At 45.1% G+C, this 70781-nt stretch overlaps 1 protein-coding gene across 1 annotated transcript; it reads right to left on the bottom strand.

Annotated features, from left to right (window-relative positions):
- Positions 1 to 36677: 36677 nt before the first annotated feature.
- On the bottom strand, positions 36678 to 63120 carry VXN (vexin). Its single transcript, XM_069600137.1, has 6 exons — positions 62445 to 63120; positions 57419 to 57474; positions 48566 to 48716; positions 44371 to 44432; positions 41409 to 41500; positions 36678 to 39103 (listed from the first exon to the last, which is right to left on the bottom strand). The coding sequence occupies exons 1-6, from the start codon at positions 62509 to 62511 to the stop codon at positions 38920 to 38922; spliced, it is 612 nt and encodes a 203-aa protein (XP_069456238.1). The 5' UTR covers positions 62512 to 63120; the 3' UTR covers positions 36678 to 38919.
- Positions 63121 to 70781: the final 7661 nt, after the last annotated feature.

Here is a 70781-nt window from a genome sequence, read left to right as displayed (position 1 = left end):
TGAACTTGCGTTGTTTATGTCTCCTGCATTGGCAGGTGGGTTCTTTATCACTAGTGCCACCAGGGAAGCTCAGCAGATGGGTAGGCATGAGGCAATCAGGTAGAGAAGAGCGAGGACCTGTGGGTTAAAGCCCTACCAAGGGGGCTAGTGTCCACATTGCAGACTGCAAGGCCAGAGGGGCTGAAGGTGAAATGGAGGAAGAGGACTGTGCAGAGAAGGCTCCTGAGGAAGAGGGGAGAGGGGGGGAACCCGAGTTCCCTGGAAGCGGACCACGGTAGAGGTTGGCAGGCAGGCCATGAACTAGGGGGTGCTCTTGTCCCCAGTGCCTGAAGGAGGCAGGGAAGAAGGCAGCACTGGGCAGAGGGAGATGCAGGCCTTGCCGTCTCCATGGGGACCTCTGAGGCTCCTCCAGAGAGAAACCCAGGTCTTGGGCCTGTCACCACACATGGGCTCCTCCGGAAAGGGGCCTGCCTTGGGCCAGCATTCACCTCAGCAGAGGACATTCTTTGACTTCAGTTTCTTTGCAGAACAAGAGTCGAGGTATTCTGCTGAGAGAAAAGGAGGAATGGTTGGAGAGGGAAGCACCATCAGAAATCTTAGGAGAATAAAGGATTTCTGAAACAATCCTTGAGAGACTGGGGAAGGGATTTGATCAAGGGCACCAGTGGAACTAACAAGCAGCTTCAAGGACTTGTTTTAGGTTGGCAGGTGTGAGTTCAGGCCCTTGGGCTAGGTGGGTCAACATTGTGATCTTTTGTGTTCACCCAGCCCTGCCCACCCCCTGGGCTGAGTGCGTGGCCACAGGCAGGGCTCTGCACCAAGACATAGTGATGTGAGCCTGCCCTGCCTGGCACCGAAGTGCAGCAGTAGAGGAAGACCACAGCATGTCCATCTGCCAAATTGGGGCAAGGGAGTGTGGAATGCTATCAAGAAAGGTTAGGCAGGATGACATCCACTGGAAGTCACTTTGCCTCTTCTCAGTCCTCACTGCCCCTCCCTGGTGGTTGTCATTATTGGTTTTTTGTCATAGCTTTTTATGTATGCTTTAATTCTTCTCCTGTATTTGCAGCTCTGAAGAGTTCCAGCTCCCACCGAGCCCTCAACAAATATTTTCTAAATGTTCTAGAGCAGCAGTCTCCAACCTTTTTGGGACCGGTTTCATGCAAGACAATTTTTCCACAGACTGGGGAGGGAAAGGATGGTTTTGGGATGATTCAAGTGCATTATATTTCTTGTGCACTCTATTTCTATTGTTACATCAGTTCCACCTCTGATCATCAGGCATTGGATCCCCGAGATTGGGACTCCCTGTTCTAGTGTTGTCTTCTGGTTTTATTTTGCCTCACCTACACTGACTTCATTATAGGTTAGCCAAGTGTTTGTTAGGGGGTGAGGAACGGAGCCTGGATCCACACTGCAGGTTCCTCATTCATTCATTCACCCAATAGATGTTAAACTATAACCATGAACTAGTAGGGACAGATAGGACCTGGTTCCAATCTTTCTGGATTTAGTGTTTAGTGGGGAGAGAGACACACTAAGCAAATAACCACCTAAAGAGTATATGACCACAAACCATGAGGAACATTCTGAGGGAAAGGAATGCAGTGTTTTATGAGTGTCTCTAATGAAGGGATCTGACTAGATGGGTGGTCAGGCAGAGATTTCCCCAGGGAAATGAGGTTTGAGCAGAATCTTTCCTGAGAGAAATAGGGAGATAAAATAGAATATGAACAGAATGAGGCTAAAATTATTTATTGGCTGGCATTTGCTATACAGGCTCCATGTTGAACACACCTCCAGTCTGCACTCCCCCTCAGCAGGCAGGCTTCGGCGGCTTCTATTGCATCCACTGAAACACTGCATTCTAAGATCAGAGGCCACAACTGCAGGATGTTTAGGGTGCATGCCTGAACGTGACCTCAGCATCTTTCAAAGTTTCAGGAGGTCACCTGGTTGGGGAGTGTTGGAAGAAGGAATGTCACCTCCCAGGAAAGCTCTTTGACTTTCCTGGTTCTCAGTTACCAACTCTAGCTGCTTCTGGCAGAACTTTCCTTCCCAACAAGTACAGTTGGTCACTAGATATTGAATCTAGAAAATCAAGCCCAACATACACTATTAGGGCCTTATCAGTTATTTTAATTGTCAGTGTTCTGTGTTTACTAATTATCATTAAGTCCCATAGAACTCTAGAGTTTATTGAAATAGTGTTTTTTTTTTTCCAAATGACTTGAAAGACAAAAATTATTAGGTAAATTCTTTTGTTAAAAATAATGTAAAAAATAAACTGCAAATACCCAGTGTAATAATAAGTGAAGGGTCTCATTGGATTATGTTTATGGATTTTTAGACAATTTTAACTTCTAGGTTGGTTTGTTTTTATGATCCACCTGGCTCTTGCCCATAATCTTGTCATTTCTGCTCAAGGAATATTGAAACCACACCCCAGAGAGTGAATGGAAGCTGGTGGCTACCAGGATTTGAGTTTGTCCTGCAGAACTACAGTTAGAAAAATGGCTTATTAAAACTCCTCTGCTTGTAAACTGCCTTCCTTGCTTAAGCTCATTTTTGTCCTATTTTCTTTCTTTTTTTCTTCTCTTTAATTTTATGCCTTCCTAGGTTCACATAGCCTAGTTGTTTTACAGGAATATGGAGTTATTTCTTGTCCAGTACCAACTGGCTAAGGCTGGTTGGGACCTCTGATCCTAAAATTGGGCCTGTGTAGGTGCCTGATGAATGGCCTTTTGACATCAGAGGATTGGGAAACTCCATCCTAAGATCCTGCTAAGTGCCTTCATTTTTGGATGTGCAGAAGTATGTAATCCAAATATACCTGTGCCTTTTCCCCTGCCTCCAATCACTTCTCCACACACCTGAGACCTCCCTGCTTATCTCATAAATATCCCAGCTCCCTCGACTTGAGAGAGGTGAAGCTGAGACTTATTCTCCCAGCTCTTCATTTGGCTGCCTTGTAGTAAATTCTTTCTTGGCTGGGAAACTTGGCATCTCAGTCTTTGGTTTGCTGTGCATTGGCCAACAGACCTACTTTGGTAACAATATCAGCTCATTCAAGTCACTGTGCTAACTATTTTGGATCATAGAAGTTTGAAAGATCTTAGATCTCTCTCTGTAAAATGGGAATTAATACACTATACTCTGTGTGTTTATTTCTTATTGCTGCTGTAACAAATACCACACATTTAGTCACTTAAAACAATGCAGATTTATTATCTTACAGTCTTGAAGTCAGAAATTTGAAGTCAGGGTCAATGGACTAAAGTCAAGGTGTCAGAAAGCCTATATTGCTTCTGGAGGCTCTAGAAGGAAATCTATTCCCTTGCATTTTCTAGCTCCAAGCGGCAGCCTGCATTCCTTGGTGCACAGCCCCTTCTTCCATCTTCAAACCAGGAGTCATTGGTGGAATCGTCTTCTTGCTACATCCCTGAGACATTTCTCTATCTGGACAAAATCTCCCTCTGTCACTTTGTGATTACATTGGGTCCATCTGGATAATCCAGGCTGATCTCCCCAAGTTAAGACCCTTAATTTGATGACATCTACCAAGTCTGTTTCACCATGTAAGGTAGGTAACATGTTTACAAGGTTTTGGGAATTTGCACATCAATGTATTGGGAGTGGGGTGGTCATTAGGCTGCTATAACAGTGTGAACGGTTGCATTTGTAGCAAATATGTAGCCATGGACAAATTTTTAATAATGGAGTGAATATAATATATAAATCACACAATGCTCAGAAGTTGTAATCAATGAAAAGAAGCTATCCAGATAGCCCTTATAAGATGAATTTTATCTTTAAAAATTTTGTTTGGACTTTATCTTAAATGCTCTTTTTTCTGTTATGGTATTTTAGTTTCTTTCTTAACTTTTTTTTTTTTTTTTAAACAAGGTTGGGCACACTTTCCTTATTAGGAATCACTATTCATCAAGTTACACTGATGTAACCGGAAAGAAAAATCAGGTCAGCCTAACGTTTGAAGAATATGAAAGCCAAAATTCAAGATGTGGGGAAGAAACCTGAGTTGAAGCTTTTGGAAAATTTAATTTAAAATTTGAGGTTAATTTTCTGTCTAACAGAAGGCACCATTACCAGACATTTTCTTTCCGTATTTAAGGACATTTGCTTATAAGTATTCAATTATCTCCAAATATTTTAAAAATATACTCTTCTTTTTTTCATTATGAAAGAGAAAACTGTAGTCTTAGAAAAATCCTGGCAAGTGATAGTTATGCCTCACCACCCACTCTTTAAAATCAGTGAACTGGTTTATTGTCTCCTCTCTCCAGCACTGAGGTGGTATCTCTCCCATCCTCCCTCCCATTAGTCTTATCTGCTTGGAAGATGGGGCTAAGCCTCCTAGTTACGATCATCTGTTCATCGTTCCCGCCCAGCGTGTGGTCCTCTGACTCCATTCCTTCTTTGTTATATAAGGCAAGGTTACTGGAGAAGTTCTTCAGGCTGGAGAAACTGTAACTGCAGAAACTTTTTTTTTTCTTTCTTTTCATTAAAGGCAGAACCAAAACCGAGGTGAGTCATTTAAAATGAGACACTTTGCATCTCTTGCCTGGTGGGATGCCCAGGTTGTGTTTTATTTCACAGATGCCTCATTAACCCCTGTTTATCAAAGCCAAAGGATATCATGTAAAATGCAGCCACATGAAGCCGATCCTTGGAGGGATCTATGTTGTAAAGTGTGAAATCAGTCGCTGATGGACTACTTTTGTGGTCACCTTAAGACTTTAGCATCTTGGAAAAGTTGGTCCCAGAAGGGGGTGCTTTTCTTGATGAGGCTACAGGAATTGGAAATAGTTCACTGAAACCTTTGTGAGTTACTTACAAAGATATAAAGGACTGTGGCGAAGTCCCAGTGGTATGAAGGCACACGCTTCTGTGTTGTCCAAACTGGTTTTCCCTGCAGTGATTTGTAAAAGCCGAATTGCTAAGGGCGGCGGGTCCCTCTGATGAGTACAGGCCACCAGAGAGGCCAGCCCTGGCAGTGTCCACTGCCAATGGGGCATGAAGCAGACACATCTCCAGGCTTTTGTTCCCTAAGCAGACCAGCTTGGGCAGGAAATTCATCTGAGACTGCTCTGAATTAGAAACTACAAATTTATGAATGGTCCGTCTGCTCACAGGCCAGAGCCGTTGAATCTCTTGAGTCCTTTAACATTTTTCTAATTGCATCAGTGCATCCAAAAAAAATTTTTTTTATTTGACCATTGATTTTAGAATAAATAATTAAGGGGGATGAGCCAGATAAATGATGGCTTTACCTAGTTCCTCCTTTAACTCTAAATTGCTGGAGGAGATTATAAAAGCTCACAAAATCTATTAGTCTAAAAATCCATTACAAATGGCATAAGGCAGGCAGCAATTGTTAAAAAATGACTGTAAACTAACTAGAAGGAAACTGGTCTCTCTGAGGAGCCAGCACAGTATACAGTGTCGCATACCTCACCTCCATCTCCCAGTCACTGGAATTAAAGGAATAAGAATCAGGGTGTGAAATCCCCATAGGTTCCAGCCCTGATTTCTGAACTATTTCACTTGGTCCTCATAGCAACCTTCATGGGTAGCTATTATGATTCCATTTTGTAGATGAGCAAACTGAGGATCAGAGAAGTCTGACCTGCCCCAGATCACACAGACAAAGGTAGACTTACTATAAAGTAAATGAACTTCAGGGCCCCCACTTGCAAGGGCCCCTCGAGGGTGGTAGTCACATTGTTAGGGGGTCAGGACCCCAGTGGGGAGGGGTGGAAACAGATTGTAATCAGAGAGCGTCTCTACATAAATGTTTCTGATAAATTGTCTAAAGAGATCTCAGAAGGCAAGATTGAAATCTCTGGAAATGTGTTGTGATTTCCTTCTTCATTTCAAAGAAATATTCAATTCTGCTCTCAAGTTTGTGTTCTTAAAGAGAAGCCCCTAAGCTTTGGGCCCCTTAAGACCTACGTCTGCCTTTGAAGATAGGCGATGAGAGGTAGAACTATGTTTTGAACTTCTGATTCCAAAGCCTGTTCTATTTTCAGACCATGTAGAAACAGAAAAGTATAAACAGAACATCAAGTTTAAAAAAAAAAGCTGGATACGAGAATTGTAATAGTGTAAAGCTTTTGCTCTTATCCAAGTCCCCATCTTTGGGCTTGGAAGTCCACAGCTCATCTTCCTCCACATCACATTCATGTCTGCTCCCTCCCAGGACCCAGGAAGGGCAACACGCCAGCGAGTGGTTGATAAACATCAGTTAGCTTGTATAAAGTAGTAAATGTAATTTATACTTTCATATTGGTTTACTGTTCACTTTCTAAAGGAGAAAGTACATGATGTCACCAGGGAGACACATAAATGGATGATAACATCTATACTTCCTGCAGTGGCTGAGCCCTGTAGATCTCATGGGAACTTATTTGTGTAATTTTGAGTCTTTTAATCAGTTTCTTTTGCTGTAACTCTTCATGATGTAGTGATAAAGGTTTGCTGATGGAGAAAGAGTGGCAAAGGGAATTATTTCCCTAGGCCATCATACAAATGAAGGAGATGGGGACGTACAGGCAAATACACAACAGTGCCAACTGATCTTCTGTGAAATGTCCATCGATGTCGCCCACCTCAAGGAACTGCTATACATCCTAGAAATAACTCATCTCCCCTTGCCACACCTACCATGCTGCCTGCATTGGTGCTCACCTAAGCTCTGCTTTCTTTCTCCACGTGGGGGACAGGCTGTCCTAGGAGCTGAATAGCCACCCTAGCTGGCTGCGCTTGCAGATCCTTCTCTGCCCATCATCTCTGGCTGCTGGATCACTGACTTCCTGGTTAACCTGATCATTATCATCATCCTACAACAATGTTGAAATATTTCCATGTCTGATAAAACAAGGCCCTCTACATCTCCCATTTCTTTGCAGAACTTCAGTTCCTCGCTCTCCCTCTTATCTGACAAATTTTCACCTTGCCCCTTTTGCTGTCCTAGTCTTATTCTCCTGACCTCTTAAGGACACGTGACAGAGCCTGAGCCAGTTCTTTCTCTCGGCCTCTGGGATCCTTCTGGTTTTTCTCCCTTTTACTGGCTTCTTCTCGGATTGCTTTCCTGTCTTCTCCTTTGTCCAATTTCTAAATAGTGGAGTTCCCAGGCCTCAGCCCGGGACCCCTTTTTCTTCTATATATTTCTCCTCCTCTAGTTCATGGCTTTAAATAGTATCATGCAGCCATGAAATTAAAAGACGCTTACTCCTTGGAAGAAAAGTTATGACCAACCTAGATAGCATATTCAAAAGCAGAGACATTACTTTGCCGACTAAGGTCCGTCTAGTCAAGGCTATGGTTTTTCCTGTGGTCATGTATGGATGTGAGAGTTGGACTGTGAAGAAGGCTGAGCGCTGAAGAACTGATGCTTTTGAACTGTGGTGTTGGAGAAGACTCTTGAGAGTCCCTTGGACTGCAAGGAGATCCAACCAGCCCATCCTAAAGGAAATCAACCCTGAATATTCATTGGAAGGACTGATGTTGAAGCTGAAACTCCAATACTTTGGCCACCTGATGCAAAGAGTTGACTCATTGGAAAAGACTCTGATGCTGGGAGGGATTGGGGGCAGGAGAAGGGGACGACAGAGGATGAGATGGCTGGATGGCATCACTGACTCAATGGACATGAGTCTGAATGAACTCCGGGAGCTGGCGATGAATAGGGAGGCCTGGCCTGCTGCGATTCATGGGGTCGCAAAGAGTCGGACACGACTGAGTGACTGAACTGAACAAATTTTTTTTTACTATACTATTATAGAAAAATGTGTGAAAATCAGAAAATATGATCAAAAATAGGAAGATAAAATCAGCCATAAACTCAATATCCAGAAATAATGAGTTAACATCTTGGTATACATACTTTTTCTATGTACATGTGTATAAATGTATATATATTTTATATAGCAAAGTAGAATCACATTATATATATTACTTGGAAACTTGCTATTTATATTTAAGAATGTTTTTGTGGATAGCCTTTGATGCCAAAAGACACAGGTCTCCAGCACTGTCTTCAGTCGCTACACAGTTGTGTGTGTGTTTTTTTAATAGTGTGGCTATTTCCATGATCGAAGTAATCTGCAGTGCTTCCAGTTCTCTGCTGTTGTGCACAAAGGTGGTGTGCTGCGGCTCTTTAGCAGTCTGGGCCCGGGTCCTTCCTTGTGAATTGCAGTCCAGGCCGCTGGAAACTGCTGAGTCAGAGGCGGGCGCATGTGTGAATCATGAGTGCTGGCGCCTGCTGGGTCCCAGAGTTCGGACACCCTCTGACATCACCTGTTGGTCTTCAGGCCGCGGGGCGCCCAGGGACGAGACCCTCGCGTGGGGCGGGCCCCAAGGACCTGACGGCCGGTGGCGGCTGCAGAAAGGCCTGGGCGGGGCGGCCAGGGGCCTTTGTGCGCACCAGACACCAGATGGGACGCGAGGAGGGGAGGGACATGCGAGCAGGTCAGATGGCAGGCTTTCCACAGACCTGCTGCTGCTGCATCGGGAACAGACATTTTGGCGGGAAGAGAAAATTCTTTAAAAAAAAAAAAAAGAAGTTTTCCCTGTGACGGGCCCTGTGGACAAATGTCTTTTTGACTCCGTGTGTGCTTGGGGGCGGGGTTGCCGCTCAGAACGCGGCTCTTTCCTTCTGAGATAAAAGCCTTGTGCGCTGTCAGATGTGGACCCACAAATGGGGGGGCGGGGACGCGGGGCGGGGTGGGGGGGGCGGTTCCATCTGGCCTCTCAGGGAGCGGAGCGATATCTGCGCTCCGGTGAGCACGGCTGGCCGTTGTTAGGAGGACTCAATGCACAGGATGTCAAGGGGCCGGTTTGTGCGGGATCCAGGGGGTGTGCACCCGCGGAGAAAAAAGATGGTGGTGAGGAGGGAGGGACACGGGACCCCCAAGGCGGATCCCCCGATTTACATCTTAGCCCAGTGTTCATAAGAAGATGGGGCAGGTGTGTGTGTGTGTGTGTGTGTGTGTGTGTGTGTGTGTGTGTGTGTGTGTGTGTGTGTGTGTGTGTGTGTGTGTGTGTGTGTGTGTGTGTGTGTGTGTGTGTGTGTGTGTGTGTGTGTGTGTGTGTGTGTGTGTGTGTGTGTGTGTGTGTGTGTGTGTGTGTGTGTGTGTGTGTGTGTGTGATGAGGGGCGGGTAGTGGGAGATGGAACGGAGCCTTCTTCCTCTATCTGTAGCCACAGGCCCCAGGGCCTCCACCACCTGGGTGCTCCTTTCTAACTAAAATAAATGTGCCTTACTCAGGCCAGTGGCAAAGGCCCCGTTGTTTGGGTCTGAAAGGAGCGCTGAGATCTAGCACACCACTGTCCTGAGTCCATAGACAAAGGGAGAGGGACTCTGCATGAAGACCCTTCTCGGTCTTCAGAACATCTGCTCCGCGGCCTCGCCCTCTCCAGGTCTAAGTGTCCCTGCAGAGGCCCCTGTTGTGCTTCTAGACACAGTGGTGTCCAGCACGCCCGCACACCTATCACTTAAGCAGAGAGCTGTGTCTGCAGCCCAGATGTGCTGGGAAAGGCCTGGGGGGAGGATGAGAGGACAAGCAGACCAGGTGAGGGCCGGACAGGTCCCTACTGGGGAGGGGAGGCGGGGCGGAGGAGGGGGCCCAGAGCAGACGCGCATAGGGGTTCCCAAAGCCCCTTCCCACATTTTGCCCAGGGCGAGCCCACCTTCCCACCTAACCCTGCATTTCTCAGAAATAATGCTTATCCACTCTGAGCACTTCATGGGAAAGGACTGTACCCGCCGCATACAGTGATTCTCCACAAGGACGCAGACGACGGAGAATCCCTCCTCACCTCGTCCGGGAAGCCGCTGAGCGTGTCTCACTGAGTTCCCACCGCAGAAGTGACTTCACACCAACTTTTGTGTACTTTGGCCTCGGCCAAGCAGAGTCAGTTCCGTTTTCTTAGTTTAAAATTGTCTTCTAGACAGTTTAAAAATTCCATTACATTTCTGTTTTTCTGAGTGAAAACAGGCTCTCAGAACAGTCACTGGACTGGGGATTCGGTTGCGGGGTTGAGATGTCCACGCTGGGTCCCGCAGGTGGGCTGCCTGCTTCTGCCATCAGAGGTGCTGCCACCCCTGCGCCTCGTGGGAGGCCTCTTCTGTGGTCCAGAATGAGGCTGGAGCTGGCTGTTCATGCACACAAAACAGCCTTGTGGACATGGTTCACAGACAAGCCCTTGCTTCTAGCAAGGGTGGGAGGATGTGAGGGATCCCTGGCGTAGGAAGTGACAACCCACTGCAGTATTCTTGCCTGGAAAATCCCATGGACATAGGAGCCTGGCATGCTGCAGTCCATGGAGTCGCAAAGAGTCTGACATGAATGAGCGACTAAGCACTCTAGCTCTTACATTTGATGTATATTTAAAAAGTGTCTCCTCTGGCTTGGCCAAGAGCAGTTGGACAAGTCATTCATTCAGCCTTCTCACTAAGGGGACTGGCAAGATGGAATCTCCAGTTCCATCCAGTCCCCAAGTGTTGTGATGCTGTTAGGAGAAAGAAGAAACAGCTGGCTTAGAGGAACCAGGTTCACAGAAGGAAAAAAAAAAACCCCAAACCTGAGCATTTCTTCTTAGAACAACAAGAACTCAGAAACAAGTACAGGTGAAAGCAGATTGCTGTCAAATGGGGCTTTTTATCTGATGGTAAGCCTCTGATTACCATCTGATAAGAATGGTAATCTGATTCAGCCTCTCCCTTCTGATGGTAAACATGCCCAATGATAATCATTCTAACCTCAGACTTTGATAAATAGGTGGTTTTAACACTTGTCATCAGAGCATGCTCATGCTCCATGCCAGTCTTTCTGGGCCCTGGGACTGGTGCCGCTTCCCAAGCCACAGGTCAGGCCTCCAGGGGGCTGGAATCTCATCCAGCCCCAGGTAACTCTGAGATGCTGAGCTTCTGTTAACTGCGTGGTTGGCAGGAAGGCGAGGGGAGTGCTGCTGTGGGGAGATGGAAAGACAGAAAAGAAGAGGATGATAACTCTGTCTTCTGCTGGGAATTTGGGAAGCAATAGGAATGTCTCATAAATTCTTCCTCCCTCCCTCCCCAGAAAAGAATGCCTAGTATATAAAATGTCCAAAGCACAGATAGGGTCATGTCATTGCTCTTCTCAGAAATTCTTGTTTGGCTCCCTACTGCCCACATTTGGCAAATTTATGACTAACTCCAGGGGCTTCCCAGGAGGCTCAGTGGTAAAGAATCCACCCGCCAATGCAGGAGATGTAGGAGACATGTGTTCAATCCCTGGGTCAAGAAGATGCCCTGGAGCAGGAAATGGCAACCCACTCCAATACTCTTGCCTGGAAAATTCCATTGACAGAGGAGCCTGGCAGGGGTTGCAAAGAGTCGGACAAAACTGAGTGACTGAGCACTGCTTAGCAAGCAGCTCAACTAACCCCAAGCCTTATTTCCAGCTTTCTCTCCGACACTCACCCTCAGAGAAATGCTCCATCTTCCCACCGCCTTACTTTTTCTGGACTAGATACTCTTTCTCAAAAGCTCCAATCCCAGGGGTTTCCCTGGTGGTTCAGTGGTGAAGCCTTCACCTTCCAATGCAGGGGGTGCAGGTTAGATTCCTGGTCAGGGAGCTAGGACCCTATATTGCCTCACCCCAAAACATAAAAGCAAAAGCAATATTGTAACAAATTTATTAAAAATGAATTCATTAAAAAATGAATTTGTCCACAAAAAAATCATCAGAATCTTTAAAAAAAAAAAAAGCTCTAACCTCAGATCTGCCTCTTGAAATTATCATCATTCAAGGCCCAACTGGTTTGACTTCCTCCTTCTTGAAGCCTTCTTGGACTTCCTAAGCCAGAAATTCTCCACCACCGCCCCCCACCCTCCACCACTCCCACTTATCTGAGCAGTCATAGTCTTCAGTTTGTATCTCTCTTTTGGTACAACTTGTTTTCTATCTGTTCTTCCAATTATTTCTACATCTTTGACCACACCGGGGTAGACTTTAGCTCTTGCTATTTAGCTTATGCTATGCCCTTACTTGGAGAAGGCAATGGCACCCCACTCCAGTACTCTTGCCTGGAAAATCCCATGGATGGAGGAGCCTGGTAGGCTGTAGTCCATGGGGTCGCTAAGAGTCAGACATGACTGAGCGACTTCACTTTCACTTTTCACTTTCATGCATTGGAGAAGGAAATGGCAGCCCACTCCAGTGTTCTTGCCTGGAGAGTCCCAGGGATGAGGGAGCCTGGTGGGCTGCCGTCACTGGGGTCACACAGAGTCGGACACGAGTGAAGCGACTTAGCAGCAGCATGCCTTACTAGGTGCTGAACAGATATTTCTTGGACCACATATAAAATGAAACTGGCAAAAGAAAGTCCATGTATTGGTGCTGATGTAGCAGTGCAGTAGGACAGCTGCCAGGCCAGGTGAGGCAGAGATCCAAGAGCAAATGGCCTCAAACCACCTCAAAGCACACAGGCTCTATTTTCCAGAACAGAATCTGCTGGCAGCTTGCCAGCCCTGTCTGCCTCCCAGAGGGGACAGATTTCTGCCCCCCCGCCCCAAACCTTTTCCTTTCTTCTTTGAGACCAAGGCACCTGCATCCCTCTCATATAGAATAGGGGAAGAATTGGAAATAAAACACGCGCTTAAAGAAAATAAGTACTAATTTTGAAAGATTATGTTGTGGTTAGGTTAATCTTACAATCCTAGGAGTTTAGTTTTGGTCACTTTCTGCTTATCATTTGCTTAAAAAAAAAAAAAAAGACAACCATCATATTTAAGACAAGCTTTAGGACCTTGTGGGCACTAAGCCAGTGTCTTCCACGCTTGGATGAGCAAACACCCCCTCAGAGGATTCACTAAAATGCAGAACCTGGCTCCAGTGGTTAGAGCTTCATGCTGCCATTTCACTGGGCATGGGTTCTAACCCTGGTCAGGGAATTAGATCCCGAAATCATGCGGCAGGGTCAAAAAAGAAAATTGCAGAAGGTCTGGGCAGACTTTATCATCTTTACAATTCTAACAAGCTCCCAGGTGATGCCTTTGTTCTGGTTTTGTGGACTACACCTTGAGAAACAAGGATTTATACATGATTTTCAAATTATGTGCAGTAACTAAGTTTTTCAAATCACCTTTCCCACTTTGAGCCCTTACAATATCTTCTTGATGCTGTTCTTAAAGTAAATTATATTTTGTATTACAGTATAGTTGTTATTTTCAGGAGTATAGCAAAGTGATTTATATATATATGTGTGTGTGTGTGTGTGTGTATATCTCCATTCTTTTTCAGATTCTTTTCCCAGATAGGTTATCACAGAATATTGAGTAGAGTTCCCTGTGCTATACAGTAGGTCCTTGCTGATTATCTATTTTAGTAATATATATTTGCTAATCCCAAACTCCTAATTTGTCCTTCCCCACCCACATTTCCCCTTTGGTAACCATAGTTTGTTTTTGAAGTCTGTGAGTCTGTTTTGTAAATAAGTTCATTTGTATCATTTTTTAAAGATTCCACATATAAATGACATCATATATTTGTCTTTCTGTATCCGACTTTCTTAGTATGATAATCTCTAGGTCCATCCATGTTGCTGCAAATGACATTATTTCATTCTTTTTTAAATGATTTATTTTTAAAAATGATTTTATTATTGTTATTTTATTTATTTTTATCTTTTGGCCATGCCACATGGCATGTGGGATCTTGGCTCCTCGACCAGGGATCAAACCCACACTCTGTGTGTTGGAAGTGTGGAGTCATAACCACTGGGCCACCAGGGAAGTCCTCATTCTTTTTCATGGCTAAGTAACACTCCATTATATAGATATATAGTGGAATATATATATGTGTGTATCTTCATCCATTCATCTGTCAATGGACATCTAAGTTGGACATCCATTCATCTCATGATGGACATCTAAGTTGTTTCCATGTGTTGGCTATTGTAAATTTTTGTTGCCGTCTTGAGGCCCATTTGGCAGATTTCATTGTATTGTAGCTATGTATACATTAGGAGCCATTGCCATGGGGGTAGAAGCCGTCTCTCCCTGTTACCTCCATGTTTTATAACCTTCCTAAAGGAAATGGCAACCCGCTCCAGTATTCTTGCCTGGCGAATCCCATGAACAGAGGAGTCTAGCAGGCTTCAGTGTATGAGGGCACAAGAATCAGACACAACTTAGCGACTAAACTACTACTACTACTACTAGCAGCACATAGTAAGTCTTCACAAATGTTTTGTAAGTGAATGAATGGGCAAGCAAAACTATAAAACTGTTTTCAAGTGCACAGTTTTGCCCTTCAGAGAAAGCTGAGTCCAAGAAAAGAAATCAAAGTATTCCGTGGGAACTGACGTCTCTCAGGAGCTGACCTCATTGCTTAGGGAGAGGGACCTTTGTGAACTGACGGAACTATATGCACTTTTGGATGCCATAGGCTCCCAGTCACACTTTGGAACGTGCTGCGAGGAAGGAGACACCATCTAGCATATGACAGTCACCATACATTGGGTTTTAGTATTAAGAACCTCTGGGAACTTCTCACTATAATCTGTGTCATTATTCAAATGTTGATTATAGTATCCAGGCTCATAGCCTCTTTTGCTTATTTTTTCCTCCTGTTTTTTAAAAAACTATTTTATTTATTTTTGGCTGTGCGGGGTCTTCCTTGCCGCATGGGCGTTTTCTCTAGTGGTGCATGGGTTTCTCACTGTGGTGGCTTCTCTTGCAGAGCACAGGCTCTGGGGCATGGGGGCTTCAGTAGTCACGGGGCAGGGGTTTAGTTACTCCTTGGCATGTGGGATCTTCCTGGCTCAGGGATCGAACTCATGTCTCCTGCATTGACAGGCAGATTCTTTACCACTGAGCTGCCAGGGAAGTCCTCCCTTCTTGTTTCTTTTCGGTCCTTTTTCAACATCTGTAACTTAGATCTCTCCAGAGCCCTCACCTTCCTCCTCTCTTGCTTCCCCACTGCCAACCAGAATCAAGATACCTGCTGAGCCCTTAGCTGCCCACCCTGTGCCCTTTCTCCAGTTTTATCTTTCCTCCTTTTCTACCATACTCTCCACTCCCTCCAGTTGGACTATTTTCCAATCCCCAAGCACATTCTTAGGCTCTGTGTGTTTGCTTATGCTGTTCATTTTGCTTAAAATGCCATCTCTCCACCTGGCAAACTCTCCTTCTCCTTGCTCCTATCCAATCACCCAATCCCACCTCCTCCTGGGGTCCTCCTCAAACTCCAGAAAGAACAACTCAGTCTTCTGGGGCCCCAGCCTCTTTGCTGCTCCTCGGTTTCTTCGTTTATCCCATTGCACTGTCCTTGGAGCCCTACTCTGGCCACCTGCCTTCTTGACATCTCCAGCCCCCTGTGGGCACCCAGTTCAAGCTCCTTGAAGAAATGCAGTCACCGGGACAGCACTTTAGCTGTTGCTTTTTTTTTTTTTTAGCTGTTGCTATTGATGATAAAGTACTTCCAAGGTGGCTCAGCAGTACAGAATCTGCCTACCAGTGCAGAAGACTCGGGTTTGATCTCTGGGTCAGAAAGATCCCCTGGAGGAGGAAATGGCTATGTACTCCAGTACTGTTGCCTGAAAAATCTCAAGGACAGAGGAGCCTGGTGGGTTACAGTCCATGGGGTCGCAAAAGAGCCAAACATGACCAGACAACAACAGTTCATGACAATCCCCTTTCCTTTCTCCTGGCCGTCCAGCAGGAATTCTCATCAATCCCAGAACTGCTGGTGTCAAATTCATGACCTCCTGTCTGATTTCTTCACAACTTCTCTACATGCCACTGCTGCTACTGCTAAGTCGCTTCAGTCGTGTCTGACTCTGTGCGACCCCATAGACGGAAGCCCACCAGGCTCCCCCATCCCCGGGATTCTCCAGGCAAGAACACTGGAGTGGGTTGCCATTTCCTTCTCTAATGCATGAAAGTGAAAAGTGAAAGTGAAGTCGCTCAGTCATGTCTGACTCTTAGCGACCCCATGGACTACAGCCTACCAGGCTCCTCCATCCATGGGAATTTCCAGGCAAGGGTACTGGAGTGGGGTGCCATTGCCTTCTCTACATGGTAGGTGTTAATATTCTTATTTTATTCATAGAAATACCTAGGATCAGGGAAGCTAAATCTCTGTCCCCAGAGCTTTCTGGTGATTTTGTTTGCAGACTTGGGACCCAGAATTTAGCCATCTGCTAAAAATTGGGGTTCTGGAAGCCCAAGTCCCATAAGTATGTGCTGAAAGACTATGGCTCCTTAGTAAGGCTCTTTGTTGGGTAGGAAGTCTTGTCAATGGCATCTGAGTCACTCATTCCTGAAATAAGACTTCAGTGTGGAAAGGAATTCCCCTTCCTTCCTGCCCTGGTACATTAATATGACTCAGGAGGTGGGCACGGTAAGCAGGGAGCTCACTGACTTGGTAGGTATGAATTTGAGGGTGGGGCAGCATTTTCTAACCACAAGTAGCCAAGTTATTTCCCCCTCTCAGGAAAGGTTATTGTAGGTCATGATCACAGAGCCACCATTTCAAAGTATTTTAAGAGGTTGTTTTTTTTTTTTTAGCCATTGAATGTAAAGACAGGTGATTTCATGCTTGCTTGTTTCACTCTTTAAACCTATTGAATCTGTGGGTAATTGATCCATCTACGATTGATGCAACACATACTTAGTATCTATGTGACCTTGGACAAGCTCTCTGAGCCACCACTTCCTCATTTAGAAAATGAGGTTCCTGGGGGGATAGATGAGAGCATGCATTTGTGAAAACAGGTGCTGAGCTTAAAGTTGTTTAGTCATGTCTGACTCTTTGTGACCCCATGGACTGTAGCTGGCCAAGCTCCTCTGTCTTTGGGATTCTCTAGGCAAGAAAACTGGAGTGGGCTACCATGCCCTCCTTGAACTTGAGTTTCCTGGGTTGGCAGGCAGACTTTACCACTGAGCCACCTGGGAAGCCCCAGGCCTACAGGGCGTGTTTAGTTGCTTAGTCTAGAGTAGCCTCTCATAAATGTTTGCTGGGAGCTCAGGTCTCAGGTCACTTAGTTTTCCCCAACACTGCTTTCTCATTGAAATCTGCTCAGGTACTGAAGTGCTTCAGAAATTCTAGAAACAGGTTATGTATACATTACAAGCAGTCAGTGATGTATCTGAATATTTAAATAAGAGTACCCTTTGGAATTCTGTTTCTTCTTCAAAAAAATGTGGACCATAGAGAAATAAAGCTAAAAATAAAAATGACTGAAACTCACTCAGTGAGGCTTTATGACCATTTGTATCAGAACCCCCTGTTTGTTTTTGTTTTAATGCCCCTTCCTATCCTAGGATAATCTGTGGCTGAGGGGCATTACATTTTGGGTGAGTATCAAGAAAGGAGATGTAACTTTTGAGAGAGACAAACTCATCAGGTGATTTTTATAAGCATTGACTTCAGGGTGACTCAGCTGCTTTTCTTAATTCAGAAAATTTACTAACAAAAGTGCTATGGAGAACCAGTCTCCCTGCTTTGATCCTGAGCACCCTGAATTGGAAGTCCAGAGTCTTAACCATTGGACCACCAGGGAAGTCCCTACAGACAAAACTTTTAAGCCTGGAGATGGTGAACTGTCATGTATTTTGGAAGGGAAACCATGGAGATGATAGAATTACAGCACCGCCGTTTTAAATCACAGGCTGTGACTAGAAGCAAGCAAGAAGATTCATTCTGATAATTCTGATATTGCTATCTGGCATTGATTTAGAAAATCCAGATATTCTGAGAGTCTCTACAGGGAATACAAAATGAATGAATTGGCTGTGTTTGGGTGGAATGTATTTAACCCAAGGAAATCGGTTTATGTAGGGTAGGACATACACTGTGGGAGCCGCAGTAGACAGGTGGCACTGAATGGCCCCTCCACCTGTGTCTACTTCCACTTCCTCTCCTTGGAGCCACAGGTATACCAGGATCCCATTAAGTAGAAGAGGGCACTTGGCATTTTGACACTGCTGCTTTGATACAAGTATATTTGATACTTGATTCCTAGTCGGGGAACTAGATTCCCACACGCAGCAACAAAAGATCCAGCTTGCCATAGCTGAGACTCAGCGCTGCCAAATAAATAAAATTTTAAAACAATAATAAAGAATAAATAAAGACCAAGAGCTTCATCCTTGCCAGTCTATTCAGTCCCAGAACCTCACCTCCGTGCTAATCTCCAGAATTTCTCTGACATAGGGATTGGGGCTAAGCTGGGGACCAGGGGTATATCAGGTTATCAGGGCAGGCAAAGCTGACAGAAAGTCAGTAGTGATGACACAGTGGTTATGTGTCCTCAGGAAGAGCATTGTCATCCGGAGTGTTGTCTCTATTCTGAGAATCTGGGAGTTCTTTGTCTCCAGGGCTTTAACTGGCTCTTTGAGGTGCAACACCCATATTTATGATTTTTAATTGATAATATATTGGCAAATACCTCTGCTTTCTGAAGTGTCTTGATTATGTCAGCTTAATTATTCTTTAAACATTAGAGGGGGCGGAGGGAAAGGAAGTTTTTTGGGACACAATATAGCCCTTTTCTCTTAGGAACAGGCTCTCTAGAAAATGTTCATTTATATTTTTAATAACTTTCTCAACACATTTGTATAGGTTTGTTCAATATTGTTAAATTTCCTTATGGTGACAGTTTGGAGTGGGCCCTCCTATGAGACTCAGTTTGAATAGACTTTAAAAAATATTTTTACTGTCTTCAAAGTGGTTTTTGAAAAATGATTAAAGATACACATGGTGGGACTTCCCTGGTAGTTGAGTTGTTAAGACTGTGAGCTTCCAATGCAGGGGGCATGGGTTTGATCCCTTTTTAGGGAACACAGACTTTGACTGTGTAGATCACAACAAACTGGAAAATTCTTCAAGAGATGGGAATACCAAACCACCTGACCTTCCTCCTGATAAATCTGTATGCAGGTCAAGAAGCAACAATTAGAACCAGACATAGAACAACGGACTGGTTCCAAATCAGGAAAGGAGTACGTCAAGGCTATATATTGTCACCCTGCTTATTTAACTTCTATGCAGAGTACATCATGAGAAATGCCGGGCTGAATGAAGCACAAGCTGGAATCAAGATTTCGGGGGGAACTATAAATAACCTCAGATACTCTTGGGCTCCAAAATCACTGCAGATGGTGACTGCAGCCATAAAATTAAAAGACGCTTGCTCCTTGGAAGAAAAGCTATGACCAACCTAGACAGCATATTAAAAAGCAAAGACATTACTTTACCAACAAAGGTCCACTAGTCAAAGCTATGGTTTTTCCATTAGTCATGTATGGTTGTGAGAGTTGGACCATAAGGAAAGCTGAGGGGCAAAGAACTGATGCTTTTGAACTGTGGTGTTGGAGAAGACTCTTGAGACTCCCTTGGACTGCCAGGAGATCCAACCAGTCCATCCTAAAGGAAATCAACCCTGAATATTCATTGGAAGGACTGATGTTGAAGCTGAAACTCCAATATTTTGGCCACCTGATGCAAAGAACTGACTCTGGAAAAGACTCTGATGCTGGGAAAAATTGAAGGCAGGAGAAGAAGAGGGTGACAGAGGATGAGATGGTTGGATGGCATCACTGACTCAATGGACATAAGTTTGAGTAGGCTCCAGGAGTTGGTGATGGACAGGGAAGACTGGCATGCTGCAGTCCATGAAGTCACAAAGAGACAGACATGACTGAGGGACCCAACTGAACTAGGGGACAAAGATCTGTTATGCTGCATGACATGCCCCACCCCCCAAAAAAAAGAAACAACAAAAAAAGAGGCAAAACTATGAAAATGGTAGAATGATCAGTGGTTGCTCCAGCCTAGAGGGAAGAAGGGATCAATGGATGGGGGAGAGGGGATGTGGAAGGCAGTGAGATTTTTCTGTGTGATATAAGGGCAAATACACATTATTAAACTTGTCAAAACCCACAGAACAGTCAGCATCAAGTGAACCCTAAGGTGAACTGTGAACTTTCATCACCACTTATCAATATTGGCTCATCAATTGTAAGAAGGGTGCACCACACAAGTGCATGAAGTCAGTGATGGGGTGTGGGAGCTGAGGGAATTTATGGGCATTCTGTACTTTCTGCCCATATCTTTTTTTTTTTTTTTTGTAAACCTGAAACTGTTCAAAGATAAATTAAAAAAAAATGTTCTAGAGGGACTTCCCTGGTGGTCCAGTGGCTAAGACTCCATGCTACCAATACAGGGGGCCTGGGTTTGATTTGGAGCCTGGTGGGCTACAGTCTACGGGGTCGAAAAGAGCTGGACACAACTAAGTGACTTTCACTCACTATAGGAGAACTAGATCCCATATGCTGCAACTATTAATAATTAAAAAATATCCTTCATGTCACAACAAAAGGTCATGCATGCTACAACAAAGACCTGGCCCAGCCAAATAAATACGTAAAATTAAAATTTAAAAATGTTTTAGAAAATAAAAGATGCATATGATAAAACATATATATATACAGCATTGAAAATATATCTTATGGGGAGGGAGGTCTCCCCATTCCTGATCCTTAGTCCTCTGCTCTTCACCCTGAAGACAGCGATGTTTGCCAGTTTAAAAAATATCCTTCTGGGGACTTTTGGGGTGGTCCAGTGGCTAAGAATCTGCACTCTCAATGTGAGAGGCCTGGATGCGATCCCTGGTCAGGGAACTAGATCGCACATGCCACAACAAAAGATCCTGCATACCTCAACCAAGACCTGGCACAGCCAAATAAACACATGTATATTTTTTAATAAATAAAAATCCTTCCAGATATATTCTCTCCAAGTGTTATTCGCTCAGTCATATCTGACTCTTTGTGACCCTGTGGACTGCAGCCTGCCAGGCTCCTCTGTCCATCGGATTCTCCAGGCAAGAGTACTGGAGTGGATTGCCATTTCCTTCTCTAGGGGAGCTTCCTGACCCAGGGATTGAACCCAGATATCCTGCATTGCAAGCAGATTCTTTACTGTCCAAATCACCAGGGAAGTCTGTTCTTTCCAAGCACAAGCACATATATTTATGATCTCCCATCTTTTTAATACAAATATTGCATATTATATATAATTTTCATTAAAAAGAAATAAAACACAAGACTAATACAGAACAGAAAACAATGGAATTGGTGGAAAAAAACAACAACCCATAAACGGTTGTGGTGGGGTTGGCGCAAGGTCACGGGTGCACAGTGGGTTTGGGGATACCAGAATGGAGGGGATGTTTGATGAGGTGGTCCTGGGACAGCTCTGCCAAAATAGCTGCCCCACTAAAACTGTATCAAAACAGTTTGTTCTGTCTCTGATTAGACAGTAATGTAAAGGCTGTATAATCTAATAAGGCTTGTTCTCTTCAAGACCTTGGCAAGCAGTCCGTTCATTCCGGTGACATCATCTCTGAATGTTTTTGGAACCTCTCCTTTGTAATTGCCCTTCAGAGTCTGCAGGACAGTTTGTTTTGCTGCATTTTTTATATCAAGAAAGGGAATCATCTGAGTGACCCTGAGCCCTGGAGGGTGTGAGCCCGGGGGCACATAGCGGAGCTGCCTGTGCACCTGAATTTGCCAGTGTACTTGTGTTTTTGTTTGATTTTTGTGTAACAGAAAAGCAAACACACCAACATCCCTCCCTGCAACTTGACCCCTCCTGCATTGTGGTGGGGAAAACCTGGATGCAGGGGGCTGCTTCCCATCTGAGAAAACGAATGCCAATATGGCAGCTTAATTTGTTTCTGACATTTTTCCAGATTAAATGAAATGAAACCCAGGGAATGAAGCCATGAGAGCTATGCTGTCCAATACGATGGCTACAAGTCTTGTGAGGTGAGTGCTTACAACTCACTAATGTACTATATACAATTTACTTCATTAGTTTATTGTTCACTGTCTCTCCTTGGTTCCCCCCACCCCAACTCACTCAACTAAAATATAAGCTCCATGAAGTCAAGGATATTTGATTTATACACTTGTGTATCAAAAATAGCATTTGCTATTCACACATAGGTATCAGTGAAACAGATTTCAGCTGAAACTTTAAGCACTGATCCTGGCATCCGGTGGGAATCGAGAAAGATGTTACTCATGAGGTGGATGGAAGCTAGTGCTCCAAGATGATACTTGTGAAGCAGAGGGAGCAAAGGACTGAGACCTGTTTAGGGGGGACACCTACAGCTGGGGTGTGGGAGCAGGAAGAGAAACCAGCCAAGGGGTGAGGAGAGAGAAAGTCTAGGAGATAAGGGAACCCTGGAGCACTCTATGGTCAGAAGCCTAGGAAGCAGAATTTGAAGAAAGGGAATGTGATCCTGAGGGTTCCGTGCATAAGCCAGTGTGGAATATAAACAATGAGGGTCAGTTTTGGCCCGAGGAGAAGTTACTATTTGTCATCGCTTGCTAGATTCTGAACTGACAGGTGTAGGTATTGCAGTTTACACAGCTGCCACTGCAAGCTGCCCTGCTTACGCCTGATTGGGTGTGTGTGACGAACTGCTTCAGTTACGTCCAACTCTGACTCCATGGGCTGTAGCCTGCCACGCTCCTCTGTCCATGGGATTCCAGGGAAGGATAACGGAGTGGGTTGCCATGCCCTCCTCCAGGGGATCTTCCTAACTCAGGGACTGAACCCGTGATTACATCTCCTGCACTGGCAGGCATTTGATTGGTTAAACTAACTGAGAGATCAGTCTCAACATTTTCCTTTACAATAGAAGTCTCTTCTAAAACAGATATCTCCTTTGTAAAATAAGCTATCATCAATTTCTGCTTATAAAGAATGTGCTACATAATTTAGAGTAACTCAATATAGGTTAAATTCCATTGACATGAAGCTCAGTTATTTTGATTCATCTTTCCTTAGCTAAATCTTGACTCTCCCCACCCCCAATTTAAAGGAATTTTTCTAATTTAATGAAATCACATTTAGTAGAATCAAACCACGGGTTTAGGCTTGCTTGAGACAGTTCCTGATTTTGCCTCTTATTTTGGCATCCCGTCCAGCTTAGCATTTGTCCTAAATGTTCCTTTCTAAAGGAGGTATTGTTTCCACTGGACTTCCCAGGTGGTGCTAGTGGTAAAGAACCCACCTGCCAGTGCAGAAGATGCAAAAGACTAGGGCTTGATCCCTGGGTTGGGAAGATCCCTTGGAGGAGGAAATGGCAACCCTCACCAGTATTCTTGCCTGGAGAATCCCATGGACAGAGGAGCCTGGCAGGCTACAGCCCATAGTGCTGCAAAGAGTCAGACACGACTGAAGCAACTTAGCACACAGCACATTGTTTCTACTAGTACAGAGATAAGCAGGGGTGGGTTTGGTAGCTTTTACTTCTTGGCAAGTAGTATGTGAGATGCAGGAGAGCAGCCAGAGTTCTCCCTTCAACATGTGGTTAAGTCTGAAACACAGCTAAGCATCCTGTCTCTTTTCTTGTAGCTTTCTAGATGCAGCAACACTCCTTTTCAAAGACAGCATGCAGAGTGTTTGCAGATGAGATGAAGTGCTCTGGACAGGGACAGCCAGGCTTAATGCACATCCTCTCATCCCAGGTGCTGGGGGTTGACGCTGCTGTACCTGGTGCTGGTCTCTGTTGCCAACGTGGTGTACCAGCCAGTTGTGCTGTGACCCACGCTTTGGTCTGTATGATGCTGTGTCCCCAAGGTGCCAGTCTGCAGTCAGTGAGGCCAACGTGAAATATGAGAAATTACAGGATAATATAGTCATGTGTGTGTGTATGACCTAAGTCACTTCAGTCTTTTCGACCCCATGGACTGTAGCCTGCCAGGCTCCTCTGTCCATGGGAGTCCCCAGGCAAGAATACTGGGATGGGTTGCCATGCCCTTCTCCAAGGGATCTTTCTGACCCAGGGATCAAACCTGCGTCTCTTAGGTCTCCTGCATTGGCAGGTGAGTTCTTTACCCACTGGGCCACCTGGGAAGCCCAATATAGGCATACTTGAGATGTATTCAGGAAATAGAGGCTAAGCAGTTATGCCCCTGGGCTTATAGGGAGTATCTCAAAGTTGCTGCTACATTGGTTGTGTCATTTATTGTATTGTATAAATCTCATCTAGCTCTTTAAAACTTATATATTTGTTTCTTTCTTTATTTTAAGTTGTGCTGGGTCTTGGTCGCTGTGCAGGTTTTTCTCTAGTTGCGGTGAGCAGGGGCTACTTTCTAGTTGTGGTGCATGGGCTTTTCATTGCTGCGGCTTCTCTTGCGGCAGAGCACAGACCCTAGGTGTGCAGGCTCCAGTAACTGCGACTCATGGTTTCTAGAACTTGGACTCAGTTGCTGTGGCACATGGGCTTAGTTGCCCCACACTTGTGGTATCTTCCCAGACCAGAAATCCAACCTGTGTCCCCTGCATTGGCATGCAAATTCTTAACCATTGGACCACCAGGGAAGTCCTCATCTAGTGTATATATTGCTTAGCGTGGAAAGCTGAATAATTCCCCTCTCCTCTTGAAGATGTTTGTGTCCCAACCCTGGAGCCTGTGAATATATCACATCTCATATGTAAAAATGTATTTTGCAGATGTGAGTCAATATGGATCTTGAAATGAGCCTGATATACTCAGGGATCCTTATATGGGGGATACAGGTGCTGAGTCAGTAGTAGATGTCACCACCAAATCAAGAATTTGGAGTGATGAGGAAGGGGTCATGAGCAAAAGAATAGAAGAGAAAGAAAGAAATTGAAAAAGGCAAGGAAATGGGTTCTCCCCTCTGAGCCTCGGGCAGAAACCAGCTTAACCAACATTTTGACTTTAAGTGGGTGAGACTGATTTTGGGCTTCTGCCCTCCAGAACTGTAAGACAGACAGCACATTCATATTGTTTATAGTCTCTGAGTTTGTGGTAATTTGTTTATAGCAGCAATGGGAAACTAGCCCATGTAGAATCCCTTTTTATTTTGCAATAAATCTTCCTGCCAACAGCTTAAAAAAAGAAAGGAAAGTTAATATATAATGAAAACAAAAAGTTTTTCAGCTAAAAAAGTGAAAAGTTCATATTTAATGAAAAATTAGATACTCAGATTTCTGTATCTCACAGTAGTAGTCAATAATGAACCTGTAACATGACTCTGATGCTGGGAAAGATTGAGGGCAGGAGGAGAAGGGGGAGACAGAGGATGAAATGGTTGGATGGCATCACCAACTGGATGGACATGAGTTTGAGCAAGCTCTGGGAAACAGTGACGGACAGGGAAGCCTAACGTGCTGGTGTCCATGGGGTGGCAGAGAGTCGGACATGACTTAACAACTGAACAGCAACATGAACAAAGCATATGTCAACATTTATTGTCCACATGGTGATATCACTGACCACAGAAAAGCAGAAGACACACATCTGCTGAGGACATATCAGCAGCTACTTAAAAGTTTTACTCTGCTGCAGAAGATATAACTACATATTACTCAGTGAAGCGTGACTTTTCGTTTAGGTCAAATACCTTTTCTTCTAGATTAATTTCACACATTTTCAATTCCAACTTTTCTTATATATATACAACAAGAGAAGCAATTGATATTAATGTGGTGGCTTCACTGATAGCAGAAGAAACTGTTTTTTGTTTTTTTTTAAAAATAAGTTCTCTAGTTGCTTTAAGATTAAAATCAATTTTAAAGGTTTAATTGATGTAGTCAATGAAGGAAGGGCCAAAAACTTTAGTGTTGGAACTTTTAACAAACTGTAGCCTTCAAAACCAAATTACATATAGGAAGACAGAGAAATTTATCCCTAAAAATGGAAAGGAGAAATTGAACAGTTAAAAACCAAGGGCTCCAACTTAATTTTAAAAATCTATCCTCATGTTTGTGCTTTGCAGAATCTTGATTTGTGGGGCTCTGTTGACAAAACCCCAACTTTCAACTGAATAAATTTAGATTCTGAAGTGGAGTGGAATGGTATCTAGAAGGCTTACAATCCACAGCATCTAGATTTGGGAAAATATTAAAAAGAATCAAATATATACCACCTAATTTGATCAGAACTATTTTATACCAATATTTGTTAAAGAAATGTACTTTGGGGTCAGAGGTGGGCAAAAGGGTCAAATTTCTGATTATAAAATGTCGTGGGGATATAATGTATAGCATGGTGACTTTAGTTTGTAATGATGAATTGTACGTTTAAAAGTTGCTGAGCATAGATCATCCCACAAAAAATGTGTAACTGTGTTGATGACTGTTTAGATTTATTGTGATCTTTCCATAATATATACAAATGTTGAATCATTATGTTGTACACTTGAAACTAACTTGTTATATGTCAATTTTATCTCAATTTAAAAAAAGAAAAAAAGAAATGTACTCTGACCTAAGAAAAGAGATAGTACCTATAAATATACCTGATCTGAGTTACTGACACATTTCAATGTAGAAAAAAATTAGAACTGTGAATGCCTTCTATTTAGCAGAATTTGTTTTCAGTTTACCAACTATCTTAACATCTGTAGAAAGAGTATTTTCACAACTGAAAATAATGTGGTCTATATAGAAATCATTTTAAGTTGTAAACACTTTAAAATTTATTAATCATATATATAACTCTGCAGAAAATTGTAGGCAACTTCATGAAATAATTAAAGCCTTTAGGAGTATAATAAAAATATATTCTTCAACATATTTCAGTAAAAAAAATATGACCAAGTAACAAGTTAATGTATACAAACATGTACCAAGAATGTTTTTATTTTTACTCTTTGGATAATCCATGTGAATACATTTTTTTCCCTTTTTTTTCTTTCATATACATGCATACTGGCTACTTTTAAAGAATTTTACTTTTGAAGGTATCTTTGGAATAGAACTATTTTATAAGTTTACTAATACAATAAATTCAGTTTGTCCACTAAAAATACATATTGGAAAGTTTATATAACTTAAACTTATTTTTGTGTCTGTTTTCACTTTCAAAAGTGTATAGATTTGGGAGATAAATGGTTAGTTTAGTTACAGTGTTTCTAATTTTCTATATAAGTCCTGGGGCATTGGGTGCCTGTTGACCTCTTTGTTAGTCACATGGATTTTTATCTCTGTTGATTTATTTGAGAATCATTGATGACCTGCCAGCTTCATGATTGCACTTGGGGTTTAACTTCCTCCAACCAGCTAATACTGCTCATTCTCAGTGTCTGGCACAGTTTGCTGAATGATTCGTTTATCCTGTCTGAAATCATCCTGCTTTCTGATGCTAAGCTTCTTTAGGTTCCTTCTCTTTCCTCTTTTCTTTCTGACTCCCGTTGCACTCTCACATTTAATTCTCAGCTTATTTTTTCTGGCTTGTATTTCTTATCTTAACCTTTCTCTCCTGTTGTTGGTGGTGTTTAGTCACTAAGTTGTGTGTGACTCTTCTGCGACCCTATGGACTGTAGCCCACTAGGCTCCTGTGTCCATAGGATTCTCCAGGCAAGAATATTAGAGTGGGTGCCATTTTCTTCTCCAGGGGATCTTCCTGACCCAGGGACTGAACCCACATCTCCTGTGGCTCCTGAATTGGCAGGCAAATTCTTTATCATTGAGCCACCTAGGAAGCCCCTTTTCCCTCTTGCTTGCCCCATTATCCCAACTTTGGCACTGTTAAATTGGACATTTCCTGAGGCTAATTTTTGCTTTCTGTTGTTTTACAGAGAAGGCAGGAGTTACATTTCAAGATGCAGTATTCATTTTTGTGAAGGAGGGTATGCTTCTGAAGTCTCTGCCGCGAATCCAGGTTTCATGGAGAGGGGAGGGACTTCCATTCTGGAGCACTTCCATTCCCCCAGCACTGCATGAATTACTTAGGAGTTAGGCCCGTTGTTCTTGGGCTTCCCAGATAGCTCAGTGGTAAAGAACCCCTTTGCCAATGCAAAAGACATAAGAGACGCAGGTTCGATCCCTGGGTCAGGAAGATCCCCTGGAAGGAAATGGCAATCCACTCCAGTATTCTTCCCTGGAGAATCCCATGAACAGAGGAGCCTGGAGGGCTACAGTCCATAGGGTCTCAAAGAGTCGGACATGACTGTAGCGACTGAGCAGGCATGCATGCAAGGACCTTAGAAATGTCCTGAGGTTGGAGAAATATTCTCACATAAAGAAGCTAATCCAGTTGTTTATTTTTCTTTTTCTGTGCCCCGCCCCCTCCCAGCACGTTTGGTGTAGGGGTTTTATGTGAGGGAGCTCGGCACACTGACCTGCATCCACACTGTTTGTGCTGTTACCCTGGACACTGGGAGACAACCACTTCTTTCACAACCAACTCACCTGCTGAGCAATGGGCTGGCTGAGGGCCTGACTTGCTCCTCCTTGTTCTGGGAGCCCCAGGCAGCGTTTCCTCCCTCTGCCAGTCAGCTGTGGTGCTGGTCAGGATCACTGAAGGAACTTAGAGGGCAGACTTGCGGACACAGCAGGGGAAGGAGAGGGTGGGAGCAATTGAGAGAGAAGCATTGAAATATATACATGACAATGTGTAACGCAGATAGCTAATGGGAAGCTGCTATATAATACAGGGAGCTCAGCCTGGTGCTCTGTGACAACCTAGAGGAGAGGATGGGGGTGGGCTGGGAGGGAGGTTCAAGAGAGAGGGGACATGTGTATACCTATGGCTGATTCAGAAACCAACAGAATGTGCTAAGCTGCTTCAGTCATGTCTGACTTTTTGCAACCTCATGGACTGTAGGCCACCAGGTTCCTCTGTCTGTGGGATTCTGCAGGGATTGAACCCGAGTCTCTTAAGTCTCCTGCACTGGCAGGCAGGTTCTTTACCACTAGCACCACCTTTGGCTTTCTATTGTGAAGCAATTATCCTCTAATTAAAGATAAATTTAAAAACAAAAGGACCACTGAAGGAATTTCTATCCTTCCCTGGGCCCTTAGAATGAAAGCCTATCCAACAAAACAGTTAGTTCATTGGAAATGGGGGCGATACTGCCTCTGCCCTGAGCCCAGAGGAGCAGGTAGGCATGCTCTTCATGCTGCAGAGGTTGTGCGGGGATATCCCCAGGCTGTGGACACCACCATCAGTCAGGCTGGCACTTTCAAACACCACTTGCCTCTCACAGTGTTTCTCCATCAGTATTAACCAGTGCCTTGGGGAGGGGGAACCTGGAGTACAAGTACCATTTCTTCCATAGAGTGATCGGTAAGAGGAGAACTTGTAAGGCATCTTGGCTCCAGGTGGTGGGTAGAAGCAGGGATCTTCTAGGCAATGGAGAACCCCGCTGGTCACAGCTTGGTTCCTATGCCATCTTCTCGGCTGGAACTCCCAAGTGGAGGCCAGAGGGTTTGAGCAGACACAGCGCATCCCCCAGGAGGGAACCCTCCACTCCTGGGGTGGGGTGCAGCTCAGAGCACCTGGAATTTCTAGACGGCTTGTTTTGGGTGGGGTCAGACTCCCCAGACATTTTTACTTTAGTGCCTGTATTAGCAGAAGACCCATGAAGATGTGCCACGGGGGTCTCCAACCAAAGAGCCAGTGTTCTGTCAAGGCTCGTGTTTTGTGCGTGTCTGTTTTCTATTTCATTAAAATTTATTTTTAGCAATCTCAAATTCAGAATTTAAAAAGCACAGTGCAAAGAACCCTTTTTTTTTCTCCTGAACTATTTAAAAGTCGGTTGCTTATGTATTTTTTTCCCAAAGTAACCTATATCTTACTAATATTTTTTGACTATGACAACCAATGTAATAAACATTTAACAACAGTATTTCTGTTTTTGATGGTGAGTACCCAAAAAGAGTTTTTATATTATTTTTCTTGGAAATTTTAATTTTATTTTTTCAATTTTATTGCGATATAATGGACATAGAACATTGTATTATTTAAGTTGTACAACACAGTGATTTGCTAGATATTATGAAATGATCAAAGTTTAACCTCTATCATCTCACCTGGTTACAATTTTTTTTCCTGTGACGAGAGCTTTACAGATCTGTTCTCTTACCTATGTACTTTATTCTATGAAAATACCACCTCAATAATAGTGTTGACTTCTGAAAAAGGGACTGAGATTTAAGGGAAGTGGGGGGACGGTTATATTTTTAAAGGAATAGATTTGCTACTGAGTCCAAGCTTATAAGGTCACCACAAGACAGGTCAATAAACTGAAAAGTGAGTTGTTGGGGCAAGGAATAGCTAGTGAGTTTATGTAGAACGCCAGCAGACCAAGAAGAAGGTGAGCTTGTGTACAAAAGAGAATCTTGCCTAAGTCAGAATTTAGGTTTCTTTTATACTAAAAAGGGAGGGAGTAAAGTCAAATATTTCCTGATTCTGGTCAGCCTCCAGAGAGAATGTGTTAATTTCTTCCTTACTGCAGTCCTTCCCCAAGAAGGCGATGGCACCCCACTCCAGTACTCTTGCCTGGCAAATCCCATGGATGGAGGACCCTGGTAGGCTGCAGTCCATGGGGTCGAGAAGAGTCGGACACAACTGAGCGACTTCACTCTCACTTTCATGCATTGGAGAAAGAAATGGCAACCCACTCCAGTGTTCTTGCCTGGAGAATCCCAGGGACTGGGGAGCCTGGTGGGCTGCTGTCAAAGGGGTCACACAGAGTCGGACACGACTGAAGTGACTTAGCAGCAGCAGCAGTCCTTCCCAGGTGGGCTTGATCAGGATGTTTCCTGTGTGCTAAACAAAGGTATTTTAGCTTAACATTCATTGCCTGGGAGGCAGGGTTCCCAGAGATGCGCTATTATGTATAATTTAAGCTTATAGGCAACATCCATTTAGTGATTAACTTGTAATAGACTACAAAGGTTCTTCCCTATTACAATTTCTGTATTGTTTGATGCTTTTTACCATGAGAATAAATGCATGAATTGCTGGTTTATTTTCAAAGTAAATGGAAAGGCAAAAATAATAATAAAAATTTTAAGAGTAAGTTGCTGGCATGGTGCCCTCCACATAAAGAGTTCCCCTATAACTCCCTCAACAGAGTCATCCGATCAGGAAACTAACATGGACACATGACTGCCATATATCTGTTCATTCCACTCAAGTTTCTCCAATTGTCTGAGGAGTATCTTTATCTCAAAGGATCTAGCTCTCCTCCCCACTGGGTTACTGTGTCTCTGCCCTCTTATCCTGCAGGGATGCCTGTGTTGCTTTGCCAGCTCAGACTGCTTTGAGACTAAGTTGGTTAAGAAGAAAAAGGAAGGGAAGGAAAGAAGAAATATGTGTGTATATATATATATTATATACATATATCTCCTAGGACAGCAAGGAGATCAAACCGTTCAATCCTATTGGAAGGACTGATGCTGAAGCTGAAGCTCTAATACTTTGGCCACCTGACATGAAGGGCCGACTCATTGGAAAAGACCCTGATGCTGGGAAAGAGTGAAGGCAGGAGGAGAAGGGGATAGCAGACGATGAGATGGTTGGATGGCCTTACCAGCTTAGTGGACATGAGTCTGAGCAGACTCTGAGAGATCGTGAAGGACAGGGAAGCCTGGCGTGCTGCAGTCCATGGGGTCTCAAAGAGTCAGATACGACCTACCAACTAAACAGCAACTATATATGTGTATACATATATATATTTATATCTATCTATCTGTACAATTTATTGCTGTTTTTGTACTCCCCCTCCAAAGAGAGCTTCAGGATTTAACTGAAATATTTGATTGCAGAGTCAGTCTAAGCGATCAAATAACAACAGAAAGAACTACTCACAACGTTGTTTGGAGTGGTGGAAGAGCCGAGGCGCCTTAATCACTGACACTGGCTAAGGTTCACTCTGGTTAGCACAGCTATTATCTTAATGTAAAGAAGTCACCCCAGCTGGAGGGCCCAGGAAGATGTGTGGACTTAGCCCGTGGCTTCTGGTAGCCCCTTGCACACAGTCCTAGGCATCTGGGGGTGTGTTTTTCCCTTTTCAAAGGCCACCCATGGCTTTCTGCCCCTCCTCTCTTTTGGCTGAAGGAGCGGGGAATAAGCAGTCAGAGCAGCTGGGCCTCCCTTCTCCTCCTGCTTCCTCCTCCATCTCCACCTCTCCCCACATCCCGAGGAGGAAGAAAGGAGCAGATAGGGGAAATGAAACAGGACTAGGCTCAGCGCCTTCATGGCAGCACCCAGCTCCCAACGGCAGCCAAGTTCCCCGGGGAGACGAGATCACACACACACACACACACACACACACACACAACTTTGGCTTTGTCTTGGTTTCTTTATGTGTGACAATGTGGGCAGGGCCCTGAGGCTGGGACCCCTCCCCTGGAAGGGTGGGTTCTCCAGACGCCACGGGAAAACTCCATCCCGCTTTCCAGTCTGCGTCTAAACTGGCCACCCGCTCGGTCTGCATGGTCTCTGTGGGCTTTTTCACGACAAGTCGAGTCCCCAGGTCTTTTGGGGATGTGGGGTTTGTGTGAAAGGCTGGGGAGCCTACTTGTCTGATGAGGTCACTGTTCCTTGAGTTATTACCTTGCTGTACTTGGCCTGAGTGAGCGGCAAGAATGCCTTGGAACCATGTTTGTTTGTGAAACATCGAATCCCTGCCTAGTTACGCCCAAGCCGGCCAGGAGCCAGCTTGCCTCCGGACCCTGATCCTTCATATCTCTTCAGTATTGAGTTCTAGGGACCCGTGTCTGTTCCCTGCCTTGGAGCAAAGGGCTGGAGCCCAGAGGAGGCAGGTGGGGCAGGGGTCAGCATTTCTCCTCGGGGCCTGTGGGCTCCTGGGCCCATATGCTTTGTAGGTTCTATCTGAGGGGTCATTTTGTTGGTAGGGAATGTTGGCAGGAGGCCAGGGCAGCATTTGGCAGTGAGCGGGCAGAGCCGTTTGAATTCTCAGTGAAGGCAAAGGAGTGGTCAGTGCCTCCACTTCCTGCCTGGGAGCCGTGGCCGTTGGCCGGCACTAGCCTGGCCAGACAAGCGGCCACCTCGGGCTGTAGACACCGGCCCCACCCGACCCAAGGCAGGGTGGGGGTCGGGGTGGAGGGGAGGGAGCAGGTAGCCAGGGGCCCCCGCCAGCCGGAGCCTGCCAGCTGCTGACAGGCCTGGCCCTGGAGTCTGGCTGCAGGCTCTGAAAACGCTTCTATTCTGGGCCTCTGACAAGCTCCTCAGCCCTCCCTCCTGTCTTGAGCTTCCTGAGTCACTTCTCCCCACTCTCAGCTCTGCTTCTTTCTCAATGGAGTGGATTATCACCATACCATATGGTAGAAAAGCAGTTTCCAATTCATAAAGTCCTTTTATGCACCAGCTCTCTTCTGAACTTTCATCCGTCTGTGAGGGCCACCAGGCAGGTAATTAAATGCACGTGTCCCAGATGAGGGATAATGGAGGCTCAGAGAAATATAAGCACCTTGACCAACTGGGCACACGTAACACACACAACACACAACATACACATACATGCAGATGCACTGCAAATCAGCATGGGGCTGGGTCTGGAATCAGACTTCCTGCCAGGAGCCTGGCGCTCATCCCCACCCCTAGGTGACCGTGGCGTACCAGACTTGGGCAAGTGGGGCCCTGCGGGACTGTGGTGACCGCTTCCTTTCCTCTTCATGCAGGATGTTTGCTTTTCTGGCATATTGAACTTTGAATCCAAGGGATTTAAAACACTGGTGGTGATAAGCAGAACTCTAGACAAAGTAGAGAAAGTAGCCTGAATTTGCTTCCTCTTTCTGGGCTCCTTTCTTCCCTTCTTTCCTCAGCATCTCACCTTCTCCTTATCTCCTGACCCCCAAGAAACGCTCTTTTCTATTCCTTCCTTCACATACTCTAGGCGCAAGTGGCTGATACAGTTGAAAGCATTCTTCCTCCAGATGGTCACCCACCTGACACATAATTGTGGTCTACGCCTCAGCTTATAAGACAGCCACATCCAAATGCATCGTTTCTAGGAAGAAGACACAAGCACATGTTTTTGACATCTGGCATTGCCTGGGTGAAGGACCCAAGAGAGGATCAGGGCTGGCCCTGGCGCTGCGTTAGCCCTGTAGCCCATGCACCCTAGTGCTGGGCGTTACCTCCAACAGCTGGTCCAGGGGGTGGCCTGCCAGGGGCCCAGGGAGGGGCTGAGCAACCAGGTCTGGGTGGATGGGTGCTTCAGGGAGCTCTGGGCACTGATCTTTACCATGTGTGGGAGCACTGCCACGCTTTCCCATGTGCACCGCCATACTGCTGCATATTGGCTGCGTATTCACACCCACATTTCGTTGCATCTTTTCCAGGACATTTGGAGGAAGATATCACGTTTTCTCTTTAACTCCTGTGGAAACTGAATCTCCCTGAGGTTCAACAGTTTCTCAAGCTTTCACAGCCAGTGAGCATTTCTGGCATTTGGAGATATCCCTCCTGAGCATTGGAGTACCTGAGATGAGAGGCCTTTCCTGGGATAAAGGAGCTTGGAGCCCTGGGTGGACAGAGGACACTGGGAGGGCTCAGGCTTCATTAGAGGTCAAGGAGCAGGGGGAGGGAAATGGGGGAAAGAAAGACAAAGCGGGGGGTGAGCATTTATGCAGGTTGGGAAGATGGCTGGGGTAGGGTGGGTGGACACTGAGAAACCGAGAACAAGCTGCTGTCACCAGTTTTACTGTGGCAGGAACTAGTCCTGATGGAAACAGCAACCATTCCCATTGTTTGCTTTGCCTCTTGCCCTCTATCTGAACATGGTCGCCCAGAGAATGAGATCCCTTGGAGTGCTGGCTGCGGCCTTTGATTTCAGAAATAGCTGTGTCTTGTTCATCAGGGGCTGCCAGTTCATCCCGAGCTCTGTGATGCCTGTGAGCCAAAGCTGGCTGGTATTGAGTGGGGGCTCTCCCTCAAGAACTCTGGGGCCCAGATAATCAGAGAGTAAGAAATTCAACCTGCTCTTCTGTAGCTGGAGTCTAAAACGTGGGTCAGCACTTGCCCAGAATTCCAGGTAGCCTTTCCTCCCGAGGGCTGGATTGCCACTTAGGCCCGTAGACAAAACCCTGGCTGTTTGCCTCCAGGGGAGAAGGGAGTTTAGCCTCATGGAAACCTGTATTCGTAGGGGCTGGCCCAGAGCTCTGAGGTTTCCCAGAGAACAGAGGGAGGGCCTAGGGGTGCAGTGGCCCGAGCCTCCATACTTGTCTCCATGCAGACCCAAAAAGGGGTTGGACCAGGTTGGGCATAGGCCCGCTGCCCTGTCAGTGATGGAGTCCCACGTCAGTCCTTCTTCAAGTCAGTTCCCTTCCCTCGGCAGCACACGCCCCTCCCAACCTTACATGCTCTCTCCCAACAAAGGACATTCCTAGTGTCATGTGGGTTGGAAAAGCATTTCCAGACATGAGGGCAGAATGAGGGAAGAACAGTTTTGGTAGAGCGCGGAGAAGCTAGTAGAACAGGGGGCCTGCTCAAGAAGAGTCCACGCATTTCAAGGGCTGCTGCTGCTGCTAAGTCACTTCACTTGTGTCCAACTCTTTGCGACCCCATGGACTGTAGCCCTCCAGGCTCCTCTGTCCATGGGATTCTCCAGGCAAGAATACTGGGGTGGGTTGCCATGCCATCATCCAGGGGATCTTCCCAACCCAGGGATCAAACCCGTGTCTCTTATGTCTCCTGCATTGGCAGGCAAGTTCTTTACTACAGTGCCACCTGGGAAGCAAGGGCTAGTGGCCAATTTGTATAGCCTCAAGATGAAGGAAATTCCTGCTGGAAGGGTGGCATTAGGTGATGGGGTGTTTTTACCTAATGTGGGGTCAGGGAGCTGGCCAGTTTAGGTCAGGGGGGATCATGGCAATGGTTGCTGTGGGGCTTAGTCAGTTCTGGAGATGACTGGGGGGCAGGGCCCTGCATCTGTGGCCTTGGTACTAGGCCGTACACCTGTGATCTTGGCCGAGGGCTCCACACGCAGATGTGAGTCTTGTTCCACATCCAAAGTGACCTCCCCCTCCACTGTATTTTTCCAGGCATGTGGCCTGGTCTGCAGTATGAACTCTCTCCCCCTGTACCGTGGCCATGCCTTCACCACAAACCTCTCTTTTAAGAGGCTGATGTTCTTAAAAGAAAGAGAAAACTAAAATGCTATCCTAATCCCTAGGAGAGTTCTTTTCATCTGTGCTTTTCCGTGCGTGTCCGAGGTCTCTGCCAACTTACAGACAGCATGTCTCATGATTCCTTTTCCAAGCAGACTTTGGCTGTGGCTGCCTTTCCTACCCACTGCCCATCTGCCTGCTCTAGGGGCCGGGTGGGGGAGGGGCTGCCACAGAGAGCACACAAGTAAGAACCGAAGTATGCGACTGGACTTGGTCCTAACACAGGCTATTTTATTACCCTAAATGTCTTGGAATCCCTGTTGCCTCTGGCTCCAGAGGTCTCCAGGCTCCAGCATTCCCGGACAGCCATCTGGAGCCAGGCTGGGCGTTCTCCGGCAAGTGGCAGTGACGTGAGTCAAGGGGGCGGTCGCCAGGAAGGCCCCCAGGAGGTGGGCACAGAGCGATGGCCACTGGGCCCCCTGGGGTTTGTGGTGGGGACTGGGGGCAGCATTTCAGCGAGGCGAGTGAACCCTGAGAGCCCAGGTCAGGCCAGGCCGGGGCTGGGCAGAAATGAGCCTGGTGCTGACTGCTGGGCAGGGCTGTAATATTAAAACCAGACATTGTCTCTGGATGGAAAGAGCATGCTGGGTCCTTTCTTGCAATCCTTTTCATTTAGGTAAAGGAGCAATGAGGTCCAAATACATAATTCTTTCCTTTTGTGAAAGCCCACTCCCATCCAGTGAAGAAGCCCCAGGCATACTTTTGTGGGCATTTATTAATGTCACAAACAAAGCACACTTTATTTTTATTTGAATTGGCCAATGAAAATGTTCTACACAAGGCAAACACTTCATGAAATTTTAAAATGAAAAATAAATAAGCTCCATCCTACATACATCTCCAGCTGCCACATATAAATAGAGGACATCAGTTGTAAAGTAAATAAGTTAAATAGTTGTAGGATAGTCTGACAGGTCCAGTGTGAATCACCTGTTCCCTCCCTATCTTTGTTCCGGGCCCCTTCATCTGTTCACTGTAAGAATAGTACACAGTCCACTGTGGCCCTTACTGAAAGAGCCCTTGATGTCCACATCTCCAGGTTATGTTCTGTTGGGAGGACTGGGTGTTCAGTCTAAAACAACAGTTGAAGAGCAGAGGTCAGCAAAGTGAAAGCCCAGGCCTCTTTCGCCATGTTGTCTTACATTTCACCTGGAGATATGGAAGCAGGTAATTCCCAGAGCAAAAAGCAACACGTGCCCATGAAACAGCTGCATGTGAATAACTGTTGTGTCTGAGACCAGTGATGTTGGCAAAAGTTTCCTTTGTGTTAAGAAATGGCAATTTCCAACCTGGTCTCAGACTAAATTTCACCATGGAGTCGCTAGTTTTGTTAAATGAGTTGGGTTAGTTTAAGCTTCTGAATTAGAAAACAAACCTTCTGGAAGCAGACTTGAGGCCACAGATGACAAATATACAAGACACGTCCCATTAATCAGCTCCACAGGCAGACATTACCAATTGATCACTACATTCCTTCATCTCAGATTCCAGCCCCACACAGCACTCCACGCAGCCTGTGCCAGTCATTAGCATTTGAGATGAAGTTTATTTACTAGTCTTGGATCTTCTCTATGTTCTGAATATTCTATAGAAAGGAGTAGATACAGCATAGGCATTGAACCCGTGATGCCAGCTATGGGTTGGGTGCCTTCAGACTAGTCATTTAACTGCTTTAAAGCTGTGTCTACTAAATGGGGAAGGCCACCTACTCAGAGTTGATAGGAAGATTGCGATAATGTATGTGAAGTGCTCAGAATCGCACCTAGCACACAGTAGGCATATAATAAATGGTAGCTGTCATAATCATGTTATTGTTTTAAGGCTATTGACATTGATAATAGAACTGATGATATTTCCATTAAAAGAAGGAAAGCATATTATATATTAGATTGAACCTATGAAATTGATAATTATTTTCAACCTACAAAAACAAGAATCTCTTCTTGTTCAGTGTTACACATAATGATGCATTTCATTTATATCATGTACTGGTTCTAACTTTGTCAAATTGCTTCTTTCAAAGACTGCCCCCAGAGACATATTCTTAAATCAGCTGCTAAAATAAGCAAAGCAAGCAGTCTAGTACAGAGGATGAGGACCTGTATTTAGTATCTGGTATCTAGTTCCATACCCTCTTAAGGCCCCAGCTTTCTCATCTGTAGACTGGGAATACTTGTGCTTTCTTTAACAGGAATTTTGTGAATGTAAGAGGTGATGGATGGGAGAACACTTTAAAAAGCTAAAATAATCATACCCAAGCAAGGTGTTATTAATTCCACTAGACTGTGCCATTTCAGAAAAGATTAGCATTCAAATTTTAAATCATGTTTTTCTATAGAAAAATCACATGTAAAAGAATAGAGAATTCATGCAATCATGCCAAATGATCATCAAAACTGATCTTGACGATACCCTCAAGATATTAGATATTAGAACTACTAAGTAAATACATAAAGTGCTTTGTCACTAAAAATCATACCTCATCAAGATGAAATAAATACAGTAACAGGAACAGTGAGAACCAGTGTGTTTACAAGTGCCTCAAATATCAAACTCTTCCATTTATACCAGAAATTAGAACAACTCCCAAGAAAGACTGAGGAATTGTCTGCTTGATTCCTTGGAGGTCTTTAAAATGGGTTGGGAAAGTGGGTTTGATTTTGGTGCCATTTTACTTAAACATAGGGATATAAACTTGATGACCTCCCAAAGTCACTTTGACACCAACGGCTTTATCGATTCGAAGAAGGGAACAGTTTCCTTTTGCCTTCGAGGGAGGTTTCTGTCCCATGTCCTCAGCCGGGATGATGAGTTAGTATTGGAGGGTGATGGCACGTGGGCCAGCTACTAGCAGAGGTGAGTATGTGGCTCAGTTCCGATCCGGAAGTTTCCTCCCCTTGTGCAGTGAACTGGGGCCAGTGCAGGGGTGGGTGTCATCTTTAGTCAGCCTCGAAGGCGCTGTTGGTAGCTCCCACATACTCAGACTTCTTCTTGTGCCTGGTCCACATTTTCCGGAGGATGCTGGGCATGCCGCAGGGAGCATTTCCTGTTAGCGGGAGGGAGGCTTCTGCTCCCTGGGGGAGGGTTGGAAATTCTTCAGTCATCTTCTTGAGGTGTCTGGATCTACAGAAAAGCCGAGGTGGGCAGGGAGAGTGGTCATTCTGCTGAGCCTGTTAACTGTTGCCCCCCGACAAGCGTAGCTGGAGCCCCTGATCCTCCTGGGCCCTTATGACCTGTGACCATGTGGAAGGTCACTGTGGGCCTCACGCAGAAATGACACCCCTCACCCTACCCCAGGGGGTCCTTGCATGCAGAAGGGAAGGAGGTGGACCTGGGTCCACCGGCGCATGGATCTTAAGTTCTGCTCTTGTTCCAAACTCTACTCTCCCACCCCTGCCCCACCCCTCAACCTGAACGATTTTGCTGGAAAGGTCAGACGTCACCAAGCGTCAGCTCTTGAAAGTGAATCAGCCCTGGGGCTGAATCTGGCTACCACTTATTCTATGACCTCAGTGACTTGACCTCGGCCACCCTCAGTTTCCTCACGTGTAGAATGGAGATAATTTTATCTAACTCTTGGGGGTTTTGTAAGGAGGGAAATAAGACTATATAAAGCATCCGGCACATTGTTGACCTCAATAAACATTCATTTTCCTCCTCACTTGCTCTCCTTTAGTGAAAGAAGCGGCCTTTGTTTTCTTTTCTATAGCCAGGGTCCAGGGAAAAAATGACATGAGAATATCTACACTCAGGGACAAAGGGGCTATTTAGAAGAATGCTTTGCAGTAGAGGCAAATGGCTCATTTCTTGAGGGGGTTCATGTTTGCTGTTTGCTGCATCCGTCAGCAGCAGCCTTACCTGCTCAGAACAACTTGCTACCAGAACTTAATGCAATTGAAACTATACTTTGGGGACTTCTCTGGTGGTCCAGTGGCTAAGACCCTGTGCTTCCAATGCAGCGGCTGTGGGTTCTATCCCTGGTTGGGGAACCAAACTCCCACATGCCTTGAGGTGTGGCAAAAAAAGAGAAAGAAATCATACATTTCTCTCATCACCTCTCAATATGTCGATTAATTGGCTTTTATTGTTTGTTCTAGACTGCATTCTTTCATCTAAAAGGGCTTCACACTGGCCTGGTCCTCCTTTAACTCCCTCAGCTTTTAAGGTGTGCACCCCTTGGGCTGATATGATAGCCCATGGTCCCTCATCTATGAGCATGTCACATGTCCCCAGGCATGTGTCGTTCCCATTCGCATTCCTGAAAAATGATGCAATCATTGGTGCAAGGTCTCCACACGTTATCTCATCCAGTTCTCACAATAACCCCTCGAGAGGTTATAATCATCCCCATTTTTTGGTTTTGTTTTTAAAGAAATGAGGACACAGAGGTCTGAATAACTTGTCTGAAGTCACAGCAAGTCAGCAGCAGTGCCAGCCACACAGGCAGAACTGAGTCAAGAGCCCACACTCTTTGTCATCCCTGAAGCCACTTTCCTGCTCCCTCCAAGTCTGGAGGATTGTAGTGGGGGTGTGGCTATCTTCTTAGTGTTCCGTTGAAGGCAGTGGGGCGGTCCTTGGGGGTGTGGGTATTGCTCCGGCTATTCTAGCTGCTGGTTCATGAGCAGAGTTGATAGTAATGTTGTTGTTGTAGTTTTGTCACTCAATCTTGTTCACTCTCGCGGCCCCATGGACTACAGCCCGCCAGGCTCCTCTGTCCATGGGCCTGCCCAGGCAAGAATACTGGAGTAGGTTGCCACTTCCTTCTCCAGGGGATCTTTCTAATTCAGATATCGAATCCTTGTCTCCTGCATTGGCCGGCAGATTCTTTACCACTCAGTCACCAGGGAAACCTTAATAGTAACATGCAGGTCATAAATTTGGTTTGAAACCTTTGTATCTTATGTACTTACCTGGGCAGGGGCCCTGAACCTAATGTGTGAGGCATTTCAGGAGCCTCTGCGTATGGCCTGTGATTGTGTATGTGTGTGTGTGTGTGTGTGCGTGTGTTAGTCGCTCAGTTGTGTTGGACTCTTTGAGACCCCATGGACTGTGGCCCACCAGGATTCTCTGTCCATGGGATTCTCCAGGCAAAAATACTGGCATGGGTTGCCAGTTCCTTCTCCATGCCCTGTGATTAATTTACTTAATTGACCAAAATTCCTCCCAAATGACACTTCTCCAGGTCTAAAGAGTGGCGGTAATAAAGTAGAAACCATCAAAAACACTTGAGCTTAATCCTAGTGAAATAGTCAACGAAGTGCTACAGAGACCCGGGATTATAGCCCTCATTAGAAGGTCGTTTATGGCTGGCAGTGATTTTGTTATAGCATCTCTCCGGGATCGGTCAGCCAGGCCACCTGTTACTCTTCTGCACAGGATGGGAGCAGGTGGGGAACCCCTGGGAGCTTGCTGGAGGCACAGCACTTACCCTCTGGTCAGCACAGTTACATTCTCCGAGCCCGGGGCTGCCGCCTCCAGGACCGTGGGGGCTTTCACGGAGATCCGGGCCACTGGAGGCATCTGGGTTGTGAGAAGGGAGAGTGAGGTTGTTGCCCTGTCCCCAGTTCCCGCACTGGCTGGAGCCATTGGCAAGGGCATTGATTGGCTAAGCTGCTGAACTGGCATCAACCTAGGGCAATGGACCTCACTCCGCCGTGGGCCCTAGGCTTCCCTAGGGGGGCATTCAAGGCAGCACTGGACCCACCCTCGCTTCTGACTCAGTAGGTCTGATGTTGGCCTGAGAAGCTGCCTTTCTAACAAGTTCTCAACTGCTGCTGGTCCCCAGACCCCACTTTGGTAACCACTCACCTAGAGAAACGTGAAAGTGAGCAACTTATTCCAGCCTGAGGCCTCTGTCCCCCTAATTCCCCCATGATCTGTGTCCACTTTGTTGTCAAATCCTGCAGGTTCTCACTTGGAAATGTGGCCAAGAGCAGTGACATTCTCCTCCACTGAGCCTCAGGGCCAGTCACCCAGGACAGGATCTCCTTGTTTCCCACCAGACCTGCCCCACACCCCAGGCCTCTCCCAGATTCGCAGGGTCTCCCCACTGAGGGTGGACTGAGTCAGCTCTGTCCCCTGCTTCATGCATGTGTGCTTAGTAGCTCTTTCATGTCTGACTCTCTTGTCATCCCATGGACTGCAACCTGCCAGGCTCCTCTGTACATGGGATTTTTCAAGCAAAAATACTGGAGTGGGTTGCCATTTCCTTCTGCAGGGGATCTTCCTGACTGAGGGATGGAACCTGAGTCTCCTGTATTGCAGGCAGATTTTTTTATCTGCTGCTCTTTAAGGCTCCTCAAAACAGGACTCCCCCTTATCTGCTTCTGTTCCCCCTACATGTCCCAGAGGGGCTGGTCCTGCCTTTTCTAATGCTCACCCACAAATCTGCATCCTCACCCAACCTTTCCTTCACTCTCTGGATTGAGCCTCATCTCTGCCTGCCCTTCAAGGCCACTTCCTCCAAGAAGTCTTCCCTTAGGGTGGTGCCCAAGTTGACTTATCTGCGTCGCTTGTCCTCACAGCACTGAATCCCTGTGTGTCATGTTTTGGCAACCCACCAATTCCGTGTCTTTATGCTTCTGTTTCCTCTGCTTGTGCAGTCTCCCCAGGAATGGATTGGCCTGGATCAGGGTCTGGGACTTAACCCTTTGCTGGCTCTCCTCTTAAAGGAGGTGGTGAGTGCTCAAGAAACATGTACTGAGTTGAGAAGGAACTGGGGGCCTGAGCAGGGCCAGGTCCAGAGTTTGTTCAGTCAGTGGATCTCCCCTTTGCTCCTCCACCCCAAGCCCCAGGGAAGGCTTAAGGTCACTACATTCCTGGAATTGCTGGAAAATTCCAGGTCAAGGACACCAGGATCCACCTTCCCCTGCTCTCCGGCCTGGCCCAGGGTTGTGGGCAGAGCCACTGTGCCACCTTGTGGCCTCTTGGGAGCTGTCCCTCTGGTTGTGCCAGTGGCCAGAAAATCACTTCTTTCCTCTCTGTCCTCCATCCTGTTTCCTCCAGCGCATATTAGAGTCCAATCAGATTTGACTGTGTGGGCTCTGAATGCTCTCCCCACCCTGGGATAATGGGCCTCTGAAGAGCTGCAGGACCCTAGCCCCAAAGTCTCAGGCCCAGAGGAAAGGGTCAGTCATGCTGCCGCTTTGCCCTCTTGCTGCCCCTCTGTTGTGGTTACATCTCCATCACCACCGTGTCCCATCCCCTCTCTCTCTGACTTCCCGACTGCAGCTACCTCTCCAAGGGTGGGGGCAAGATAATCCAACGTGATGGACTGCCCTCTTCCCCTTAGCCAGGGCTCGCTGAGGGCAGTGGTTCAAGCTGTCAAGCCTGACAACCTTCACTTTGTGGCAACAGCCAAACCACCCTGGGTTGCCCCTGGGTACCGGGTTGAGGCAGGGAGCTCTTGATTGTCCCATCGCTGCCCTTTGGGCGATTTTCCTAATACATGGATGACCCAAATGAAATAATTGAATTAGATTTCCTGTCCATACCAGGAGCAAAGCACTCACATCTCTGCCCAGTCTGTTCCATAAAGACGAGCAGATGGCTGAGACATTCTCTCCAGTCTGTTCTAGTTCTCATGATGCATGAGTCTTGAGATCTGATGCCCACAGAGTCCAGAACGCCCAAGCTGACCTCTCCTTCAGCCACCACTTCACCCTTTCTCTGCTGACCCTGAGGGTACCCACGTTCCTGCCCGGAAGATGATGAGGGAGATGTGTTTTCACGGGGTGACACTGAGCTAGACCCAGACACGCACTATGTGATCCCCCTTCAGGAAAGGACAAACCATCCAACTAGGGGTGGGTGCGCCGCAGGTGGCTTTTGGCTTCTTCAGGTGTCCTTGGCCGCCACGAGCCACCTCGCCCAAGGTCACCCTCTCCTGGGCAGCCTGCATACCATGACAGAGCCAGGGGAAAATATAAAACCTTGGTCAATTGGAGTCATCTCAGGCAACCCAGTGGATGACACTTGCCTCAGTGCTCCCGGGGGAGGCGGTTGAGGGTTCCCTCTGAGATGATGGTGTTTTGTGCTTTCACTGAACTCGAGACCTTTGCATCTCTTTACCCCTATAGCTGCCTCTGGCAATTGGCCAGGCACCTCCACCCAGCGGGGACATACCACAGAAACTGCCTCCCCCGCCCTGTGTGAGATGTCTGCTAGGTAATACCTTCTGTTTGCCTAAGAGCTGAATATCTGGCAAGAAAGAGGGCAGCAGCCAGTGGTGTACCGCTAGTTGACAGGCTTTAGGAACAAAGAACCCTCAGCTGCAATTTTCTAATGATCCCCAGGCCTGGAACAAAGGACACTTGTTCTCCCTTCATGGCACAGATAGGGCGAGATGTTTAAAGCCTGGAAGATACAGCTAACCAGGCTAGATTACTTACCACAGCTTTGCCATATGTTCGATTCCCACACAGATTTGCTGATTTGGGTTCTGATGTCCCCACTGCAAAGTTGAACAGAGGGGATGTTACTCGGTGGTGCTCTTCTGGTTCTGCATGAATTATATTGTTAGCGAATCAAATCACAAATGTAGGAATTTCTAAGGGCCTTTTTACTGAGCGGCAAACTAGGGTCAGGATTGGGGCGACTGTCGAGCGGGTCATCTGCATTAAATGAGACAATGTTTATGTGTCTTACACTCAGCACATCGCCCGACACAGTAAATATTCAAAAGTATTTACTGGCACTCTTCAGGGGGCTAGAACTAAGATTTAACAAGATCACATGTGTGAAGGTGTTCAGTACAGGGTCTGCCTGTAGTAGGTCCCCAGAGGACCCCAGTGCCTTTAGCTCCTCCTTCCTTCCTAAGGAGTCATATCACATGACATTATCAGGAGTTAACTCTTTACAGCTGGGATGAAACATTTAACCTGCGCTCTTGAATGCACCTCTGTGAAAATGAGCCTTCCTCATAACGTGGGAGGTTTGGAGGTTATCAGTGTCCTGAGACACTGGCCTGAGATGTATAAGTGGGAGCCTTCTTTCTGTGCCTTCATTTCTGAGGCCCGTGCTTCTGGGAATCCAGGTGTTGAGCTGAGTAGCTAGTGATGGGCGCGAGGGAAGCTGGCCTTTGATGGAGTCCCTCCTGGGGCAGATGTTCCTGGCAGAGCCCCATCCTATCAGACTATAGCATAGAGAACACGCCCATGACCCCAAGGAAAACATCTCAATGCCAATGAAATGTAGTCATAGGCTACCAAGATCAGACCACGATGTGTCATGCTCTGGCATAAGTGATGACAGTAGCGTGTATTTTTCAGTATTTACTGAGTCAGGTGCTGTGCTGAGTGTAGGACACATGAACATCATCTCATTTAATCCTCACTACAATCCTCACTCCTCCTCCAATGTGCTATGCTCAGTCATGTCTAACTCTTTGTGACTCCATGGACTGTTAGACTGTAGCTTGCCAGCCTCCTCTGTCCATGAGATTCTCCAGGCAAGAATACTGGAGTGGGTTGCCATTTCCTCCTCCAGGGGAATCTTCCTGACCCAGGGATTGAACCCTCATCTCCTGCCTCTCCTGCATTGCAGGTGGATTCTTTAACACTAAGCTATTGGGGAAGTCCTTACAGGCAGACATAATAATAGGTGAGGAAATGCAGTCTTTAAAGATGCACAGCAATTATGATGAAGCTGGGTAAGGATGACTTAGGGAATGGCAAGCTGACCTCTTTGGTTGTCTTGCAGGGCTAGGGAAACTTGACCAAGGGAACCCCTAACCCATTGTGGGAGGAGTTTTTCAGGCAGAGAGACTCAGGGAGGGCAATCCACAGAACAGTGTCAGGGAAAGTCCAGGATATAACAGAATATAATGAGTGGTCACAGCTCAGGGTTGTTCTGTGTATGGATTGGCGGGGACAGGAGTGTCACAGGAGGTGGCCCTGGAGAGGGAGCAGAGAACTGGGTCCTGCAGGGCCTTGGGTGTGGCCTGGAGGGTGGCTGGGGATGAGAGGACACAGTGTTTAATGCAGAGGGATAACAGATTCTGCTGTAGAAGGACCCTCCAGCAGCCTTGTGGAGGGAGAGGGCCTGGTAGCTGAGGACCAATGTTGGCTGCTACACACCAGGGATGAAGGAAGTCTCACCCAGGTAGCCTGAGGTTGGTACCTAGAAGAGACGAGACCTATGTAGGAGCTGACATTGTCAGTGGTTGGTAAGGTGGAGTAGGGGTGGGGGAGGACAAGATGGGAGGTTGGGGTCAATACCCCAGCGATTTGCTGGGAAGATGGATAGCGATCCCAGCTGAGAAAGGAAGAGAGGTTTAAAGGTGGAAGGCAATCACGTTTGAACAAGTTGATTGTGAGATGTCCGAGGCCACCTTGGTGGAGAGGTTCCACCAGCCCAGGAGGTGGGGTGTCCCCTTTCCTGGGCACCTAAGGTTCACCTGCTCAAGGCTGCAGGCTGAGACGGTTTCTCAGCTGGGCCTCTGCCTTCAGAGTCCTGCTATGTCTAAGCTTCCTCAGGGCATATTTCTGCTACCTGAGAAGGCTGCAAACCCAGGAGCCTTCTCCTGTAGCTCAGGAGAGAACCGGGTCTCCAGATGTCAGATCCCCAAAACACATGTCCTTCTTACAGAAGGATGGCAGACTTGTGCCTGAGGCCGGTGCCCAGCCTTTCCGAGGGAGAGCACTGGGGCCTGGCTTTGACTCAGACACCCTCCCTCCCTCTCACCCTCCCCTGGAATCTGTCAGATTGTGGGAGCTGAGGGAGTTGAATCCATGCCCAGCTCAGTCTTTTTTTTTTAACCTGACTCGCACATTCCCTGCATGAGCTGACTGTCACATGTCGGGCAGAGTCTCCTCATATCATAACTTAGTGTTCTCTCCTCCAGTCCAGGCTTCCACAGGCTGCTTAGGGAGAAAAGGAGCCCCTGAAACTAGACAGTTGGAAGACATTATTGTCTGGAGGGGAAGAGGCAATTAGCTGGGAAACCAGGAGACCTGAGATTTAATCTCAGTTCTGTTGCTAATGAGCAGTGTGACCTGCGGAAGGTCAGCTAGTTTCCATTTCCTCTTCTGTAGATCCACAGGGGGCACTTGCAGAAATATGTGGGCCTCCACCTTCAGGGTCCAATAGAATCACTGGGGAGCAGGCATGTTAAGACAGATGGCTGAACCCACCCCAGAATTTGACTAAACAGGTCTTGGGTGGGACCCCAAATTTGCATTTCAAGCAAGTTCTCAGGTGATTCTGCTGTTCCTGGGACACCCCTTTGAGAACCACCCATCAGATTATCTCTAAATCCTTGGTCATCAATATGTTGTCTTGGGTCAACATTGGCAGCATCATCTGGAAGCTTATTAGAAACAAAATCTGGGGCCCTACTCAGTCCTGAATTAGGCTCTGTATAAAAACAAGATTCCCAGGTGATTCTCTGATACATTAAAGTTTGAACAACATGGCTGTAAATTCATTTTATGATTTTATGGAGAAGGTATTCTTTTTTTCTATAAACAGGTACCCATCCACCCACCCACTTATATATAGACAGAGAAAAAAAATTATCTCCTCTTAATTTGCAAGGCAGATTGTGGTTTCCCTCATGCTTTCATTTTCTGTAAAAAAGATATATATGTAATCACTTAACTAGAGAATATAGCTTGATTTATGGGTTCTCATACTTAGGCTCGTAAAAACAGGATCAGTGTTTGTGACCAAAGAAACTTTAGAGATCTAAAGTTTCTTAGATCTAAAGATCTAAGATCTATGAAGGAGGAAAGAGGGAAGATGGTTGGATGAAAAGCCATACTCAGTGGAGTCTAATTTCAGTTCTTGTAAAATACAAAATAGTTGACACTCCAAAGCTTTGAAAAGGATGGCCAAGACTTTTTGAGTATTTATGGAGTTAGAAATATGAATAACTATAGGCTGTGGGCATAACAGAAATAAACTAAACCAGGAATTAAAGGCAAAACACAATCAAGACTTCAGCAAGCTAGACACAGATTCCTATTTGACTGCTGGAGTGGGGACCATTTTTAAAAATAGTGTGGAAGGTAAGACTCTTTCCAACTTTCAAAACAAATTTGTCTCTAAATTCTTTTTATAAATTGTTGAAATAGTTTAAGCCATTCAAATTTAAAATAGTGGGATTTTAAGATGGCAGTTGATGAGTCTGTATAATTTCACACACACACACATACAGCATAATGCTGTATGAAGTAAGTTTCTTTTACCTCATGAGTCGTGTCTACACCGGTTTCCTCTCCCCCAGAATAGAGTGATTTTTATCTCCTCCTGAATCCCACAGGACTGCCTCTGGAGCTAGGTAGTAGAGGAGAGCGTCTTTGCGCATCAGGCAGACCCAGAAGCCAGTAGTTTAAAGCAGAAGGTGTTTTGTGGTGCGGCGGTGGGTGGGGCCGAGAGCAGGTGCATTCAGAGCGGGACCAGCATGCACTGCGGAAGGCGGCGGCCTTACCCCAGCCACAGGTGCACCGCTCACCTGGCCTGATGGAGGACCGCGCCTTGGTGGGAGCAAAGCCAAGCCAGGACGCAGACACCGTGGCGGCCGCTCTAAGTGGGTCACTGCCCCTCAGGGAGGTCCCACGGCCCGCAGAGCCGGGATGCACCTACCAGGCCTGGCGGGAGTCTTGGCGGGATGGGGACCCTGCAGCCGCGGGTTCTGGAAACGGCCCGACCTGCGGCCCTCACCGTCTCGGCGGTCGGTGCGGTGCGGCAACAGCTCCAGGGGCCGAGGCGCGTAGAGGTCCGACTCGATCACCACCTGAGGGGAGGAGGAAGGACCTGAGTCACCAGGCCTGGGACCTTGTGCCAACACGGAACTGCTGGAGCTGTTGTGGGGAGCAGTGACAAAACCTGGGGGAGACTGGCCGGAGACAGTGAGCCGTTGTATTGAACTCCAGCAAGTCGAGGGGTACCACGAAGCAGGAAGATGAGTTTCTGAGGGTTCCCCACCAGCTGTCCCTTCAAAGGGTCAGAAGCCTGGGCCATCAGGCCCCCAGTAGAGGCTGGCTCCCTGCCTCAGAGCCAAATATGGTTTAACAACAGGACAGGAATATTTTGGCCACCTGATGGAAAGAGCTGACTCATTGGAAAAGACTCGGGAAAGATTGAGGGCAGGATGAGAAGGGGGCGACAGAGGATGAGATGGTTGGATGGCATCACCCACTCAGTGGACATGAGTCTGAGCAAATTCCAGGAGACAGAGAAGGACAGGGCAGCCTGGCATGCTGCAGTCCACAGGGTTGCAAAGGGTCGAACGCGACTGAGGGACTGAACCACAGAAACAACAATTTGAAATGGGGATGGCTCTGGAAATTGGGGTCTTGCAGCCTTTGCATCTCACTGGGAGCCCTTGTTCATGTAGACTGTGGCTTTTTGGATGCTCCATCAGAGAGGCCTAGGGAGAGGACTTGGGCCCCACCTGACACCCTGGTTGTAAAAAGAAAGAAGCTGTTGGCAAGTGGAGCCAGCATGGTTCCTGGATACTCACCCTTCCTCCACTTTGCAGAATGCCTGTGTCTGGTGGAGCTGTGACATGAATTTCAGTGACTTGTGGCTGATAAGTGGAAATTCTGGCAAGCTAGAATAGAGCGCTACATGTTGAAGTGTTTTCACTAATGATCACCTGCTGAATAGTTGTTTGGGGAAAAGTAAGAAGAATACCACTTTTATCAGGGTTCACCAAGATGGGCCTTTAAAATTAAAATAAAAATATTTAAATTATTGAGATAATTTAAATGTAAAACTTTGAGACAAATAGTGCTATATTTTATCTTAATTTGGGGGTGAGGTGACAAAGGGAATCTTGACAGCTTTTGGGTCTTATCTTGCCTATTTTTTATATATAGCTGCAAACGACAGTGGGCTCATTCAGTCCCGTGAAGCAGGTTAGAACCTCCAGCATTACACAGCAGCCTTTCTGAAGTTTGGATTCACTCTTTCTCTTGCTCACTTGCTTCTTCCTTGCACAGACATACTGAGAGGGCATGTTTGTGTTAGATCCTGGCATGGGGTGTATCTGAGTGAGGTGGACCTATCTCAGCCCTTACAGTCCAGGCTTTGATGAATTCTCCTCTGTTGTCTGCAAAAAGCAATTGTGGTCGAAGCTGAAGCAAATAAGACTGAATTTTAAATATTATAATGTGATATTTTATCTTAGTGGAGGAAATTTGGACCTTCAATAAATATCAGGCCACTAGGGAAAGTGGATTCATGACCACACTTCTCATACCAAAATGAGCATCAGACAGGTCAAAGATGAATGTTAAAAATACAAAAAACTAACACAAGAGTATGGTCCAGTATAGCATTTGTTACAGATGATAGGGAATTATCCCTGTGTACATAAAACTCTTGCCAATCAATAAAGAAAAAAATAGTAGAAAAATGGGGCCAGAAACCAGCTGTTAATTGATAATAGACATACTAGTGGCCAGTAAATATGAAAGGTGCTGGACAACCATAATTAAGTGTAAATTAAAACAAAGTTGTCTTTTCTCCTATCAGATTGTTAATGATGAAGAAGATGAATCTCCATTTGGGGTCATGCAAACAGGCGTTCAGACCCCAGGTCTGGTACTTTGAGACTGCATGCGATGGGGTCATTCTCTGGATCATCCTTGCTGGTTGGGGCACAGTCACTGCTGGTCGTTCACAGAGATTTCAAGAACACAGCAGGCTCTTCCCTCATGCTGTCCGTTTCCTTACCAGTGAGGAAGGGGAGCTATCATTCTTTGCTTCCATTTATCACAAATAGTCCTTTGCTTAGAAAATTAATTTATCCCCCATTTAGTCATATCTGGCTTAGGAAATTAAATCTTCTCAGGCCCATTTTGGGAACTAGACTCATTTATTTTATGCCTTTGGAGAAAGCTGATGATAATTCAGGACCATTTAAAACTAGGTCCCTTTCTCCTCTAGGCACTGCTGGAAGTGGGGGTTTTCCCTAATAATTTTAAATATTCTTTTCCACCTTGGCTTTATTGAGGCATAATTGACACATATAGTTGTATATGTTTGAGGGGTACAGTATGTTGAGTTGACATGTTTATAAACTGCTAAATGTTTAGAAGGGAGGTGTTTCTGCTGGATTTCTAGCAAGCCTTTTCTAGCAAGCTGGATTTCCAGCAAGCCTGGGGCAGCACTCACAGACCCTACAGAAGCAATGGGTTCCCCCCTAGTGTGGACTTCCAGGTCAAACAGGAGAGATGTGAGCCCTGTTACTGGCATTAAGACCTTTGACTGTCGACCTCTCATCACAGGTTTTTTAGATTTTACTTTCCTTCTCTCAGCATTCCTCTAATGAGGAGTGAAAACGTGTGTTTTCCAACCTATTTTGTAGAAGGAGGAAGTAAGGACATGAAAGCCTGTGAAGTCCAGGGGGCAGCCTAGCATTTCCTTATCAGAAAAGGATTCCCGTGGCTGATTCATGTTGATGTATGGCAAAAACCATCATAATATTGTAGCGTAAGTATCCTCCAATTAAAATGATTTAATTGGATTCTTTACCATCTGAGCCACCAGGGAAGCCCCAGAATACTGAAGTGGCTAGCCTATCCCTTCTCCAGGGGATCTTCCCCACCCAGGAATTGAACCAGGGTCTTCTGCATTGCAGGTGGATTCTTTACCAGCTGAGCTACCAGGGAAAGCCCAAAATAAATAAATTAATTAAAAAAAAAGTTCCCTTTGAAGAACAAGAAAGGCCTGCTTTGCAGTCCCTTCTCTGCACTGTGGAGGGGAGAGGGGGAGAAGAAGCGGGCGGGAGAGAATGCAGAGGCTTCAGCTATTGGGAAGGGAGCCCCGCTGGATGCAAGTTTCCTGGGGTGGGGATGAGGCTGGGTTCTTCCCAGGTCACAACCTAGGGCCCTGGCCCTCAGCAGGTTATCTTCTTGGCCCTGAAGGATGCCAACGCAGCAAAGGAAAGAGGAGAGGCCTCACCTCAGGAGATTTCCCTTTCTCAGCTGGCCTTGTGCTTGTGTCTCACGCCACACAGTCTGGGAGGCTCTGAGAGGCCTCGGGACAGTGTGTTAGGCCTATGCCAGGGAATGGACAGCTGGTTCTGAAGGCTCCCAACAGTCTGGCTTATTCTCTGGTCTAAAGGACCCAATTTAAGTTCCTTGCTGCCTCTAGTTTTAGAACAAACCGATCTGAGAGCACGCTGTTTAGCAACCTGAGCACAGGGGTGAGACTGGGGAAGGGGCAAAGAGGAGACCAGTGTTTAATGTTGGGTTTTCCTTTCTTAGGTTAGAGAATTGCCTGTTGAAAGTAGACAATGAACTCATGTAACAGCTATAATCTGGTAAGTTGATGCTCCTTGGATTGGCTCATGTCAGAGACCTTGGGGGCAGGTAGGGAGTCATAAAGACAGGTGGGACCTAGATGATGGAGGATCATCATCATTAGGGACTGATAGAATCAATAACAAAGCTCTAGCTCAACTTTCTAATTTTATACACAGGGAGGGTGAGGCCAAGGGGAGCCCTGTGTCTTCAAGGTTCAGACCATGGTTTCATGAGTCCTAAGGGAGTGCTGACATCCAGGTAAGAATTTTCAAGTGCAAATTGTTTGCATGGTGCATTTTGAAAAAATCAGATCACCAGAAAGAAAAATCAGATCCGCCCTTCTCCACAAGATTGAAATCTGGGGCGAAAGTGACATTTGCAGTCTTATTCTCCCATCTTTCCTGCGGTGGTGCCACTGCTTATTATGAAGAGGCTGTGAATCTTGGTGCCAGTGGCTCCACTGAACCGAGAGGCCTGACTGACCCACGCTTCAGTGTAAATCTGTTCCTTTAAGCTACTCTTATGTTGTCTGTAGCATCAAGGATAATCAGAATGTCAATTGTTGTTGTTGTTCATTCGCTAAGTCATGTCCAACTTTTTGTGACCCCATGGACTGTAGCTTGCCAGGCTTCCCTGTCCTTCATCATCTCCCAGAGTTTGCTGAAACTCATGTCCATTGAGTCGGTGATGCTATCCCACCATCTCATCCTCTGCTTTGGCCGTCAATCTTTCCCAACATCAGAGTCAATAACATTGCCTAAGAATCAGAGGGGGTGCGGGGGAGAAAACTACCAAAACTGTCTAGAGAAGGGAGAGTGTGTGACTATAGAAGAAGATGTAAATTACGAGTGGTCCACAGAGGGAGAAACTGCGGCACTAAGAATGAGTCAGAGAGGAAAGAGATATTTGTAAAGGAAGAAAACTGACATGGTATGGTATAGCCCAAGGGGTGAGACTAGATGCAAATAAGAATTTCAGGGAAAAGTCGTAAATGCTGGTATGTAAGAGCAATTGCAAAAGACCTTTCCTGTCTTTTCTAATTTGAATGTATGGCTGAATGTGAGTTTTATGAGCAGAGGATGAGTCAGGCAGTTAAGGGAAATCAGAAATTCAGAGGAGAGCTCAAAGGCCAGAGAGTGTTATTAAGCTGTCTTACCTGTAGGAAGATTGCATATTTGAAGACAAGATCCTAACTTCTGTTCTATTTGATTTTAAATCAAAAGCAATTTTTTAATATGTATTCATATACTTGAGTCATTTTTTTCTCAAAGTAATAATATTTTAGAGAGGGAGAGTCATAAACTATAAACATAGCAGTCTTTCTCAGAAATTTCCATTCCCAGGAAAGCTGAGAGCTTGGTTCTATGGAGTTTTGATATTGTTTAGTCACTAAGTCATATCCAACTCTTTGTGACCCCATGGACTGCAGCACACCAGGCTCCCCTGTCCTGCATTGTCACCTGGAGTTTGCTCAGATTCAAGTCCATTGTTATAGAGCCTGGCTGAAGTCAACTGGATGTTCCAGGAGGCAGTGCTCCATGTTTTGGGGGCTTCCTATACCTCATGCCCGTGTGGCTTCACCTCTACCGTGGAGAGTTGTCTTCTTTGTTTAGGTTCTGAATCCCTTGAGAAATTTCTTCCCTAGGACCCTATATACCTCCTAAAAAGTATGATTTAGTTTCCATTTTATCATCACAGTTCTGTCCTTATAAAGCTAGTAGACATTGGTATAAGCAGTGATTCAGACACAAACATTGTTTATGGATAGGAATTCAAGGCAAGAACTTGGTTGAGAACCAAACATTCCTAATTCCCAAAGGATCTTCCCTGAGTCATGAATCCAGAGTCCAGATATTTCTTAATTTACAATGGAGTTACGTCCTGATAAAAACCCCCAAAATATCATAAGTCGAAATGCATTTTATACAACTAATCTGCCAGACATCACAGCTGAGCCTGCCTTAAATGTGCTTAGAATGCTTATATCAACCTCCGCAAAATCATCTCGCACAGTCTATTTTATAATTAAGTATTGAATGTCTCATGTTATTGGTTGAATGCTGTACTGGAAGTGAGAAACAGAATGGTTGTCTGGATGTAGAATGGCTGTAAGTATATCCTGTTTATCCTTGTGATTGTGTGGCTGGTGGAAGGCTGTGGCTTGCTACACTGCCCAGTGTCACAAGAAAGTATTTTGTACCATGTATCGCTAGCCTAGGAAATAATCAAAATTCAAAATTTCAAGTATGGTTTCCGAATGCATTTCATTTTGGCACCATAGTAAAGACAGCAGTCATGAAAGTCAAGACATCATACGTCGGGGACCATCTGTAATGCCAAACTTGAATCTGTTCTCAAAGTCAGAATTACCTACAGACAACCCCTCCCTTTTCCATTTTTGGGGACACCTGCTGCTTCTTGAAACTCAGGAGCTCTGAACTTCCCTGGTAATCCAGGGGTTAAGAATCTAACTGCCAATGCAGGGGACATGGGTTTGATCCCTGGTCCAGGAAGATTCCACATGCCATGGGGCAACCAAGCCTGGGTACCACAACTACTGAGGCCTGAGGGCCTAGAGCACATGCTCTGCAAGAAGAGAAGCCACTACAATGAGAAGCACATGCACCTCAACTAGAGAGTAGCCTCTGCTCGCTGCAAGTAGAGAAAGCCCGTGTGCAGCAGTGAAGACCCAGTGAAACCAAAAATACATAAATAAATCATTTTATTAAAAAAGACCACTTTTCTTTCTAGATTGTGGGCTTAACTTTTTAGGGATCATGAGAAATAAGAATTCTTGCCTTACAACAAAAACCCCCATCAAAAGCCCTTTCTTTCTTAATATATAAAACTATTCTCAAAGGTCATTTTAAAAAGGGACATACAAGTAACAGAAAAGTGAGCAAAAGACATGTCTTTTAACTCAGGGGAAAATATCAAAATCTATGAAAAATGATAATAATTAAAGAAATGCAAATTAAAATAGTTTCACCTATCAGATTGTCAAAGAATAACAACATTGATGCCATATAGTATTGGTTTAGCTGTTGTGGTAAAAGTACTTTAGAACAGTTGCTAAGAATTTGGCAATGGCTATAAATCCCATGGACAGAGGAGCCTGGTAGGCTACAGTCTATGGGGTCGCAAAGAGTCAGACACAACTGAGCGACTTCACTTCACTTCACTTCATAAAGTTTTTTCAGTGTTTATATCCTTTGAGCATTTTCTTTCTTTTTAAAAATTGACATACAGCATTGTGTAAATTTAAGTATAAGGTGTTGGTTTGATGACCCAGCATTTTCATATCTATGAATTTACCCTCAAAAACATTTGCAGAAGAGCATAAAAATACATTCAAGAATATTTCTTGTGGCACTATTTTAGTGGAAAAATGCAGAAACCCTGTTTATTGATGATTTGGTTAAATAATCTATAAAACTTCAGATTAGGATTGAGTGAAAAATTATAGCACATTCATACAATGTCATACAGCCTCTAAAAAGAATGGGGAAGGTCTGTATGTGTTAATTGGTATGTAAAGATTTTAAAATTTATTTAGTGAAAAAAGTAAACTGCAAAACAACATATTATTGAGCAATAAAGCATGATAACTGTATATTGTTATATGAGAAATTTTCACTTTAAAATACTAGTGCTTATTGAATGCTCAGTATGTGTCAGATTTGGACTGAGAACTTGAAAGAAAGAAAGTGAAAGTGTTAGTCACTCAGTCGTGTCCAACTCTTTGTGACCCTCTGAACTGTAACTCTGTCCATGGGATTCTCCAAGCAAGAATACTGGAGAGGGTTCCCATTCTCTTCTCCAGGGTATCTCCCCAACCCAGGGATTGAACCCCAGTCCCCTATATTGCAGGCAGATTCTTTTACTGTCTGAGTCACCAGGAAAGCCTGAGGACTTCATGTGTATTAAATCATTTGTTCCTTCCAATAGTTCTTGGGACATATTCTCCCATTATCCCCATTTTAATGTTAACAAAGTCAAGTCCCAGAGTGGTGGGCTGTTTGCCCAAGGTCACAAAGCTAGAAATGGATAGAACTGAGATTTAAAACTAGGAAGTGGATAAGAACCAGGTAGTTTGACTTTAATCTACATACCTAACCACGGTGTTCTTCAGCTTCTCAGGATTTTTCTGATACTATACTTTACATCTTTTTAGTGTTTGAAATTTTGTAATGGGAACATACTGCTTTAGAAATTTAAAAAGTAATAAATGTATATAAAACAATGACTGAAACCTAATCTCATTTCCAGGACACTTAAAAAGTTTTTGTTTTTGTTTTAAATGGAGAATAGGATTTTAAAAATTGAGATCCTTAGAAAATCAAAATGGTGTTCTACAAAAAAATTGTGATAGAAATAGAAACTCCAGTATAACCAAGAGGGAACAATTAGCCCTGAAAATAAATCTTTTTAAGTACAAAGATGTATTGAAAGCTTTTGTAAAGAAATCTATAAGTAAAATGAGAAATTCACAGGCTCTAAAGACATGTAAACCAATTTTAAGGTAATGCATGTACTTATTAAAGTAGCAAAAAATAATACCAAAACATGTAAGCCAAATGTTGGTGAGGTTGGAGGTAAATGGAAAAGCATTGTTGGAAGCCTGGCAGTTGTTCAGAATTCCTGGTAATATGGGACAAAACTGTAAGCAGAAAGCATCTTTTAAAAATCACTGTTATATTGTCCATTTTAACACAGTAGTAGGAATGCCAATGATGGATGGGTGAAACTCTTCTTTTACTTGTTAATTCTACTTTGAGGCCTATGCACCACAGAATTAATCCCCAATAGTATTTTGTACAAATAAATTTATTGCACTGCTATTTATAATAGTGAAAAAATGGAATATTACAAATGCCAACAATGGGAACACCTAGATCAGGGATGCTGTACCCAGTCATGGATTTTGTTTAAGAAAAAAAATGTATATGTAAAGCAAAAACTATCTGATGCAAAAGTGAGTCCAGTTCAGAGCTTTTTGTTGTCTGGTTGACATTTGTCAGTTGTTTTGATTAAGTGGACAATGGACAACACAGCAGCAACCTGGGCTACAGAAAACCTTTCTGATTGTTAAGAGCGTGGATGGAGTGGGGCATGTGAAGAAGCTAGACATTGCTTTTTAAATGAAAGTCAACAAAAAGGATCAAAACTGAAGTTTTCTTACATTCTTGGTTAAGAGATGTTGAGAGCTTTTGACTCTTCTTCTGGCTGGACTGGTCACTGCAAAGAGAGAGAAAGGAATTGTTTTAGAGAACACCTATGAGGCTGAGAGCTTCCTTGGTGGCTTAGCTGGTGAAGAATCCACCTCCAGTGAGGGAGACCTGGGTTTGATCTCTGGGTTGGCCTGGAGAATTCCACGGACTGTGTAGTCCATGGGGTTGCAAAGAGTCGGTCACAACTGAGCGACTTTCATTTCCTGAGGCTGATGCAGCTACAGTAGCAATACTTAGAGGGTTTGTACCTGGAGTGGCGCAGGGCACAGGAGAGGGGGGATGGAAAGAAGAGAAGGATGCAACTGCAATTTTAGATGTTCCTTGATCAAATGCACCAAAGTTCAGAGCAGTACTAGTCATGATAGCCCAAAGGTGAGTCATTAACAAATGGATAAACTCAATGTGGCACAGACATACAATGAACTATCATTCAGCCTTAAAAAAAAAAAAGAAATTCTGAAACTTGCTCTAACATGGATGAACGTTGGACTGGAGGAAGGATGGAATGGAGGGTTATTATTTCATGACTACAGAGCGTCAGTTTGAGAAGATGAAAAAATTCAGGAGACATTGGTGATTTTTGGACAACAATGTGAATGTACTTAATGCCGCAGAACTGAACACTTAAAAATGGTTAAATGATAAATTTTTATAATGTACATTTTACCACAATGAAAAAACTCAGAGTCAATTAGCCATAAAAAGTTCCTTGGTTGGGAAAAGGTGTGTATTTGGTTGGAAGTGGAAATATCCGGATATCTCTTTTGCACATTGATGTTGAGTGACTTAGAAGTGAAATCCTGCCATGTCATTACCCTGCCTGGAATGGAAATGACTTCTTGTCAGAGGTCAGGTAAGAGCTCAGGTGAGAGCTCTGTTGGTGTTTTCTGAAGAGTGAGGGCAGCCCTGAAGCCAGGAGAACAGGACATTCGTTGAGCCAGGGGTCTCCACTCCTTTCACTTCGGTGTGAATCCCAACTTGACCACTTGCCAGTTCTGTGACCATGGGTCAGTGACTCATCCTCACTCCCTGTCCTCATCTGGAAGATGGGTGTGGAATTCAGAACCACCTCTGAGGGCTGTGTGCTGGCATGGTCAGTCGTGTCTAACTCTTTGAGACCCCAGGACTATGGTCCTAAGGCTCCTCTGTCTATGGAATTCTCCAGGCAAGAATACTGGAGTGGGTTGCCATTTCCTCCTCCAGGGGTTCTTCCCATCCCAGGGACTGAACCTCCTGCATTGGCAGGGGAATTCTTTATCCCCGAGCCACCTGGGAAGCACCTCCAAGGGCTGCAGTGAGGATTAAATGGACTAATCTTTATCAAGTCCATAGCCTGGTGCCTGGCAGAGTGAGTTCCCAGGCTTCAGTGGTAGTTATTAAGATTCTCTTTCTCTGCAAGGTAAGGGCAGGTGGAAGGAGACTGTACATCTATCAGGAGTTCTCTTTCTGGAATTTTCTCCATTTCCTCCTGCCAGTTCCCCTTGCCAACTCTGCTCCACTGTTGTTTATTCCCAAGAGAATTATTCTGAAGGCCGTTCACCCTAGAATTAAACCCACTAGTGTGCTTCAGGAAATAAGTTCTGGTATAACTTCTTGGTAAAACCACAGATTTTTATCTTTTATGTTTACTGTGAATTGTGCCTGTGAAATCTTTCCCTTAGAGGGCTCCCCTTCTCTCTGGGAAGTGAAAATACACACTTAGTTACAGACTTGGTCTCTGTATTGTGCCTTTTAACTACTTAAACACCATAACACTTGCTGTTGCCATATTTTTGTGAGAAATTAAGATGGCTCAGCTAAAAAAATGGGTAGATTTAGGTTGAACCCAGTGTGTGTGTGCAGAGAAGGCAATGGCACCCCGCTCCAATACTCTTGCCTGGAAAATGCCATGGACGGAGGAACCTGGTGGGCTGCAGTCCATGGGGTCGCTAAGAGTCGGACACGACTGAGCAACTTCACTTTCACTTTTCACTTTCATGCATTGGAGAAGGAAATGGCAACCCACTCCAGTGTTCTTGCCTGGAGAATCCCAGGGACGGGGGAGCCTGGTGGGCTGCCGTCTCTGGGGTTGCACAGAGTCAGACATGACTGAAGTGATTTAGCAGCAGCAGCAGCAGTGTGTGTGTGTGTGTGTTGGAAAGAGGGATATAAAACAATCATAGGTGTGATAATGGCTCACATTGGCCTTTAGTAGGTGATGGACGGCTTCTTTCCTTCTCTTATTCACTTCTCATAACAACTCTGTGGGGTTGGGTCTCTTCATTAACTCTATTTCATAGGTAGATACTGAGGGTTAGGGTTACACAGTTGGGGTAGTGGAACACAGCCTCTGCCTCTGAAATTTTGCTCTGTGAATGTTTTGTTCATTGCATGTTGAATATAGTAAACAGGAGCATTTGGGAAAGGACACACCAGGGAGAACTATAACCCTTGTTAGAGAAAATCAAACTAACTTGTATTTCTGCAGGCAGGGAAGGTGGGAGTGGGACGAAGAGTTATGAATCTATCTGATAAGCAGTGACTTAGGAAGACCTGGCAGGCACCGTCTTCTCCCACTGAGAGCCTGAGGCTCTGGAGAAGGTGAGAGGAGGCAAAACAAGGTGTAGGAAGAAGCAGGCTTCTTCCACTGACAGTCTAATATAAAACTGTAAATATCCCTTTCCCAGAGAACAGCTTCCTGAGCAGTGACATGGCCATGAATACTGATGACTGGTTTAATACCCAGAGGTGGCCGTGAATAAAAATGGCAAGAAAGAAATTCAGGGTTGAGTATTTATCTTTGACTAAGCATATTCATTGCTGTAAATCTGGAATAAAGAGAGAAACTACATTGTAAGTGATGCATTGGCTTGGCCAAAAAGTTTGTTCGGGTTTTTCCATAGCATCGTATGGAAAAATTCCCTGAATGAACTTTCTGGCCAACCCAATATTTAATGGTGCTTACTACCTGCCAGGTACTGTTCTAGATGCTTTACATGTCTTCTATATCTCAATTCCCACCCCCCCACCCCCCCACCCCGCCAATAACCTCAGGAAATAAGTTCTAGTTCTTCCTTTTTTATAAGATTGGAAACTCGGGCCCAGAGAGGTTGAGTGCCTGTCCAAGGTCACACAGCACACAAGTGGTGGTGGGTCCCTTGATGAGCCTGCTAAGCAAATGGATTCAAAGGCCCTGTTTTGAATGACTGTCTTCAGGTGAAGTATGACTTTCCTCCTGAATTGTATAAGTTTTTTATTTAAAAGGGCCATTCAGCTTTGAGGATTTTCTCCCTTAAAATTTTTTCAAATGGAAAACATTTATAGAGAATAGGCATTTTAGCAATTTTGTATTTGCTTTCAATTTGTTTTCTCCTCATGCAAAAGAAATAGCAAACGAGAGGGCAGGTTTGGTCTCCTTTTTACCTACCTCTAATTCTACTTTCCTCCCTCTCCAGAGCTACTAATCTCACTAACTTGGTGTCTTTCTGGCCTGTGGTTTTTTTTAATGCTTTTCTCTAGATATGTGTGTATAAACAATATATAGTACTGTTTCATATTTCCAAATTTAACAATCTTTAGCCTGCTTTATTTCCCTTTCAATGTTATGCTTTCAAGTTATTCATTTCTGTAAATAAAAATAGAAATCACTCTGTAAGTGATGTATTTTATGGTGCTTCCTACCTGCTGGGTACTATTCTAGATGCTTTATATGTTTTGTTTATATCTCCATTTCCCCCCATATTAACCTTGGGAGATGAGTTCTAGTTCTTCCTTTTGTACGAGATTGGAAACTCAGGCCCAGAGAGGTTAGGTGTGGACCTGTGTCCACACACAGAGACCCAGTTCATCCCTGCTGACTGCTGTGGGGTCTTCCAGAGTCTGGTGACACCACCTTTAACCCCTTCCCCTCTTCTAGAACATGTAGGCTGTTTTCAGTTTTGCCCTGTGAGCATCGATGTGTATTTACAGGACTGGAACTGCTGGGTCAGAGGGTCACCTTTGACTTTTCAGGTACCTTCCAAAATCTCCAGACAGTCCCAACTTCAGCACATGGGCAGACTCCCTTGTTCTTTTTCCTTCCCCACTAACTGGCAATAAATGTCTAAAGCTGAATTTATGTTCTGCTGGTTGTCTCTGTGGCCAGGCTGGGTCCCTCCCTGCTCCCCAGCAGTGGCCCTGTTGATGGCTGATATGGGAAGAAGAAAGGAGTTGTTTGAACAGAGGGGTCACTGCACCAGCAGACATTCTGCCCTTTTCATTCAGTCTGACAGTGAGACCCGGGGCTAAGCCAGGGTCCCGGGCTCTCCCAGCAAGACAGGGGCTGCAGGGAGAGTGCTGGGGCGGCAGAACAGAGAGCCGAGTCGTGCAGGTGGGGCGAGGGAAGTGTCTAGGGCCACAGAACCCTGCCTGGGACTGGACACCGTTCCCCTCGGAGCAGCAGGGCTTTTACAAAGTCACACCCTCTGGCAGTGCCAGTTCCAGGTTAAGTTTGGGAGCGCGGCCCTGGGGTCTGTGCAGAGGCCAGCCTGGGTCAGGGCATTCTTGGACCACTTCATTGGACCACTGCTAGCAGGCTCCCTCCTCCTGTTTCACGGCACAGTGAGAAATCATACTTTAGAGCCAGCTGTTTCTCAATTCGGAACCCTCTTGTTCCCTGGAGAAGAGTCTCTCTCCAGCTGCCCTGGGAATTTTATTTTCATCCCTGTTTCCTACCTAACACAATGGTTCACTGTCAGTTTTACTCAGCATATTGGGTTTTGCCAGTATTGAATTCAGTGTTTAACTGCCCTCTTTTCCCCCTTGATGGATTGTTTCTCAATGACCGATGTGCGTCCATGCCCCCTCCCCTTTTCAGAAACACCCACAAACACCATCACAACAGAGGCCATCCGACCTCAGAGACCTGAGGGTAAACGTAGTAAAACAGCACGTGCCTGTCTTTTACCCTCTGACCGAAACAGCCACATTAAGGAAATAGTCAAGGGCAATTTTACTCACCCTTGGAAGGAATCACGGTGGTGAAAACTTCTATATTTTCATCACTGCAGCTGTAAATCTGATGCATCGTTTCAGCCTTCTCTCCCCAAAAGTGCCCGGGGATGGGAGGCCTCTCTCTGAACCCCTAGTCGCGAGGTCTCCTAATCCGATCTGGCTCGGGGATCATTGTGCAGTTCACAAAAGACAGGCTGGTGCTGTGATCTCATTTCATTCCAGAGTCTTCACTGCAACATTTTCTAATCCCATCTGTCTTTTTTTTTTTTTTTTTATGAATCCTATTATTGCAAACCTTTGATGGAGCCTAGTGCTTCAGTCCCCTCCCAGCCAGGATGTATTTAACATCTTTATTTTGCCGTGCCTGCTGCAGTGGATTTGGAAGTCTTTTGTGAAGTGGTGATGAAGTGAAATCGCCTACTCGGTTAGCGCCAAGCGTGGCTGGAGGATGATACTGAAAAGGAAACGTGATTTTTGGTACTGGCAGTTCCCCTTTTCATTTCAGAAATGAAGAGCCTTTTTTCCCCCTCCCCTTTCCAGAAGAACTGGCTATTCAGTAATTTGTCATGTGTTAATTTGGCTTCCTTCAAAGTTTCTATTTTAAACAAAAGGGCTCTTCTTCCAGAGCGTTCTTGCCTCATGCCAGCACATGACAAGGCTGACATTTCTAGAGAGCTGTGTGCTTTTTGCATCTCCTTGTAGAAACCTGCAAGTGCTTGCAAGGATGTGGTAACAAGCAACGTCTGACACTAGAGATACCTGACTACAGGGAGGTTGTATTTTCATTATCCTAAATATCCTATTGTTACCTGTATATCCTGTATATTTTGTATTTTATCCTATACACACACACACACACACACACACACACACAAATAGGTGTATTATGTCAAACCCATTGGCTTTCATTGCACTGTTACAGATTTATTTCTTCATACCAATAATGATGGTGATGTAATATTTATAAAATTTATTTTATTGAAGTATACTTGATTTCTGCTGCACAGCAAAGTGATTTAGTTATACATATATTCTGCTTCATATTCTTTTCCCTTATAGCTAATCACGGGGATATTGAATATAGTTCCCTGTGCTATGCAGTAGGACCTTGTTATTTATCTGTTCTATATAGACTAGTTTGCATCTGCTAATCCCAATTAATCCATTCTTCCCCCACCTCCCCTTTCCATTGGCAACTGCAAGTTTGTTCTCCATGTCTGTGAGTCTGTTTTATAGATAAAGTCACTTGTGTCATATTTTAGATTACACATATGATTGATATCACATGGTATTTGTCTTTTCTCTTTCTGACTTGCTTCACTTCGTATGGTAATCTCTAAGTCTACCTGTGTTGCTGCAAATGACATTATTTCATGCTTTTTTGGGCTGAGTCGTGTTTCACTGTATGTCCCACATCTTCTTTATCCATTCATCTGCTGATGGACATTTAGCTTGTGTCTACTTCTTGGTTATTGTGAATAGTACTGCTATGAACATAGGGGTGCATATATCTTTCTGAATTACCGTTTTCTCCAGATATGAGCCCAGGAGTGGGATTGCTGGATCATATGGCAACTTTAATTTTAGTTTTTTGAGGAGCTTCCATATTGTTTTCCATAGTGGCTACACCAATTTATATTCCCACCAATAGTGTCGGAAGGTTCTCTTTTCTCTACATCCTCTCCAGCACTTGTTATTTGTAGAATTTTTAGCAATGGCTATTATAACCATTGTGAGGTGATATCTCATTGTAATTTTTATTAGTGTTTCTCTAATAATTAGTGATGTTGAGCATCTTCCTGTGTGCCCATTGGCCAGATGATGATGTAATATTAACAATGATAGTTGGCATTTGTTAGATGCTTGCTAAGAGCTAGGAAGCCTGCTATATAATCTCATTTAATGTCTACAACTAGTCAATGAGACTAGCTGTTAGTTTTGCCATTTTATAGGTGAGGAAACTGAGGCCAAAAGAGACTGAGTAGTTTGCCCAAGATTAAAATACCTAGTTCATGGCAGAAGCAGACTATGTTTTAATACCTAGTGAAAGTGAAAGTCACTCAGTCGTGTCCGACTCTTTGTGACCCCATGGACTATAGTCCATGGAATTCTCCAGGCCAGAATACTGGAGTGGCTAGCCTTTCCCTTCTCAAGGGGATCTTCCCAACCCAGGTCTCTCGCATTGCAGGCAGATTCTTCACCATCTGAGCCACAACTTGCTTCCAAAGCCAATGTACTGAACCACTAAAACTGTAGTCCATTGTTCACCTTCAAATCCATCCCCCTGCTTTGAACCTGGGGGTACCTGAGCTTAGGCTTGGATTTGGTGACCATTGATATTTCTGTTAAACAAAGCTGGAGTGTTTACTCATCAGGTGGTTGTCAACATTACACCTCTGTCTCTGAGGACTGCTCCTGGCCACGGAGGATGGCTCTAGGAAGCCATGTTTGTTCTACTTGAATTTATTCCCTTTGACTGAAGCAGGATGAACATATAACCCACACTGCTGCCTCCTGGAAATGGAAGTTGGGCCTTAGTCTGGGGCCAGAGGGAAGGTGCTGACTTTAACATCTGCAGTGTCTTTCAGGGTCAGTGGGGGTGGACTTAAGGGGAAGCCAGAGGACATAAATGGAACTGCCACTCTAGAAGGGGCCTGAGGCCTGGATGCAAAGCCTGGGTAAAGAGTTTCAGGGACTTCCCTGGTGGTCCAGTGGCTAAGATGCTACATTCCCAACGCAGGGGACCTGGGTTTGATCTTTGGTAGAAGAACTAGATTTCACATGCCACAACTAAGAGTTTGCATGCCCCAACTAAAGCTTCCACATGCTGCAATGAAGATTCAAGATCCTGAACTAAGGATGCTGAAACTAAGACCTGGCACAGCCAAATAAATAAATTAATTTTAAAAAAATGTAAAGGACTTTAACTGGCAGAGGGTAGCAGGTCCTTTCAGCCTGGCCTACTCTCTGTGGGTCTGTGGTTCTGTTCTGGTCTGTTTGCACTCAGTAAGGGCCAGTGGGAAGGATGAGGGTAGCGGGTGAGGGGAGTGTGAGGAGAGTGAGGGGAGGGTGTGAGGAGATTGAAAAAGACAGAGGGGAGGGAGGGAGTGTTGCTCTGGCTTGACAGTTTCTCATTTCTGCCTTGTGTCTCTTCCTGTCTCGTGGTCAATAAGACACCTCCATCTCCACTTGATAGATTCTTTTGTGTTTCAGTTTACATAGGTTTTGGTCATTCTCAGCTAAAAAGAGTCGTCTCTAAAAGATATGTCTATAAATTTTGTAACCTCCATAGTGATTAAACTTTTAGATCATATGACATTTAGAGGAGTATCTAGTACAATAAAAAGCAAGATCCCAAATTATGTTGAATACAGAAATTATGTAACAGACTCTTACTATGTAATAAAAATTACAAGGTGAAACTTAACAAAACTAAATGAAAACATCTGCCTTTACATTACAAAAAATTAAATACAGAATAGGGGTGACTTGTTTAGCAGCAATTTATGAAAAAGGTATCCTAGATTTTTGTGAGCACATTCTTAATTAGAGGTAATATTGAAAGGCAGGGGCTAAAAGATTATGAATGTAGTTTCAAGGACCAGATACTAAACTGAAAAAAAAAAAAACCCTCTGGGCACCAAGAAGCCAATCAAGATCACCTGGATTTAATCTTAAGGGGTTCCTGCTTTGTTGCTGTTCAGTTGCTCATTCATATCTGACTCTTTGCAACCCCGTGGACTGCAGCACACCAGGCTTCCCGGTCCTTCACTATCTCCCAAAGTTTGCTCAAACTCTTGTCCATTGAGTTGGTGATGCCATCCAACATCTCATCCTCTGTCATTCCTTTCTCCTCCTGCCTTAAATCTTTCCCAGCATTAGATCTTTTCTAATGAATCAGCTCTATGCATCAGGTGGCCAAAGTATTGGAACTTCAGCTTTATCATCAGTCCTTCCAGTGAATATTCTGGGTTGATTTCCTTTAGGATTTCTTGGTTTGATCTCCTTGCTGTCTAAGGGACTCTCAGGAGTCTTCTCCAGCACAGTTCAAAGGCATCAATTCTTCGGTGGTCAGCCTTTTTTATTGTCCAGCTCTCACTATTATCTAAGAAAGCCCAAATTTAATTCAAGTATATTGTACTATGTCTAATGACTAAGACTGAGATGTGTAAGGAAATGGCAACTCACTCCAGTACTCTTGCCTGGAAAAATCCCATGGACAGAGGAGCATGGTAGGCTACAGTCCGTGGGGTCAAGAAGGGTCAGACATGACTGAGTGACTTCACGTTCACTTTTTGCTTTCATGAATTGGAGAAGGAAATGGCAGCCCACCCCAGTATTCTTACCTGGAGAATCCTGGAGACATAGGAGCCTGGTGGGCTGCCGTCCATGGGGTTGGGCAGAGTCGGACATGACTGAATCAGCTTAGCAGCAGCAGTGTAACTGAGCTTATGTAAGGAAACATATCCAGAAAAAAACAATTCTTAAGAAATCATTTTTACCTGTTTGAGATGTATTTTATATAATAATACCTGCTTACTATAACAAATTTAAAATTGTAGATAGGTATGCAGAAGAAGTGAAATCTACTTCCTCCATTTAAGTCTCACTTCCTGAAAACAATCATTGTTTATAGATTGGTGGGTGTATTTGCATATTTTTTCATGTCTATATATATATAATTAAAAAAATATAAATAGAACTATACTACACATGCATGTATGCACAGACTCATTCATGTGGGGGCATATGTAGTTCCCCTTCATTAAATGTGCAGGAGACTACTGCACTGTAAGAATTTATCCACTTTTTTCTTGATAGACCCATAGCTTCTTTCCATTTTCAAAAATTAGAGACAACGCTGCAGAGGGCATCCCCATATTTGTGTCTTTACATATGTCTTCTAATATTTTTGCAGGCCATAATTCTAGTTTGGGGAGTGCGGGTCATAGCATATGCATATTTAAACTTTTGAGGGATTTTTGCCTTCCAAAAATTCTGCATCCATTGACACTTTCACTAATAGGCTATGAGGGGCTTATTTGCTACACCCTGGTGAAACTTGATATTATTAATTTTTTTTTGCCAAAATGACCCTGTTTGGCTTTTGTGCTCTGAGTCCAGAATATTGATTGTAATTAATAGAGTCCTTCTAACTTAGGTGGAGGCGTGGATGGCTGAGTCCTCATGTTGGAATACAAAGTCTATAATCTGTGCATGATAATAAGTATATCCCACACTGCTGAGTACTGCTCGCCACGCCATCCAGAACCATGCTAACCCTAGGTTAGGCAGAGTCTGTCCTGCCCTCAGGCTTCTCTTCTCCCAGGTAGAGGGAAGTCACTGGGGAGAGTTACACACTGTTGGCATGGGATGCTCACTTCCTTCTTTGTTTTTTCTTTTTAACTTTTCATGGGAATATAGTTGCTCTACAGTGTTGTATTATTTCCTGCTGTACAGCAAAGTAGATCAGTCATATATATATATATCCCATCCTTTTCGGATTTCCTTCCCAATTAGGTCACCACAGAGCACTGAGTAGAGTTCCTTGTGCTATATGATAGGTTCTCATTAGTTATCTATTTTACACACAATATCAACAGTGTATATATTTCAATCCCAATCTCCCAGTTCATCCCACATCCCCTTTTCCCACCTTGGTAGCCATGAGTTTGTTCTCTACATCTGTGCCTCTATTTCTGCCGAAAGATCCATGCACCCCAGTGTTCACAGCAGCTCTGTTTACAGTAGCCGGGACACGGAAGCAGCCTAAATGTCTGTCGACAGAGGAGTGGATAAAGAACACGTGGCACGTATATACAGTGAATTATTACTCAGCCGTAACAAGGGATAAAACTGTGCCACTGGCTGAGAAGTGGATGGACTTAGAATCTGTCATACAGAGTGAAGTTAAGTCAGAAAAAGAAAAACAAAGGTATCAACACATATATGTAGAATCTAGAAAAACGGTACAGATGAACCCATTTGCAAAGCATAAATAGACACACAGATGTAGATGCTCACATCTGTTTTCAAATGTTGCTTCTGCATTGACTCAGGTGGCAATCAGTCAATGTGAGTGAAAGACTTTCTTACTTGGCTACCCTCTTCACTGGCTAATGGAAGGGGCTGGGTGGGGTTACCGCTGTATTTCTCTCTCCGTCATGAGGGCTCTGGGGACCTGCCCTGGCAGAGGTGCTAGAAGAGGCCCTCTCTGAGATGTGCCATTAGGCTGGAGCTTAAGCAGTGCTTCTCAGACTTTACTGTGATGGGTTTGCCAGGGATTCTTGTTAAAATGCAGATTTTGATTCCAATGTATTGAGGATGGGGCCTGAGTGACAGACTTTCTGAGGAGCCTCACTGGTTTGGGGGCACCCTTTGGGATTTGAGCAGAGAGTTCACTCAAGGAGAGTGGATGTTCCTGACCAGAAGGCATTAGAATTAAAAGGAGCTCAGGTTTCTCCCTCTGGCCCCACCTCAACCCACAGACAGTTTAAACACGATCCTCTACGGCCCAGACATAGGTACAATAAACACCCCCTGCTGATGATGCTATGCAGTTGGGGTTTGGATGGAGCGAGGTGGTTCTCAAGTTGTCCCCAGACTGCAGCATCGGCATCACCCTTGTTAGACATGCAAATTCTCATGTCCATCCTGCCTGCTAGGTCAGAAACTCTGGGCTGCAGCCCAGCAGTCTGTGTTATACAAGTTCTTCCAGGGCTTCTGGTTGTGATAAAGTCTGAGAACCTCTGATGAAGAGAGAAAAGAAGAGGGTTCTTGACTGAGCACTCCTCTGAGACTTGGATCCATGGTTTTTAATCCTGGCTGTTCACAAACCAGACTTGCATAAGCAGCTTGATAAACACCTGCAGGCTCGAGCTACACATCCATTCTTTCTGCTTCCAAAGGTCTGGAGAGTTGCCCACCAGTATGTGGTTTTAAAAACACCTGAGGCTTGCAGATTTCGTGGCTGAACAGGGCAGGGGCAGCCCCTCAACATGAATGGTGGCCTGTGGCCTCCTGGCTCACTCCATACAGGGTTCATCATTCACGTTTACCAGACCCCAGCATGAGCCAGACACCATGCAAATGACATCACTGTTGATCACCTGTTGTGTACCAGGCGTTTTATACATTAGTCTTCCTACAGTCCGGCAAGGTGGGCCTCCTGCTGTTTTATAGAAGAGGGTCTCTAACTGGCGGTCAGTCAGGACTCCAAAACCTGGGCTCTTCACTACCATGCCCAGGTCAATTTTTGCAGACTTGGGTGGGGAGGGGTATGCCGGGCCTCTGAGAAACCTCTGTTTCATCTTCAGTGGCTTGTTTTGTGAAATTGGGGATATATTTGTAATTTTAGCAGGTATAGCAATTCTCCTTTCAGTTCCTCAGAGGAGAGAGAGGTGGTTTCAATCTCTAACTTATGCAAAGTGATGCCCTTCATGTGTGAAGACTCTCCTTATTGGCGGGCACGTGCTTGCGGGTATAGGTAGTTAGATAAAACACAGGTTATCTCATTTTAACTGAAGAGAAATAACAAATAGTTTTTCTAGTATAAGCATGTCCAAAATATTGCATGGGACATACTTATACTATTTGTTTTTACTGAAATTAAAAACTACTTCAGGGACTTCCCTGATGATCCAGTGACTAAGACTCCATGCTCCCAGTGCAGGGGCCTGGGTTCAATCCCTGGTCAGGGAACTAGAGCCCACGTGCCATGACTAAAAATCCCACATGCTGCAGGGAAGACCAAAGATCCCTTGTGCTGCAATTGAGACCTGGCACAGCCAAATAAATATTTTTAAAATTATTTGAATTACTGCCTTTGTAAAAGAGACCCCTCCAGAGCTCCTTAGCCCATTCCACAAAGGGAGCACACAGGAGGAAGGCCCCAGCTACACAGCAGGAAGGGGGCTTTCGCCAGAACATGATCATGCTGGTGCCTTGATCCCAGCCTTTCCCATCTCCAGAACTGAGAGAAGTAAAATTCTATTGTTGACAAGCTGCCTGGTGTGTGGTATGTAGCAACCTGAATGGATTAAGACACCAGCATAAGTAAAATGCATAACATATTAGATAGTGATAAGATTAAAAAGGAGAAAAAAATATAATAAGGAAGAATGATAGGAAGGGTTGGGTTAGAAATTTGAAATTTTAAATGGGTTGGCCAGGGACTTCCCTGGTGGTCCAGTGGCCGAGACCCATGCTCCCAATCCAGTGGGCCTGGGGTTCAATCCCTGTTCAGGGAACTAGATCCCACATGCTGCAACTAAAACCCAGTGCAGGCAAATAAATGAAGTTAAAAAAAAAAAAATCTCAGGCAAGGGAACAGCAAGTAGAAAT

This window comes from Ovis canadensis, chromosome 9, assembly GCF_042477335.2.
Source record: "Ovis canadensis isolate MfBH-ARS-UI-01 breed Bighorn chromosome 9, ARS-UI_OviCan_v2, whole genome shotgun sequence".
Lineage (NCBI taxonomy): Eukaryota > Metazoa > Chordata > Mammalia > Artiodactyla > Bovidae > Ovis > Ovis canadensis.
Note: the sequence above shows the minus strand (reverse complement) of the source record. Positions and strands in the feature narration are given on the sequence as shown.

What these genes read in the sequence shown, in the direction of transcription:
- VXN (XM_069600137.1), bottom strand. Translation starts at nt 62,511, where the DNA reads ATGCATCAGATTTACAGCTGCAGTGATGAAAATATAGAAGTTTTCACC. An exon ending in CACCGTGATTCCTTCCAAGG is followed by an intron (nt 57,475 to 62,444) that starts GTGAGTAAAATT and finishes CTCTCTTTGCAG; the next exon opens with TGACCAGTCCAGCCAGAAGA. An exon ending in CAAGACTCCCGCCAGGCCTG is followed by an intron (nt 44,433 to 48,565) that starts GTAGGTGCATCC and finishes TCAACTTTGCAG; the next exon opens with TGGGGACATCAGAACCCAAA.